This window comes from Protopterus annectens, chromosome 4.part1, assembly GCF_019279795.1.
Source record: "Protopterus annectens isolate FY-2018-M chromosome 4.part1, PAN1.0, whole genome shotgun sequence".
NCBI classification, from domain to species: domain Eukaryota; kingdom Metazoa; phylum Chordata; order Ceratodontiformes; family Protopteridae; genus Protopterus; species Protopterus annectens.
The window spans coordinates 346,094,620-346,166,708 of record NC_056734.1 but is presented as its reverse complement, the minus strand read 5'-3'; positions in this window follow the sequence as shown (position 1 = coordinate 346,166,708).

The following is a 72,089-nucleotide window of genomic DNA, read 5'->3' as shown; positions in this document are numbered from 1 at the left end:
CTTTATCCATATTCATATGGCGCTGCTGTGCCATCTGTAGTGAGGACGCTCGGTGCAAGGCTAAAACCGTCCTTGCACCGAGCTTCTTAAATCCCGGAAAGTGTTAACTGTAATATGGGTTAATAAGCCCAGATTATTAAAAGTACTTAATGATGTACTACAAGTTATTATAAAGCAAAGACAAATTTTGAAATTACTAACCTTACTGTTTGATAACTGTGTTATTAAAGTGAATATGTAATATTTTAATAAGAAATTAGGAAAAAAATGCAAGATTTTATCATTAAATTGCTTAAAGAAGGGAATGTAATTTCTTTGATATATGTTTTCTGTACTAACCATTTCTTAAAATCTCAAAAGTCTTTTGACATCAAAATGCTTATGCACTTGAATTTAGTTGCTTTGATATATTTCTAAACAATGGAATTTAAAAATAATCAATATTCTTATAAAATATTGTTTTTGATGATCTCATTAACTGTTAATAACATATGTTATAAAATAATTAATACAACAGCAACTGTCTGAATAATAGATGAGTATATATCTGCAATCTGTTTTACACTGATTAAATGCCTGAAGGAGTGACAGTTTATATGTTATGCTTTCAGATATGCATTTCTAAGTTTAGACAATTGCCTTCCAACTGTGAAGCTCAGAAAGTTTAAGAGAAATATTGTTGACTGTAATGCATGGATAATTTGAAGTGAAAAACTATAGCTTTTCTGGCATTTATTTATTTATTTTGTTCAGAAATATGCAAAAATTAGTTTTATGTATTTTTTCCAAAATACAGAATTCACTGGTTAGTGCATGACTGCTCTTTCTGTGGCCCATTGAAGAAAGCTAGACTTCTTTGTCATATTGTAGCTGAGTATTCAAGGGAAGAACATTTATACTGAAAGCATTTCAATTGTTTACATTTCTTAACAACTCATTACTAAAAATTATTTAAAAATCACGACACATATACACTGACACTACCTTTAATATTATTCTAATGTATAACTAACTCTTGCAGACCATAAGTTTGAATGCCACATTTTCATTTATTCATTCATTCATTCATTCATTCTGTCATTTCAAGTAACTTGCTTAATCTAGTTCATGGATATGGAAGAGGCATAATCTATCTAGCCCCTCAACTGGGTCTATGAGGAGAGATTATTCCTCAATGTTAGATTCACACACAACACGCACACACACACACACACACACACACACACACACACACACACACACACACACACACACATGGACCTTGATGAAAGGGGGCTGTACATTGGGTAATACAAGTATCCCATTACTTGGGTGTCTCTCCCCAATTATCATAAAACATTATTCACACCTGCCAGTGTGGTGCATACATTTTCTTCTTCACATTTAAAATGATCAGAAATCTGAAAGAATTTAAGACATTTACAGCGAAACCACTGATAGCCATTTGCTAAACAAAACACAACACCCCTGCACTGAAATCAGATGTAGCATGAGGAACATCAAATTTGTCCTCTCTTGAATTTAACATTTACTTAAAATGCATCTGGTAAATAAATGTGCTGAAATTCACAGTCAAATAATATATAATGAAATGTTAATTAGCAGATAGGTGAGGGGTGCAGGAACAAAAGATTTAATTAATTTGTTACCACTTTGGGAGCCACACGCTAGACAAATGAAGACTGAAAGAATTAAATCCTATACTATAGGAGAGGTGTTTGTCTAGCTTAATTATATATTCTACAATAAAGAAACAAACTATTACAGCTATATCAGCTTCCTGCAACAAACTATTACAGCCATATCAGCTTACTGTAACAAACTATTACAGGTATATCAGCTTACTGTAACAAACTATTACAGCTATATCAGCTTACTGTAACAATCTATTACAGGTATATCAGCTTACTGTAACAAACTATTACAGGTATATCAGCTTACTGTAACAATCTATTACATGTATCAGCTTACTGAAACAAACTATTACAGCTGTATCAGCTTACTGTAACAAACAGCCATATTGGCTTACTGTAACAAACTATTACAGGTATATCAGCTTACTGTAACAAACTATTGCAGCTATATCAGCTTACTGTAACAATCTATTACAGCCATATCAGCTTACTGTAACAAACTATTACAGGTATATAGCTTACTGTAACAAACTATTGCAGCTATATCAGCTTACTGTAACAAACTATTACATGTATATAGCTTACTGTAACAAACTATTGCAGCTATATCAGCTTACTGTAACAAACTATGACAGCTGCATCAGCTTACTGTAACAAACTATTACAGCCATTTCAGCTTACTGTAACAACCTATTACAGCTATATCAGCTTACTGTTACAAACTATTGCAGCTCTATCAGCTTACTGTAACAATCTATTACAGGTACATCAGCTTACTGTAGCAAACTATTACAGCTATATCAGCTTACTGTAACAATCTATTGCAGGTATATCAGCTTACTTTAACAAACTATTACAGGTATATCAGCTTACTGTAACAAACTATTACAGCTGTATAAGCTTACTGCAACAAACTGTATCAACTTACTGTAAGGAACTCTTACAGCCATATCAGCTTACTGTAACAAACTATTACAGCCATATCAGCTTACTGTAACAAGCTATTACAGGTATATCAGCTTACTGTAACAAACTATTGCAGCTATATCAGCTTACAGTAAAAATCTATTACAGGTATATCAGCTTACTGTAACAAACTATTACAGCTATATCAGCTTACTGTAACAATCTATTACAGCCATATCAGCTTACTATAACACACCAGTACAGCCATATCAGCTTACTGTAACAAACAATTACAGGTATATAGCTTACTGTAACAAACTATTATAGCTATATCAGCTTACTGTAACAAACTATGACAGGTATATAGCTAACTGTAACAAACTGTAACAAACTATTGCAGCTATATCAGCTTACTGTAACAAATGATTGCAGGTATATCAGCTTACTGTAACAAACTATTACAGCTATATCAGCTTACTGTAACAATCTATTACAGGTATATCAGCTTACTGTAACAAACTATTACAGCTATATCAGCTTACTGTAACAATCTGTTAAAGGTATATCAGCTTATTTTAACAATCTATTATAGCCGTATCAGCTTACTGTAACAAACCATTGCAAGTATATCAGCTTACTGTAACAAACTATTGCAGCTATATCAGCTTACTGTAACAAACTATTACAGCCATATCAGCTTACTGTAACAAACTGTTACAGCCATATCAGCTTAATGTAACAACCTATTACAAGTATATAAGCTCTGTAACAAACTATTACAGCTGTATCAACCTACTGTATGAAACTATTACAGCCATATCAGCTTACTGTAACAAACTATTACAGGTATATCAGCTTACTGTACCAAACTATTACAGGTATATCAGCTTACTGTAACAATCTATTACAGCTATATCAGCTTACTGTAACAAACTATTACAGCCATATCAGCTTACTGTAACAAACTATTACAGCTATATCAGCTTACTGTAACAAACTATTACAGCCATATCAACTTACTATAAAAAACAATTACAGTCATATCAACTTACTGTAAAAAACTATTACAGCCATATCAGCTTACTGTAACAAACTATTACAGCTGTATCAGCTTACTGTAACAAACTATTACAGCCATATCACTTTACTGTAAAAAATGATTACAGTCATATCAACTTATTGTAACAAACTGTTACAGGTATATCAGCTTACTGTAACAAACTGTTACAGCTATATCATCTTACTGCAACAATCTATTACAGTTGTATCAGTTTACTGTAACAATCTATTACATCTGTATCAGCTTACTGTAACAAACTACTACAGCCATATCAGCTTACTGTAACAAACTGTTACAGCTGCTGCTGCATCAGCTTACTGTAACCAAGTATTACAGGTATATCAGCTTACTGTAACAAACTATTACAACTGTATCAGCTTACTGTAACAAACTGTTACAGCTGTATCAGCTTACTAACAAACTATTACAGCCATATCATCTTACTGCATCAAACTATTACAGCTATATCAGCTTACTGTACCAAACTATTACAGGTATATCAGCTTACTGTAACAATCTATTACAGTTATATCAGCTTACTGTAACAAACTATTACAGCCATATTAGCTTACTGTAACAAACCATTACAGCCATATCAGATTACTGTAAAAAGTACTTCTTAGTATTTCTTATACAAAATGAGCAACTGGTGCCAGGTTTGAGAAATTAAATGAAATGAGAAAAATGTGCCTCATCATAATTCAAAAGTTGTAACTTTCTTATTGACCAAATACAATATATGATGCTGTTTGGAAATAAACTCAAAGTTTTAAATTCTACTGCTGCACATTCAATTGAATATTTGCATATACTTCCAACGTAATTGGCATCCTTGTAAAGTAGAAGCCCAACTGCTACATCCAGTGCAGCTAGTACTCTGAAGAAGAACCTTTTTTCTGATTTTGCATACTAATTTCAATTGCAAAATAAGTAACACAGTTCTAGTTATCTGCTGTCTTTAAAGTGAGAGCATGTACATTATAAGCTATTGCTTGCCATAAGGGTCAAAGACATAACTTAGAAGAAGCTAGACTGCAGCAGATGACAATAGGGAACACAACACCTACACTGTTAAATGCGCATTTATGGATATATTTAATGAGCAAATCAGCTTGTAGTCATTTAGTAATACTGTAATGTATGAATGATTTGTGCTTCTTGAAACGCAGAGATATTTGGTTAAAAAGGAGATTCCATTTATTTTAGAATATAAAACTCCTATAAGATCAGCACACTTGAGCAGAGTAAATGTTTATAGGTTCAAATGTCCATATGGGGTGAAGATAGACCCAGTGAATTAATGCAGATCCATGCTTTTCAGCAGTTACTCTTACCTGGACACATGCAGCACTTTTCTCAGTAAAGTACACCACTGCTTTAAATTGGACTTGTTAGATATCATTTATTTAGATGGGTCAAATGGAGTAGAATATTGATCTGAGTAGACCTATCTGAAATTCAGTCTAGGTAATTTTGCAAGTAAAGCAAATACGATATAAAATGAATGAATTAAAATTAAAAGGGGACACTGATGCATTTCAATGATATATAAAAGAAAACAAGAGTATGAAATAAAAAAAAAAACAAGGGTTAAAAAATAGTATGTCAACAAAGACACGGCTAAATAAAATAAATATTTGAAAAAGAGAACATGGATGTTTTACTGTGATAATGAAAGTGATAGGGTTTGTAAATATTTTGGAGAATGTGAACTTTTATTTATAGAGAAGCACAGATGTCATGAAGGAAAATAATGCTAGCTGGGGCCAGCTAATGTAATAATTAAAGCTAGTAAAGGTATGCTTATATGTATGCATGTATACGTACACTGACAACCCTCTCCTCCTACCACCCAGCACTACAACCTGTGAGAGATGCACTTATATAGCCAAACTGGAAGCCAAGCTCTCTCCAGCCAAGACTGTACTAGATAGTCAAGAGGAGAAGGTAAACACCTGCACCACACCACACTCAACACATAGTCCATCAAAACATACACCACTTAAACCCACATGTAGTCACACAAAACACACACCAACATTTGCAGACGCTCTCAATAAAAATCTGACCAAACAACGGAGACCTCCAAAGCTGAAATGCAAGCAACCCCCTCAACACTACCCAAATGACACATAGCCCACAAAATCAGTGTGCCACTCAACCTCAGCCCATAAGGCAAAACAATGTACCCAACACAATAGTCACAGGTGACTCTATAGTCAGGCACACTGATGACCCACTCACCAGGCCAAACAAGGAGAAAGTTACTGTCATCTACCTGTCAGGTGCCAGGATCTAGCACATAACGCAAGCACTCAGGTCACTCCACAACAAGTACAAACATGACTCTGTCATTGTCCATGTTGATGTGAATGACCTGACAAGTACCTTCCTGGACTACATGAAAAGAGTCATGGAGGAGCTCATGGATCATGTACCCAGGCAGGTATGACCCTAGCCCTAAGTAGCATCCTGCCATCGCCCAGAATGATACCACAATACAAGGACAAAATGATTGACTTCAACATTGGCTAAGCTTCTGGTGTCATTCTTAGGAGATCCAGTGTCTGTCTGCCTGGAACGACATACTCGACAGACCATGATGCTTTACCAGAGATGGCCTGCACCTGTCACCTCTGGGAATCCAGATACTGGCTAAGGCTCTTGCCATCCTATAGTGCCTTTTTTAGGCAAGATTTAAATGACAAACTCACCACCATAGCAGGTATAAGCAAACAAAATCTGAGGTTAATCCTACTCAATGCTAAAAGTCTAAACCTCAAAATGCACTCACTTGAGGCACTCCTTAAAATGAACATCGACATCTGTGCAGTGACGGAGACCTGGTTCAAGGCTCCAGAGAGCAGCGCTCCATTGCCAGGCTATAACTCATACCACATGTTTAGGCCACCTAACCTGGGCCGAAACACTAAAGGAGGAGGCATGTCCATATTCATTAAGGATATCCACACCAGGCTAGTTGCTCAGCATAATGCATCCAAAATTATCCAAGTGAAACTAACACTGGGTAAGACTGCAATCAAGGTTGTAGCTTGTAACAGATCCCCCGCCATGCCCCAGGATGCCCACTCCATGTTTCTTGAGATACTGAGTAATATTAAGGTACAGCCCAGTACCCTAAAAATGGGCAATTTCAACTACCCCACCATCAAGTGGGAAAACTACTCATGTACTAACTCATTTGATCAACGTTTTCTGGAATTCATAAATTCCAATGCCCTGGATTAGCTTGTCCATAACCCCATCAGGGGCAGCAATATCCTGGACCTGGTCATTACCAATATGGGCAACCAATGTTCCACACCAGGGGTCAACTCCTCGTTGGTCAGATCTGACTACAAGCTAATCACCCTAGACATCAATATCACGCCCCCACCCCCCATTATGGAAACCACTGTAAAAAACTTCTCCAAAGCCAACTTCATGCTTCTTAAGACAGAAGTGGCAAGCTTCACAACACCCATACAGAGGGAAAATAGAGGTACGACTGCTGAATCATATACGAATGCACTGTATAAGCACATACACGAGTGGATGGATCGTGCCATCCCCAACAGAACCAAGATGCTATCCTCCAAAAAAAAGGAAGCCAATATGGTGGTCCTCTGCCATAAACAAACTCTACAACAGAAGGAAGAAGCTGTTGCAAAAAAGAGTAAAATCCCCTGATTGCAGGAACTCCCTGGTCAGCCTCAGTAAGAAGCTGAGATCCCTCATAAAATCCACCAAAGCTAGTTACAAAAATAAAATAGCCACTGATTCTAAAGACAACCACAAAGCATTCTACAGCTATGTCAAGAATCTCAATGGTGAGACTCAGATCTGCTCTGAGTTACAGCACAACGGCACAAGATATACAGAACCAACTGACAGGTTCAGTGTAAACTTCACCCTCTCACCCCTCAAAGGGCCCATCACTATACTGGAAGAATGCAAAGCCCTTGTAATCATGGCTGCACAAGTAAAGGCGGCACTCTCCAAAGCCAAGAACACAGCATCCATGGGACCTGACAACATAACAGGCTGCATTCTGCATAAACTACAGAATGAACTGGCACCCCACCTAAGTACCATTTTCAATCATAGCCTCACTTCAGGCTTTGTTCCTACTGAATGGCACACAATGACGATTATCCCACTACTCAAAGGGGGTGCCACCATGGACCCTGGGAACTACTATTCCATTAGCCTGATAAGCCTAGTCTGCAAGGCCATGGAATGTATCATCTTGGAGCTTATAAACAAGGACACAGGTAACCTCCAAACTATGGACCCCACTCAGTTTGGGTTTGTAAAAGGTAGGTCATGTCTCTTAAGCCTGACTGACTTCTTTGAAGCAGTCACCAGAGCCATGGACGAGGGTAAGGTGGTACACACAGCCTATCTTGACCTTGACAAGGCTTTCAACACCATTCCCCACTCAGGAATTATAGATAAACTCACTAGACTGGTTATAAATCCCTATGTCACAAGATGGGTGGCCAAATGTCTCACTGACAGAACCCACACAGTCAAAGTAGCCGACTCCAAATCCAACTTCAGACCAGTGACAAGTGGAGTACCACAGGGCTCAGTCCTGGGTCCTCTCCTGTTTGGCATCTATTTCTCAGAAGTTCAGGCTAATGCAGCAGGTTTTTGGCTAACGAAGTTCGCAGATGGCTGCAAACTAGGTGCCATAACAGAATCGCCTAATGATGTGGACATTGTACAAAGGGGCCTCACTGAGACTGATGCTTGGTGTCAAAGTCATGGCCTCAAGCTCAATGCCAAGAAGTGCATTGTCATCCCCTTTGGGAAAAACACTGTACCCATGAACTACCACATAGGCGGTAGCCTACTAGACACTGAAAGTGTGATAAGAGACCTTGGGACACAGGTGGACAGTAGTCTCTCCTTTGATAATCACATCACCACAGTTGTCAGTAAATCCTACTATGTTACACACCTCATCACAAAGGGGTTCACCTCCAGAAAAAAAGAGGTCATTGTTCCTCTCTACTCATCCCTCATCAGACCCATTATAGAGTAAAACGCCCCGTTTGACATGTACCTTGCAAGACATCTACAACAACAAGAAAGGCCACAGAAATACCTCACTAAGAGGATTACCAGCCTCAAACAGATGTCATATGCAGACCGTCTCAAAAAACTCCAGCTCTACTCCATCACTTATCGCCTACTCAGAAGCAACCTCTGCCTAACATACAAAGCCATGTCAAACCCAGATCTGCTGGACATGCTACACTTAAAGAAACCCTGATCCCTCTGAGCCACATGCTCCAGGGACCTAAACCTTGCCACTGCAATAAACAGAACATGCTGGAGGGATAGATTCCTGCCACAGAGACTTCCCATACTCTGAAACAGACTACCCCTTCATTTCAAGCAGAGCTCCTCATTAGCCCTCTTTAAGAAAAATCTCAGCAATTGGATGGGAAATAGGAAATTCAGCCTGGGGATCACTTCTGTGGCTCTGCTAGACAGGGGAGCAGGAAAATAACTTTCTTGGGTGGCGAAAGCCAGGGAACTTTTTTGGCTAGACTTATACAGGCCCCAAGGCTGATAGCCTAGTACCTACCTATGAACCTATGAACCTATATATGTACATATATATATATATATATATATATATATATATATATATATATATAATGAGGAAAAAAATAAAAACAACACAACATAACATATATCTATACTCTCATCCATAACCTTGTATTTATCAATGCATATTCACATACCCATACATACCCCTCAAGCCATATTCACATATACCGATACAAAACACATGACCATGTACATAACTACATGTACACCCATATACAAACCATTAGCTATATTCATTACAGATATATACGCATGCCCATACTGACAGGCACCCATATTTATTCATACCCATGAATATATATATATATATATATATATATATATATATATATATATATATATATATACACCCAAGCACATACATATGCACATATCCCAAGACATCAGTACTTACACCTCACATTTAGCCATGTACCTACCTTTGTTCCTATCCATAAACATACCCATCTATAGGACTATATCCACAGAAATAGATATGCAGCACATACGCATACCCATTAATATATTCTTTCCCACATGCATATGTTGTACATGCATACACACATACACATATCTGTATCCCTATCAGTATTTATATATTTAACCCAACCACATACCTGTACCTCTACCTATACATGTATCACTCAACTGCCCTGCATTATGTGAAACTTTATGATATTAGCCATTGTTTGGGGTCTGGTCCACTCCTCTGTTTTGTTCTTTGATGGCTTTGATTTCTGCTCTTTTATTTAAATAGTTATAGTGCCAATGACAGAAGAGGTTGCCAAGGTCAAAGTAGAGTCAATGGACCAATAGAGTGTACCTGTTAGCATGCAGCCATTTTAAAAGCTTGTATTGCATAATACCATGACCACTTTAAGATAAGGAAGTGAGACAAAATACTGTCCACTACATTTTTCCTTTTATGAAGTAATCACGGTTTTGGGAATTTTGACATTGTTAGTCAGGTGTGTTGCTACTGATTCACTATTACTTTGTTCTGGATGCTGCACGTTGTTGGTCCAGGTGACATCTGAGTTTTGATTGTGCCTGCTTAGTTAGGAGACAAGGAGAGTACTGCTGCACTGACTGAGAGAGAGAGTTAAAGTGACACACACACACACACACACACACACACACACACACACACACACACACACACATATGTGTGTGTGTGTGTGTGTGTGTGTGTGTGTGTGTGTGTGTGTGTGTGTGTGTGTGTGTGTGTGTGTGTGTGTATAGAAACACAGGAGGAAACACAACAAGCATTGTAGAAGAATATTACTGTAGTCAGACCAACACCTCTTCATTACAAAAGGTACAATAATAATTTTTTATAATAAAAATCATACAGCTAGAAAACATGACTATTCAGAAAAGTTCAGCATTTGTCATTATATTTTACATCTTCTAGATGTATTAGGTGCAACTTCTGCTGATTTGTAAGGCAGTGCCTGAACTGGATATATTTGAAAGTTTATGCCTGAAACATTGTAGATGCATATTTCTTGATGACTTGGACTGCCATATTTTCTGTAAGTTAAACTGCTGAATCCAAAGTTTATTATAGTTATTGTCAGGGAGAGTTCATTAGTTTTTGTTACTGCATTTATAAAGCAAACATAATAAAAATTGACCGTGCAGTTAAAATGCAAAAGTGAAATAAAATTGCAAAAACATAATCAAGGGGGATGCTGTCACTATTGCTGGGAGATTATATATTAAATGCACAGTCTCACGGAGTCTGCGATTTTCTTATTAACTATATGGCCTGCTTTCCTGAATTTGACCAGATGTTTTTACTATGAAAAATGTTAAAAAGGTGGCTTTTAGTCATTAGTCATTTCATTTATTTACTTGCCTGTCTGTCTTAATCGGGTGGGTAGGCTGGTCAAATGACTATCTACAGACATGATAGGCATACAACACAGACACATCTAGATGTTACAAAATTTCATTTATAAATGCAAAGCAGTGTTTCTACATATCAAAAAAAAGAGTATTAGAACCTTTTAGAGCACTATCTACCTGATTAATACTAAGGTCTACTATAGGGGGAGCAAGAACTAGATAGGAAACCTAATACCAAATAATTCATGAACTTCCTTTAGGAAATGTCTTGATATATGAAACGTTTCAGGACAGGTGGTTGATAAGTAGTTTTCCAGTTTCAAGTCTCCGATTCCACAATGTTACATTTCTTTGATTATGACATCTATTGTAGGAGTTAGGATACGGAACTGCATACTTTCTCTTTCTCCACAGTTATGCAACAGAGGTGAAGTAATCAGTATCCATAACTCTTGATCTTCAGGTACTAACTGATTGTCTTATCTGAGAATTCATCCCATTCTTGAGTTATAATGACAGTCTCCTGAGCATGGGATGAGTTAACCAAGGTTGGCAGTCCTCTACAATTCATAACAGTATGATATCAGTCAACCTACAGACATTGTAAATAGGAATAAAGGCCCATGAAAAGTAAGTACATCCAGACAATAATCTGGACAGCTAACAGCTTAAAATATGAATGTCAAATAGCACACAACTCTTCCTGCTTCCGATAGGAATGTGGGATAGTAGTCAGAAACATGGTTAAAAAACAGAGTGATAAAAATATGGAAAATATAAGTAGATTATCAAACAGACAGTGTAAAATCTGTAGACCTTAATGAACTGTATTGCAAAATTCTACAATAAAGGCTCATTCAATTTTGCTTCTGAAAAAGAAAGATGTAAGATGTTTGTCCTCTCTTTAAATTATTGGTGCCATTAGTATTTTGGTCATGTAGTGTAGTTTTCTGTGTACTAGATAGCTTTAAAAATCACATGTGATGAGGGGGGATTCATAAAATTGTATGAAGGGGTAAATGAAGCCTAAACACATGGACATACGTTCAAAAATAGATATACCATGCACTTGAGTAAATCAGGCCTGAAAATAGGAATGTTTCACCAAAATGGGGACAGTTGAAATATGAGTCTCTCCAGTGGTGTTCCAGAAGCAATCTTCAATGGAAAGCTCAAATTATCAGTGTTCGGACTGAGATTAAAGACAATAACCCTCAAGGTCTCTTGGAAGATGCAAACAGACATGCGAACAAAAGGCTTGAATGCACATATTCTAAGCAAAACAGTAGAATAAAAATTACTCGTCAGCAGTCCATATGCTTATTTCTGAAAATGGAATTGGAGGGAATATTTCCATTGTTACAGGACAACCCATAAGAATCTCATTGGAACCAAGGCCTGTCTTTCTACTATATTATGAATTTAAGCTCATTAAAACCAAAGAGAGAATGCCAGGGCACTTCAGGCCTGCCTCTAGCACCATACATATGTTAATGATCTGTTTTTTTTTACTCTACATAATTCCCAAATCACTTGCTCATAAAATGCATGTTTTGCTCACTGTTAATTGTCAGTGTCATCCTACATTAAGAAAGACAAAAGTATTTTTTCCAGACAGTAAAGACATCTGCATTACCATAGGATCATAGGACGTTACTAGGCTAATGGCCCTGAGGCCCTTACAAGCCAAGCCAAGAGTTTATTTCCAAAAAAGAAACCTCAGTCAGCATCTGTCACATCTGTCAATGAGGGACAAAGATGGAACCCCTGGGAAAAATTTGTGGTTTCCCATTCACTCATCAAAGCTGCACTTCAAGAGGGTCAGCAAGGTACTCTGTTTCACATATATGGGAAGTCTATTCCAGAGATGGGTCAGCCTCTGGGAGACAAACCTGTCTCTCCGGAATGTTTTGTTGATGTCGCAGATTAGATTTAGGTGAGGAGTTAGACTTACGGGTATGGAGCATCTCTAGTAGAGCAGGGTCCAATATTGCCTTGTAGGCAAGACACAGATCAACTCTGAGCAATCTGTATGATACCAAGTAAAGTGATAGTGATTTGAGCCTGTCCACATAGGACAAGTGGTGGAGGCCATGGATTCTTTTTGTGAGGTATTTCTGTGGCCTTTCCAGTTTGTGCAGGTGTTTGGAGAGGTACATACCAAATGGGGCATTATACTCAATTATAGGCCTAATGAGGGAGGAGTACAGAGAGGTAATAACCTCCTTTATTCTGGATACAATCACTTTGCTTATGAGATGAACCAAGTAAAAGGCTTTTCTGACCATTGCTAGCACATGATGGTCGAATGTGAGATTGTTGTCAACCAAAGTACCCAGGTCTCTCACCACAGGTTGTGGGCTTAGGGGGTTGCCGTTGATGTGGTAATCCATAAGGACCATGTTTTTGCTGAATAGTATGATAATACATTTTTTTGTGTTTAACTTAAGGCCATGACTTTGGTACCAGTGATTTGTATCTGTGAGACCCTCCTGCAGTATGTTAACATCATATGGGGAGTTAATGACAGCACCCAACTTACAGTCATCCTCAAACTTGGTCAGCCACAGGCCCTGGACCTCTGAGAAGTAGATGCCAAACAGTAGGGGTCCCAGGACAGTTCCCTGGGAAACACCACTAGTGACAGGTCTGCTGTCAGAGGTAGTAGCACCTATTTTGACCTTGTGGGTCCTATCTGTGAGCCAGTTGGCCACCCATCTAATGAGATAGGGATTAACACCAAGTTGTGTTAGCTTCTCAATGATGCCTGAGTGGGGGTTTGTATCAAAGGCCTTGGGCAGGTGAAAGTAAGCTGTATGTACTGACTTTCCCTCATCCAGGACCTTGGTGACAGTCTCAAAGAAGTCAACTAGCTTCAATAGGCAAGATCTGCCCCCGACGAATCCAAATTGGGTGGGGTCAAGTGCTTGGAGATTGCCTATGTCCTTGTTTATGAGATCTATAATAATACACTCCATGGCTTTACAGACCAGATTTGTCAAGCTAATGGGGTGATAATTTCCTGGGTCAGTAGTAGCACCACCTTTGTGCAAGAGGATGACAATGGCGGTTCTCCACTCTGCTTAAATGAAGCCTGTAATTAGACTGTGGTTGAATAGGTGGATTGAGGAAAGTCCTCAATCCACCTATTAAAAAATGCAGGCTATTATTAATATAAAGTTACAGCCTTGGCACTTGTCCAACTGAGAAAAGCTTATTTGTAAATTTTGAAATTGTCTCCCAAGTACTGTCAATGCAGCTAGTCCAGTGTATTTGCTTTCTATCCCACATTGTGAAACTTGCATGTCATACATCTCTCACATAGTTGTTGAGGAAATTAAGTAAAACTTTGGGACTACCAATGTTTATTATCTACTATTATCAAATGTTTTCTTTTTGTGACTTATCATGATGCACAAGGCCAAAGTGCAGCAATAATCTTTTGGCATGTGAAGGTGACTATCTCAGAAGTGTTGGTAGTGATCTATGTCTACAAGACAACTGAAACCCTCTTGGAGATACCTTACTAAAAAGATACAAAGCCTAAACAACATGTACTTCATGGAGCAACCCAAAGCCCTGTCATTATACTCTGTATCCTACAGACTGCTAAGAGGTGACCTCTTTCTAGCATACAAGGCAACCTGCGACCCAATACTGATGGCTTTACTGCATACCAGCAAGTCAAATGGCATCAGAAATACTCAGTCTAGGGATCTAAACCTTTTCAACATCAACAGAATAGTTCAGAGGCACAGGTTTGTATAATGCAGGATACAGCTGATGTGCCCATTCACATAAAAAAAAGTTCATCCCTGTCCGTATTCAAGCACAGTGTGGATCTATGGATGGGAAACAGAAAATTTATCCCAGGACTTCTCCCTGTACTACTGATGGACAGAGGCAGCTGCTAAATGCTTTATCCCATGCATGTGTTCCCTCAAATTATCTGTGGTATGATCCCAATTATTCTCATTAGGGGTCATATATAATTTTTCACCATGGGATGGGTAAGGCCAATCCCTAACCAAATTTGATAGGTTAATTCAATCACAAAACAGGAAGTTGGCTAGGCTTAAAATGGCCCACAAGGGCAGTTAGCCTAGTACTTAATTATGAACCTATAATATCAAAAATATAACATTTTATTCAAAGGTGGCACAGTCATCAGGAACTTCAGTATCTATGTTAGTAAGTAATGTTCCTTTGACCACCGTTTCTTTTGTGTTTAAAAAATATTTCTGTCTAGCAAAACTTATCCTTGCAATAATTCCTCAGTGTCCAAAAAAGTAACAGCCCCACATTATTCCTCCATTATTGGGCTCATCATTCACTATAATGCTTTATTTCACATATAGCCCTATACATGCACATGCATATAACCATGCCATGCCCATGTTTATTTACTGACTTTTGATTACTGGAAAAGTCTGACTAGGTAGATGCCCATTTTCAGTGGAGGCCTGGTGAGAAAATCTCCAAAGTATTCAAAATCCTTTTATAGTTGATAATTTTATAGTCTCTTAAAATAATATAAAATAATCTACAGTATACATAATTAAACTGAATTACACATAATGTGATAACATTGGTAAAAAATAGATACAGTAAAAATCAAAAAGATACTCCTCCATCGCAATGAACTATGTAAGGCAAAGAATAAACTGTATATAAAGATAAAAAGCCAACACCGATACACAGCTAAACACAACAGCACTATTAAAAATTAACTTAGGCAGCAAATAAAACAAATAGTTTTAATGTATATAGTGAGCACTTTTGTGAACTATTCGCTTCTTCAGACGTACTACTTTTCTACTTAACATTGGCTTTATAATCACAAAAAGTTCAAATCAGCCAATCAACACTCTTCCCTAATTAACATTATTATATATATATATATATATTAAAAACACTATAAAACAAGTTATATTAATACAATTAGTCATATTTTTACAGAAACACTATCTAAAAGTCATTCCCTAGTTCTCCCTTTTTTACCTTTTAGTCTCCTCTTCTTTAAAACAGGCTTCAGAGATATATAGTCATTCAGGCCACTCCCTGACTGTGCTCTAAGTGTTAGTATCCATTTTAATTCATGTTCCTCTGTAACATTAGTAATGCCACCCATTCATTCACTTTCATATATAACATCTAGCACCATAAATTTAAAATGATGTCCCCCCTCCTTTAAAACATGTTTAGCTAAAGCTAAGTTCCTTGCGTATACAATATAGATGTTCATGTATACATTCTTTTATTTTCATATTCATTTTCTCTACATAGAATTTGTGACATATGAGCAACAAGCTAAATAGACAACATTTCTCATGTTACAGTCTGCTTGCACCTTAAAATTATAAATCTTTCCAGTATCTGGATTTTCATATCTATTCCTAACATTAGTATATTCACAATACATACAGTTGAAGCATTTCCTAGTACCTACTGTACTCAGTGTTTTAACTGTTTTCGTAGGATAACGCAGTAGTCTTTTCAGTGATTCATTATTCTTAAAATAGAACTTTAGTACCCACATGCCGTGACAAACTCTGATCACCTCCTATTATACTCCAGTTTTTCCTTATAAGACACTTAATACCTTCTGTATCTGTGTTAAAGGTTAGAGGTACAGCTATATTATTATGACGTGACTTAATACTTGTATTGTCATCTGAATACACAGAGAAATATGGCTTGGCTTCAGCCATCTGCTTCTTCATAGCCACATTCTTAGCCTTAGATACTTACTTGCTCTCTACCCCCTTATTTTCAATTTCTGATCTAAATCATTAATGTTAGATATAAAATCACTCTCCCTCATATTCAGTCTGGACATGTGCATAAACTGTCCATTCATGACATTGCCAAATACATGATTTGGGTACATACTTGATCTATGTAATACGGAGAACCTGTAACATTCCTTCCTGTATAATCTAGTATAAATATGGCCATCCACTCTTCTACAGATCTTTATATCTAGGAAGTCTACCTCCTTCTCTGAACTAGTAGAAGAAAATGACAAAAAGGGAGAACTTTCCTCAATAAATTCCAGAAACATACATAAACGTTCACTCGAACCTCCACGTAATATAAAACTATCAACAAAACAATGATATAAAATTATATCATCCTTCTACACAGAAGGTAACACAACACAAGTTTCTCATTAACTCATTACCATGTTGGTGTAGCTATTGGAGCATGATGTGCCCATAGCTATGCCCCCACATTGTAGAAGTATCTACTATCAAATGAAAAATATTGTAATTTAACACAAATTCCATCAAAAAACTCAAGAGCTCGATAAAACTTGAGCTATACTTACTGTACTTTGTAAGAAACAGTTTCATCATTGCTATTCCCTCAATCCTAGAAATCACAGTAAATAGTGACTTTACATCAATAATCACCATATACAAATTTTTGTTTGAAGGTAATGTTCTTGTGCATTGATATAATTCTTGACAAAATTGTTTTGTATCAAGTAACACATGCTCATATTCTCTCAAAATTACATTTAAATAATTTTCCAAGTAGATAGATGCAGGTTCGGTTATCCAACCTCCACTTGCAACTATAGGTCAAAATGGTGGGGATGCTGGATACTTATGTCTCTTCTGCATACCATATAAAGATGGAATCATAGGTATGTCTAGTCTTAAATATTCAAAAATGTCCTTACTTATATCACCTCTTACAAAGCATCCCTTTATCACCAAATCATATTCCTGAATATAGTTATTGACTTCCACATGTTATTAGTCTAAGAGTTTGAACATCCTCCAACATACTATTAATAGAGGGATAGTAGAACCCAGCATCTCTAACTACAATTGAGCCGCCCTTGTCAGTGGGCTGAATCACAATTTCATTATCTATTTTAAGTTTCTTTAATGCTTGCTGCTCTTCTTGCATCATATGTTAAAACTTATTCCTATTAGCAGTATTACTAAACATTTCATAAATATCCCTCTCACATATTTGTAAAAATGCATCTCTATTAATGTGTTATTTTTAGGAGTAAATACACTAGACCATAATTCATACATTCATTTGAATGCATAGTTCTTAAATTCAAATTCCTACAAAAACAACATAAGTCTATCAATTTTGTACTAAATCAGCTCGTTTTGATGGAATAAAAGATAGTCCCTTCTGTAGAATGCTCAATTCAGCTTTGTTCAAAGTTCGAGTTGAAATATTCCATACTAACCGTTCCTGGCTGCCCACATCTTCTTGGACAATGGATATACATCCTCGGTGGGTGGATATTTCCTTTTGGTTCTGCCCCTGCTCTGTGATAGTTCTTTGGCAGTCCTTCCTGATTGGAAGGGGTAAAACAGGAAAAAACGCTTCTTTCAAAAGATTCCTCCTTCATACAACTAGCGCCTTTCCCCAGTTGTATAGTATTAGACATATGAGTGGAAGTAACAGGGGCTATAGAAGCCAATGGGCCAGTTGGTGTCTTATAAACTGACTGCTCAGTAAGTAATGCAGATGTTTCACCAGTAGTTTCCACATTATCGTTTGCATCATTTCCCTGTACCTGTTCCACCTCTCTGGTCCATGGCCAAGTGAAAACATGATTGTTCTTAAAGTGTCTCGTATCCCTGATCAGCTTTCTCTTCTTTTGCAACAACAGTTTCTTTTCATATATAGAAACATTATCAATCAACTCACTGAGTTTAACATCCAATTCTTCCTCTTCATAGGTTCATAGGTTGGTACTAGGCTATCGGCCCTAGGGCCTATACAAGCCTAGCCATAACAATTCCCTGGATATTTCTTCCGACAATATTTACTTCTCTGGACCCCTGTCTAGCATCCCTGACTGACATCACCAGGGTGAATTTCCTATCTCCCATCCAATCATCAAGGTTCCTTTTGAAGAGGGCCAATGAGGTGCTCTGCTTGACATGTATGGGCAGTCTATTCCAGAGTATGGGGAGTCTCTGGGTTAGGAACCTATCCCTCCAGCAGGTTTTGTTCATTGTGATGACAAGGTTTAGATCCTTGGAGCGTGTGGCTCTGAGGGATTGGGATTTCTTTAAGTGGAGCATGTCCAACAGCTTAAGGTTTGACATGGCCTTGTATGTTAAGCAGAGATAGCCTCTGAGTAGACGATATGCCACAGAGTATAGCTGGAGTTTTTTTTAGATGGTCAGCATATGGCATCTGCTTTAGGCCTGTGATTCTTTTAGTGAAGTATTTCCGTGGCCTTTCCAGCTGTTTCAGATGTCTTGTGAGGTACATACCAAACGGGGCATTGTACGCTATAATGGGTCTAATGAGGGATGAGTACAATGGGACAATGACCTCCTTTTTTCTGGATGAAAAACTCTTTGTGATGAGGTATGCCACATAGAAGGATTTCCTGACTGTTGTGACGATGTAGTTATTGAAAGTGAGACCACTGTCCACCTGTGTCCCTAAGTCTCTCATCACACTTTCAATATTTAGTGTACTGACACCTATGTGGTAATTCATCGGAACATGTTTTCTTCCAAAGGGGATAACTATACATTTCTTGGCATTAAGCTTGAGCCCATGGCTCTGGCACCAGGCATCTGTTTCTGTAAGGCCCTTTTATAGAATATCCACATCATTTGGGGATTCGGTAATGGCTCCCAGTTTGCAGTCATCTGCGAACTTTGTAAGCCAGAGTCCCTTAGTGTTGGCCAGTACCTCAGAGAAGTAGATGCCAAACAAGAGTGGTCCCAGGATTGAACCCTGAGGTACTCCACTTGTCACTTGTCTGGAGATGGATTTGGAGTCGGCAACTTTTACAGTCTGGGTTCTGTCAGTAAGCCAGTTGGTAACCCATTGAGTGACGTAGGGATTTAAGCCCAGCTTAGTAAGTTTATCTATGATTCCAGAGTGGGGGGATGGTGTCAAGGGCCTTGGCGAGGTCCAGATAGGCTGTGTGGATTGCCTTACCCTCGTCCATAGCTCTGGCAACTGATTCGAAGAAGTCAGTCAGATTCAGGAGACATGATCGGCCCTTCACAAACTCAAACTGGGTGGGGTCCAGTGTTTGAAGGTCGCCAATGTCTTTGTTTATAAGTTCCATGATAATGCGTTCCGTGCCCTTGCAGATCAGGCTTGTCAGACTGATGGGATGGTAGTTCCCAGGATCCAAGGTGGATCCCCCCTTGTGGAGTGGGATAACTGTAGCTGTGCGCCACTCAGTGGGCACGAAGCCTGAGGCGAGGCTATGATTAAACATGACACTTAGGTGAGATACCAGTTCATTTTGTAGTTCATGTAGTAGACAGCCTGGGATGTCATCTGGTCCCATGGATGCTGTATTCTTAGCTTTGAGGAGTGTAGTTTCTACCTGTGTGGCCATGATTACTGGAATTTGACAATCTTTTGGTATTGAGATGGGCCCATTAGGGGGTGAGAGGGGGGTGAAGTTGGCAATAAATTGATCTGCCAGGATATTGGCAATATTCTTGGGATCAGTATATTTAATGCCATTCTGTTTTAGCTCAGAGCAGATCTGAGCATTGCCATTTAGATTCTTGACATAACTGTAGAATGCCTTGTGGTTGTCTTTGGAATCTTTGGCAATTTTATTTTCGTAACTAGCTTTTGAGGATTTTATGAGGGATCTCAGCTTCTTACTGAGGCTGGTGAGGGAGTTTTTTGCATCCTGGGATTTTCCTCTTTTCTGCAACAGTTTCTTCCTTGTGTTGTATAGTTTGTTTATAACAGGGGACCACCAGATTGGCTTCCTTTTTTTGGATAAAAGCATCTTGGTTCTATTTGAGATGACATGATTCATGCACGAGTGGATGTGCTCATACAGTGCCTTAGTGTAGGATTCTGCAGTCGAACTTTCAGATCCTGTCTGCATGGGTGTCGTGAAGTTTGTCACTTTTGACTTTAGTAGCATGAAGTTGGATTTGGAGAAGTTTTTTATGGAGGTTTCCTTACTGGGGGGTGGGGGTGGGTTGTGGATGTCAAGGGTGATTTGCTTATGGTCAGACCTAACCAATGAGGGGGTGACCACTGGTGTGGAGCATCTATCTCCCATGTTGGTAATGACCAGGTCTAGGATATTGGAGCCACTGGTGAGACAATGCATTAGTTGATCCAGGGCATTGGAATTTATGAATTCCAAGAACCGTTGGTACCTGAGTAGTTTTATCTTAATATTTTCCAGTATGTTTAGAAAGGTGTAGTGAGAATCTTGGGGCATGGTAGGGGATCTGTAGCAAGCTATAATTTGCATTGCAGTCTTACCTAGTGTTAGTTGTACCTGGAGAATTTCAGATGCATTGTGTTGGGCAACTAGCCTGGAGGTGTGAATATCTTTGGTGAATATTGACACTCCTCCACCTTTAGTGTTTTGGTCTTGGTTTTGTGGCCGAAAAGTGTGGTAAGAGTTGTAGCCTGGTATTGCAGGGGTGCTCTCTGGAGCCTTGAACCAGGTCTCAGTTACTGCACAGATATTGATGTTCCTCTATTTTTAGGAGTGCCTCGAGAGAGTGCATTTTGAGGTTTAGACTTCTAGCATTGAGTAGCATTAACTTCAGATTTTGCATGCTTGTATCTTTTACGGTGGTGGTTTTATCCTTTGAACCTTGCCTAAAAAAGGCACTATAGGGGTGGCAAGAGCTTTAGCCAGTAACCTGAATCCCAGGGGTGACAGGTACAGACCATCTCTGGCAAAGCATCGTGGTTTGTCAATCATGTCTTCCCAGGCAGACAGATACTGAATCCCCTTTGAATGACATCAGAAGCTTAGCCAATTGTTGAAGTCAATCATTTTGTCCTTATACTGTGGTATCAGTCTGGGTGAAGGCAGGATGCTACTCAGGGTTAGGGACATACCTGCCTGGGCCACATGATCCAAGAGCTCTTCCATGTCTCTTTTCATGTAGTCCAGAGAGGTACGTCTCAAGTCATTCACTGCAGCATGGACAATGACAGAGTCGTATTTGTACTTGTTGTGGAGTGACTTGAGTGCATGCGTTATGTGGCGAATCCTGGCACCCGACAGGCATTTGACTGTAATTTTCTCCTTGTTCAGCCTGGTAAGTGGGACATCAGCGTGCCTGACTATAGAGTCACCTATGACTAAAGTGTTGGGTACATTGTCTTGCCTTAGGGGCTGTTGTTGGGTGGCACACTGGTGTTGTGAGCTATGTGTCACTTTGGTTGTGACTGGTGTTTGTTTGCGTTTAGGCTTCGGAGGTCCTTGTTGCTTGGGCAGGTTAATGTTAAGGGCCTTCGCATATGGGGGTTTAGTGTTGTTATGTGTGGGTGTTGATGGTGTGGGTTTTGAAGGGCTATGAGTTACTTGAAGTGTAGTGCAGGTGTTAACCTTCTCCTCTTGACTGTCTAGCACAATCTTGGTCGGAGAGAGCTTTGCTTCCAGTTTGGCTATGTAAGTGCATCTCTCTCGCAGGTTGTAGTGTTGGGTGGTAGGAGGAGAGGATTGTCTGTGTACATGAGGCAGTTGCTGCATTGCCCCAGTATGCCCAGATTCACCAGGGGACAGGAGAAATCACCGGAAGCTGACCCTTGGGCATGCCTGTTTAGGTGCTTTTTTTGTAAAGTTTAAGAGCTGTTTTCCCTTACTTTTGCAAGGTACTTTGCAATTATAGGCTGTTTAGTGCCTACGATTAATTTCTCCTTATTGACAAGAAGAGTTGAATGCTTGTATCAGTTTCAGGCTTCCTAGTGCTTTCCAGCAGGTCCTAGAGCAAGCGCTAGTCACAAGGGTTCAGATTTTAGTGCTACTACTGAGAAACCAGCTAGTTCTAACAATTCAGATGCAGTGCAATCTAGAGCACTTGAGTTGTAGCAATATTAAGGCAATTGCAGTTATAATAAATGCTCTAAAATATACTCTATATTTCCAAAATGTTTGAGAAGCACAGTTGGAACACAAGGAGATTCGGGCAATTTTTTTTTTTTTTTTGAAAGGGAAAAAGGAGAAACAGAATGTCTTCTCAGATGTTCTCTCTGTATCATGTAGAATGAGCTAATGACACTAGACTGGGAGGAGTGTCCCAGATCAGATTTACAGTAGGGTGGGCAACTGCAAAGCCACCAAGTATAGCAACAAGGCACGAACATGGAGGGGAGGCTGGGGACCAATACTAAAGCTATTAGCCTACAGACAGTAAACACTACAGAAAGCCACAAAATGAAAGTTTTTAAACAGATAAAGGAGCAAAGAGACTCTACAGAATGTTTTTAACTGCAAACAAATCAGTTACCCATGCAGATTAGTTAATAGCAATAAAATACACTAAAAACTATGCAGCAGGCAATAAAAAGTGCTATATATAAATTGCTAGAAACTATAATCAGTATAAATAATCCAAAAAAAAGGATACTTATATATCTCAGATCAGAGTTGTAGTCAAAGCCCCTCCTCCACTCTTCTCAGTGTGTATAGACAGAAACCCTCTCAAAGTTAGGGCTTAAAAAACAGAAGCTACAACCTTAGACAACTTTTTTTTTTTAAAAAACAAAAAAGAACCAGCCCCCACTAGCCAGCAGCCAATTAATGCAATCTAGCCAAGGTAAAGAAAGGCTTCTACTAATTCAAGATGGCCTGTTCATGGCTCTCTGGTATAACATTATACAATTCAGATTGTAACGTGCTCCCGGTCTCTGCAAGCTCCTTTTCTACTGGTACAAAATATTCAATTAAGAGCTTCATATCATGTTTTAAAGCATTTTTAATATTATATATAATGCTGATTTGAACTTTTTGTGATTATAAAGCCAGTGTTAAGTAGAAATGTAGTATGTCTGATGAAGCAACTAGTTCGCGAAAGCACTCACTATATACATTAAAACTATTTGTTTTATTTGCTGCCTAAGTTCGTTTTTAATAGTGCTGCTGTATTTAGCTGTGCATCAGTGTTGGCTTTATAACCTTAAAAATAGATACCGTTTATATGATAATTTAATATTTAGAGATATTCTAGCCAGTGTAGAGAATTAAAAGGTAAGTTAGTATAATCTTCTTCTTCTTCTTTCGGCTTTTTCCCGGTCAGGGGTCGCCACAGCGGATCACCTTGTCCGCACATTGAATGGCAGTGGAGTTTTACGGTGTCGAGTTGCCAGCCCGGCGCCCAACCTTCCACAGAAGGCACACTCACATGCACACCTAGGGCCAATTTAGAGTGTCCAATCCACCTGCAGCATGTCTGTGGGATGTGGGAGGAAACCGGAGCACCCGGAGGAAACCCACGCGACCACAGGGAGGACATGCAGACTCCGCACAGAAGGCACCCCAGCCGAGGATCGAACCGGAGAACCTCTTGCTGTGAGGCGGCAATGCTAACCACTGCACCACCGTGGCCGCCCAAAAGGTAAGTTAGTATAATACAAACAGGAAATGCAATATGAAAATGGGAGAAAAAAAGGGTTATGGCATATTTAGAAAGGCAGTCATGAAAAACAAATGGATTGAAGTTATGACGTGAGTGAAGAAGGGGGTAAGGAGGTGTAAGGTATGAACAAGTATGTGTCCATATTTAGGGATATAGCTTATCCTGGGGCTGAGCAGAAACAGAGCCAAATTTTCAGAATGGTTTTAAAGGACTAGAGGGAGAGTGTTGACTTGATGAATATAGTTAAAGATTTTCAAGTCTTATCAATATGATATCCGTACAGACCATGCCCAGCAGATGTGACAGACTTGTGAACGGAGAGAAGTTTTTGGTCAATGGATCATCATAACCGAGTAGGAACACAGTTGCGTAGAATGGTATTTAGTGCTTGACAAACATATGGGTGTTGGATCATTTTATAGGTGGTAATATGCTGTGTATATGTTAGTATACGTTAGTTTATAGGGTATTTCTAACCAATTTAGGCTTTTTAGTGCTATACAGTGATACAGATTTCCAGGCATAGATCACCTCTCGGTCTCCCATAGGCTACTGAGAAATTATATATGCATGGCATAGAAGTCATCCTTGGATCCAGCTCTGATGGACTTTTTGCACATCGGCAAAATGAACAGCATCAGAACCACTAGATCCAAGGATTTAAATTTTGCTTGTGATATAAATAAGACATGTTGATGAGACAGATTCATCTCAAAGTCTCCATGCTCTGAAACAGGCTCCCCATCAGTGTGAAACAAAGTCTATCCCTAACCCTATTTAAACATAACCTTGACCAATGGATGGAAAATCTGAACTTCACCCTGGGTCTGGCCCCCATATCTCTGATGGTTAGAGGTAGACTGTAATGCCCAAATAAACATACCCCCCTCACACATAACCTATAGAAACTTCTTAACATACTCTCTCCTAATAAATGCCTTTGATACATAGAGAGAAAATTGGGTTGGGTTGCACGGATAGGCTTATAAAGACCCTAGTAGTTGTTAGCCTAGTATATACTTGTGAATTTATACAGTGATCGGTTCTGAAAGGAATACTTGCAGCAAATTTAGGTAATTTATTAGAGCTTTGTTCATGTTTTGTTTTTTATGATGCCTGGTGGTCAGTAAGGATGGGAGCACTATAAAGTAGTGAGGGGTGGAGGTAAGTAGTGGCAAGTGTAGTTTTAGTTATGTTGGTGTGAAATTATTTGGCTCTATAAAGCAGCACTAGTTTTTGGGGAGTATTTTGTGAAATGTTGTTTATGCTTCAGCATGAGTTGTGAATTACAAAGCCATACTGTATTGCATTAAGGAGGCATATTGTATGCATGTGTAGTGGGTATCAGTGAGAATGTTAAGATGAGGGGTCAAGGACAGACCCTTATGGTGCAACATTGGTGACTGGGAGGTATGGAGAGAGTGGAGTGCCATTTCACTGTCTGATGCCTATTGGACAAGCAGCTTTTGAACCACAGAAGGGTGGGCTGAGATAGACCTAGTGAGGGCATTTAAAGTAGATGGTTGCTGTGACAAACTGTTTTGAAGGCTTTAGACAAGTCTAGAAATAAGGACACGAGTTTGCCATTATCTCTAACTTCATTGACTGTATCTATAAAGGTTAGAAGTGCAGTTTAATACTATGAAAGGGAATGATGTTGTGTTGTGTGGGGGATAGGAGTTCTTCCTGTAGGAGATAGCTTAGCAATTGTTTTACATACAAACCATACCCACACATAGCCATATCTCGCCCAAATAAATAACCATACCATACATACAAACTTATTCATACAAACTTACATATACCCAGGCATATACTCATACACAGACAGATACACATACATCCCTCTACATATGTAGATGATCGTGCAAATATTCACAAAGACCTATATTCACACGGTTACACATACATATATGTATATCCATGCATTTACCCCCAGCAAACACTTATATGCATACCTATACCCTTCACGTACCCACACAGGTATACCTGTACCCAAATACATACCTTGTCATGCTAATTATACCTATAACAATACCAATACACAGACCAAGCACCTAAACCAACATCTCCAAAGAGGTCAACATTTCCCTAGCAAAAGATCTCAGGTCTCAACATCCTCTGCTATTCTAATAACTATATCTCTCTACTCACTGTTGTCCAGGCTCCTAAGACTGATATCTGCTTAGTCTTACAAGTTGTGAACAACCCAGCATTCTGAATTCCTTCACCAAAATAAAAGTAGTGGCAGAGAAAATATCTGCTCTAAACACCTAAACCTATACTGTCACATCAGTAACATTATAAAGAATGAAAGGTACCTAACTGATCATATTCCCCATTTCTGGAAGAGACTGCCCTTACACATTAAGCAAAATACTTCCCAAACAACCTTTAAAATTAATCTGGTTGACCTTCATTTGCCTGACAGTTCATTTGCCCAACAGATAACTCAGGCAGCCCAATTGCCTGACAGTTCATTTGCCCGACAGTTCATTTTCACGACAATTAGAAAAAGGCAAGTAATATATATTTGTCCTTTTCCCCACTGAAGTGTGATCCTGAAGTTAGACCATATAGTTAGAGGGGGGCACAGCCCCCCCACATACTTTGGTTTTATATTGTGCAGTTTGTTTTTTTATTGTTACTAAAACCAACGTAGGCTGTGCCCCCCACACCCCCCTAACTATACATTCGAATTCCAGGATCACACTACAATAGGGAAAATGGCAAATACCTTTTACTTGCCTTTTTCTAATTGTCAGGAAAATGAAATGTCGGGCAAATTAACTGTCAGCAATTGGGCTGCCTGAATTATCTGTCGGGCAAATTATCTGTCGGGCAAATGAAGGTAGCCCATATATATATATATATATATATATATATATATATATATATATAGGTTTACTATCATTATGTCAAAAATTTTTAAAAAAGTGTACTTATCAGGGAAGTGTTTCGCCGAAAGTACACAATTCCAAATGTTCCTATAGTCGAAAAACAGCTGTTAATGTTGAAAATGTCGCTCGTGACATTTTCGACATTTAACAGCAATCCCACCCTTCCCTTAACTCCCTAACTAACTAGCCTAAACTCATGTTTATGCAGGGGGGTAAACCCCCCTGCACACCCCTGTGGGGGTCTGCACCCCCAACACCCCCCAACTTAATATTCCAACTCCGAAAGCGCACTACAGTGAGGAAAGGGATGTATTTCCCTAACCGCACTGTACTGCGATCCCCTTACATGAGCAAACATTATAATTGCGAATGCACAGTCCATTCGCAATAATAACGTTCACTCACATAACCTGCTGAAATATGAAGTATTCGAACATCTGTTGTTCGAATACTTCATCGCCGTGCAATTGCACGGCGAAATCATAATGGTAAACCATATATATATATATATATATATATATATATATATATATATATATATATACATACATATATATATATATATATATATATATATATATATATATATATATATATATATACATACATATATATATATATATATATATATATATATATATATATATATATATATATATATATATATATATATATATATATATATAAAATTTCACTTCAGAATCCTGAAATATCACAATCCTGAATTTCAGAAACCTTCATAATCTGGAAACCCAAAATCCTGAAAATTCAAAATTCTGAAAACTCAAAATCCTGAATCCCAAAAGACTGAAACACACAGGATATATATACTGACTATAGAAAACACAAACCAGATTACATTCCACCAAATATAATGCCCAGTTATTTTTAAGACCCAGCCAGGAAATATCAAATCTGGCCTACCCATTGTCAGCATACAATCATCAGCAAACTAAAAGATTTCCATTCACAGTCAGTAGACTTGAACAACCCCCTAATTTTTTGAGGTAAAACTTTCATTGCAAGAATGAATGACAGAGGTGAAAGGGGACATCCCCGATCAGTGGTCTTCTCAATCCCAATCTCTTCTGTTAATTCTTCACTAGTCAATAATGATGCCACAGGAGCAGTATAAAACCCTAGTCCATCCCAAAAACGTCAGTCCTATGCCTATTTCTTTTACAATATGAAAAAGAAAAGCTCATTCTAGGGAGTCAAAGGCTTTTCTAATATCAAAAAATACAGCATGTACCTTAGTCCAGTCCTGTGCTTGGACAGCTTCATAAATTGATGCAATGAGTGTCAATTTTCCCTCTGCCAACCTACCTGTAATAGAACCTTTTGTGCAGTATTCAATAGTTTCAGAATACATTTTTGCAATCAACTGGCTAACACCACTGCTAAGATTTCAGCACCTACATTACTCAGAGAGAAAGATCTGTATTGCCCGGTTTGTGTTTGTCTTCGTCTGTGTTTGGAATTGGAACAACCATGACTTTCTTGAAGGAAGTTAGAAACATTCCCTCATGCACACCAAGATTATAAACCTTAACTATGTTAGTAATTAACAAAGGACCAAACAATTTATGAAAATCCCTGTTAATACCATCCTCTCTTAAGACCTTATCCTATCTTAGGGAGAGGAAAATCCCTAAAACATCTTCTGGCAAAATATCTCAGTCAAATCATTGCCTATCTAAATCTGAAATTATGATACCCTACCACCAATTACCAGAATCACCAGTCCAAGTATCCACTTCAACTGCCTTATAAAAATTATTATATAAGACAATGGAAACATTCATAACATTTTTCTAATCAGTGAATATATTGCCCTCCTGATCCTCAATTTCCAATATCTGATGGGAGGATAATCTTTTTTTTAGCTTCTACGCTAACCATTTCTTTGCTTTCTCAAAAACGATACCACTAAAAATTCTGCATTGTAATCAAGGTTTTTTCTATGGCCATAACCTCTACTTCTCTTATTTTAACCTTTAAATGCTGAATTTTTCCCATGAAGAAGGGTGTTTTTCAGTAATTGATTCTAAGTCGGTGCTCCTATGGTCTTCACATGGTCAGGCTTCACATTACTCCAAAATCCCTCTAAAGTCATTAACTTCCCCTTAAATGCACATTTGAGGGCCTCATAAGAGTCTCTAAATAGTAACTCACTAGGATCAGGTATGGGATTAGCTTCACAAACTAATGCAATCTTAGGGGAGCCCTCTTGAACTCATCAGGGGTAGATCTACAACCAGGGTTTCAATCTTCAGTTAGAATGCTTAATAATCTGAGAGGGGCAAGGAACTGTTATGAAAGCATGTGCATGATGTGAAATACACCATTCCCAAATTCCATTACTATAAACTGGAGAGACAACCAACTCTCCCATCACAAATCTTGTCCTTGATCCCTGGATTTAACCATCTTTGAAGGTCAAGCCAACCTTCTTATTCCTCCCTCCTCTTCACTCCTGCTTTATCTGTATAATTCCATTCTCCTTGCCCACATTTTCTACTTCGGTCCCATTTAACCACCAAATTAAAATCATCAGCAATAAAGTCTCATTGGCAATGAGGTAAAAAAATCCAACCATTCAGCATAAAACAACTGGAAAAAGGTAGGAGAATCTGTGTTAGGGCCATATAGTAGCCCTAGATTTCATTCCTGCCCCAAAATCTTCAGCCCTGCAATTAACCATTGTCCCTCATTATTTTGTCTTATACCATGTAACTGTAACTTTAGTGAACTCTTAGCCCTCAGGACAACCCTTTTTTCCTGCTCTCCTTTTGTGGTGCTGCATCCTAAATACATCCGATAGTCTACCCCCCCCCCAGTATAAGAGCTTTCTTTTTCATAAGTTTACTTCCACTAACATAGCAATAGCAGCAAAATTCTCCATAATTTGTGTTGAATTCTTTGTCTCTTGATGGGGTTTCTGACCCCCCACACATTCCACAAAGTAAAATTATCCCAGTCCTTAGAGTAAAACATGTCCCCACCTGACTCACATCCCTCACTCCTAACCTGGACTAGATCCTTAAGAATCTTTCAATCTTTTAAAAGTTTGTGCTTGGTTTTGTGAACCAGCACACTTCCTGGAGTATTCAAGGCCATACCCCAATAAAGAAGTTCCATTTAAATTCATAAATGAAGTAAAACGTCCTACTCCCCCTCCCTCCATAGGGCAGTCTACTACTCATAAGTAATTTAAACTGATACTAACCACAGAAGGGATTCAATAGAAAACATCTTTAAAAATGCCAACGCTAAGGAAAGAAAATTATATCCTAATGCCTACATAGTCCAGTTTGCCTATTAATGGCATACAGTCCAAAATGCTCAGTCATAAAGCATGTACTTAATAAAACAATGATCTATTTGTTACTGAAATGGCTGTTGCCACCAAGTACAAATTTAATATAGCTCAAATATCACTTTTTGGAAGAACTCTTGACTTGCTTTGGATTTAATTGAACCATACTTTCTAACTTAAATAATTGAGCCTGCAGTGCCTTTTTTGTCTTAACAGGCTCCATTAGTTGAGTTTTTCCAGCAACCAATTTGGCTCATCAGTTTTTAGATAAGTAGAGTCTTCTTCTTCTTTCAGCTTTTCCCAGTTAGGGGTCGCCACAGCAGATCACCTGTCCGCTCATGATTGGCAGTGAAGTTTTACAGTGTCGAGTTGCCAGCCCGGCGCCCAACCTTCCACAGAAGGCACACACACGCACTCACACCTAGAGCCAATTTAGAGTGTCCAATCCACCTACTGCATGTTTTTGGGATGTGGGAGGAAACCGGAGCACCAGGAGGAAACCCACGCGACCACAGGGAGGACATGCAGACTCCGCATAGAAGGCACCCCAGCCAAGGATTGAACCGAAGAACCTCTTGTTGTGAGGTGACAATGCTAACCACTGCACCACCGTGGCCACCCTTAGATAAGTAGAGTCTAAGTCAGATATTTCCAAATTACAGTTTCTGGCCAGCTAATATGATTCTGTTGCTCAGACCATAAAAAAATCAAGAACAGGAGAACAGAGTCTTTCCCCAGCACTACATTGAACTATCTCCTTGCCCTCATGGAGATAAGATGAGTTGTAACAACAAGAATCATCTGCTTGTTCCAGTCCAACTTGCATCTTTTGCCAATATACCAAGGGACGTGAAAGACTCCCTCCATTTTTCCCTCTTTAGAAGCATCACTACTATTTTCTGGTTCCTCTAGAGCATTTCTTCCTCACATTCTATAAACAGAAACGTGCATATCAGCTGTGGAAGGGTCCTTCTTGTCCTGTACAGTGGTAACTTTATGATCGGGTACCTGCCCAAGGAGATTCTGTTGCTGTGAAGCTTCCTGCAGAGCTACAGTAAACACCATGGCATCTTCTAGCATGGAAAAAACTGTCATTTCTTCTCTTTTCTTTGATGTGTTGAGCACAATGAGATCTGCAGGATAAGGAATCCACAAGGTATAAGCAAGTCTCTTTAATGCACTGCAAACTTCACCAAAGGCTCTCCTCTTCAGAAACAGAGAGTGAGAGTAGTCCTGAAATGCTTTGATCAAGAAGCTATCGACTTTTACACCATGCATTAGGTAAATGTGCCTGAGCAGCCATTCCTTAGTACAAATGAAGCTTAATAATTACTTTTTAGGGCCACTTAATGAAGTCCTTCTTTCTCCCTACTCTGTGAATTCAGTTGACTTCTAAATCTATGTACACGAGTGCTTCAAGTGCTGGCAAAAGCTTACTATAAAAATATAAAAGTCTGTCACAGTTACTGATTTGGGAATCCCTTGTAAGCACATATTACCCTGCCAATGTCTACTCTCCAAATCTTTAACTTTAGCGTTCATCTCTGCTGCATATTTTTGGAGTAATTAAATTATACTCTGCTTGTCATAAGAGAGATCACTTGAAGCATATTCATTGTTTTGGAGAGCATCCATGTTGCTCAGAAAGATCATTAGACTCACTAGGACCAAAACAGTGTTAAATCATTTCTTTCTTCCATTTTGGTACATAATTCATAGAAAAAGCTGCTTTACTAATGGATATAAATTCTGAGATTAACAAAGCAGTACAGAATTGAGACTGCCATGCTAGGTTTGTACCCCCCTCCCCAGAAGAAACATTTTCTCCTCTTAAGGCAACCACCTTTAATGTAAGAGGCATTAATGTTTATCCAAAGGTGAATATATGTCCAACACTAATACAAGAGTTAAAAATTTATATTTACCAGAGACCAAACCTAACTAGACTTCATTGTTACCTCCACATAAATATTGGAAGGAGGACATTGTTATTAAGTGTGCCTTCTCAACAAACAGGGTTTAAACATTCTTATTCACATTTCCCTTAATTGGATGGTCCAAAGTCTGAAAAGGATCACACTGAATGATAGGTATATACATTAGTAGCTACAGTCTATGCCAGATTACTTTGGCTAATTATTATGATTCAAATGTAGATTCTTTCTTACCTGGGAGACCTTGGCATCCAAGCTAATTTCTTATTACAGTGTCAATATTCCAATGATAATATGTGGGTGAATTCATTGCTGTATTGGAGCCAACGGTTAATCATTTCCTTGCAGGTATTAACTATTTACCCCAAATATCTAAGCCATTACAAAATAAGATAGATTTGTCTCGTTAATGTCTGAAAGCTACTTAATCCATGAACTAAAGATTATACCTGTATTTGCAAACAGCAAAAACAGTACAAGTAGAAATGATATGAGGTTAAATTTCTAATGGGTTATAAGATAATGTAATGGATGCACAGATTAACTGTATTCTCTTCTCAGCTCATTCAATATTTTTGGTGATGATGAGCAGATGTTTATGCAGGTATTATATTTCACTGGGAATTTGACCCTAAATGGAATAAGAACAAGGATTTTGTCTCTAGACTGAAATATTGGAAAAGCTTTGAGAGCTCAGTAATAGATAAAATGTTTTCTATAGCTAAATGGGAGCAGTTTATACAGAATTTATCACATTTATACAAGCAAACTCAAAGATCTCATAATACATTATGACCATTGTGGTTAAAAGAATTAGAAGAGGAAATTATAAGACTAGAAGAGAAATATAAAGCTACAGGCTTTAAGAATAAAAGTATTTTCACAGAAATTAATTTGGTATAAGGTAAATACAGAGCATCTGTAACCCTCAGTTTCCATCAGATATGAGAATGGTACGAACTATTTTTGGGTGAAAGGTCGTATCTCGCCTATGGTGATTGCCTGTAAGTTTAAAAAAAAATAACCAGGAAGTTATGATTAACACATGGTGTGGGATGTCACACCTCTAGCAGCCAACTCATATTGCATTCCGGAGCACTTTGTGAAAAACTAAACTTAAAAAGTATAAGAAAAACAAATGTAAATGTTTTGTGAACAATAAAGCTATTAAAACTGTACAATATCAATGTTATCAGTAAGAGGCATTCTTTCAGTGCATTCAAAGTTTTCTCTATAAATACTGTAATATATTATAAAGTACACAAACCCCAAATTATATTCTTCTAAACTTTCGTAAACAAGTCTCATATCTTGAAAACTATAGAACCTAGGCATATATTGTTGAACATTTTGGTTAACCAGAGATAAGCTTTCACATGACAACAAGAAATCCCTGAATAAGTGCACATTTATTGAGATATTTACAGAAATATGAAAACATATATTTAATGCTATATTATACAATGACCCCCCCCCGTTAATATTGCAAAACGTGCATGCTGATTGGCCAGCGTGCTGTTGTAAATCCCACAATATATCAACAGAAAAAGGTCCGGTTGCCCGGACTTTTTTCCATTGGTATAAAGTGTCCAAAACCTTTTTTTTTTTTTTTTATAATAAATAAATTCATTAAAAAAAACGGAGCAACAGATACTTTCTTTCCTCCGTTGCTTCTGTTTCAAAGTATTGATGTACTGAGTATGCATAGGAACAGAAGTCCCATACACATGCGCAGTACATCAACACAAGGAAGCAGTAAACCCCCACCAGCGGAAGAACAGTAATGCGCCGTTATACAAAGACATTATTTCAGGAAAGTAAGTACTTTTTTCCTTAAATAATGTCATTGTGTAATAGCAATAACCGACTCCGTGGTTGTGTTATATTGAAATTTACCCACGGTTGGATTTATTTAATCACGCCAACCATGGGTAAATCTTCAATGTACCACACCACATCATCAGTTATTGCTTAAATAAGCAATACCAATAATACTTGATATCTCTCAAGGGGTGCAACTTACAGTGCAAATATTAAAGACAGTTTTCTTCAACATCTAAGGTTCTACCTAATGTCATGCATCAGTTTGTAAGTCACTTGGTTTTGTGGTATTAAGTACATATATAAATATTATGTATTTTCATAATTATGAATACACAAATAGCAATGTTTCCAGTATAGTGTGATTTAAACCAGCATTTTCAGTGAATTGTACTTTCTCCACATTGGTGTTTCACATATATACCAATAAAACGTAGATCTCTCAGTTATGAAAATATGAACATAAATACATAAATATGTAAATATGAATAAAACAGATTCATTTCTTCACTACAGGGCACCCTAGACTAATAATCATTTTGTAAATAATTTCTTGCCCTTTATAATACCAGCTATTCTTAGTTAGTAAGTCACTTTGTTAAAGAAGCCAGATCCAAAAAAGTTCTGGATGCCATAAGGAGGTATGAGTGTGAACTGAAAGTATACAAAAGAGGAATTATAGACTTGAGTGAGTTAAAGAACTACAAGGATAAGATGGAAGCATTACTGCTAAACCAGCTGTGATCAAGAAAACTATATTAAATGTGTTTAAAATGATGCACAACAAATCTTCCTATTGTTCCTTTATGAATCGCTTGTCATTTCTACACAGAAAAGTATATTCAGCATCCCAGAGGAGGCTAAATCAGACATAAACAAGCCAATTGCTGAATAAGAAATTAGAGACACAATTACTACTCTTACTGGAAGGAAATCTCTAGGTTTAGCTAAACTAACCCTGGATTTTTGCGTGACTTATAACAATATGCTTCGTCACCATATGCGTATCATCAAGAGGGTGACAGATGAAGTTATTTTCCTGGAGATCTTAATTGTGTTATGACACTTTTTATTTTTTATTTTTTTGCTAAAACAGGTAAATATCCTCTTATACCTTCTAACTATAGACACATTTCCTTCTTACAGCTAGAGTTGAAACTTTATGCTAACAATGGCTATGAGACTGAAACAGGTTCTTCCTAGGTTTTCTCTATCCATCATTAAATCTTTGTAGAAGACAGAATGGGAGAGATGAATGTTATGACGAAATGGCTCAACATTTAACTTCAGGAGCAGTAGCTGAAACATCCATCTATAGCCCTATTGATAGATTTCCAGAAGGTTTTTGACTTATTGGAATGGGATTTCCCATGGTCCTTGCTACAGGATATATATTTTTTTCATTTTCTCTTTATGTAAAGGTGTTACATTTTATATTATAGTTATTTTACAAGTCTAAACACCAGCAGGAAACTATAGCATAAGTCAGGTTTAAGAAGATGAACTCAAGGATGTTAATTCCCTCTGTTGTTCATTTTAGATGCTGCTTTGAGACATCAGAATAATATTAATTCCTTACAAGATAATAATTCAACTCCACTTCTTTCTTCTTGGTTTGTTGTGGCTTATGGTTATCAAAGCCATATAGTAGAATTAACAGGATATTGATGAAGTCTGTAGAATTTTCAAGGCAGTCAGAACTACTCCCGAAGCTCACTAAAACTAAAATACTTCCTCTTGTAAAGGAAGCCCAGACTTAGTTAATAAACAAATCTAGTAATCCATTTGAAACAGTGATGCAGTAGAACATTCAGGTATAAAGCTAGCCATGGATATATTTCTATTTATTTCAATGTAAGATGGCTATCAGAACATATTACAAAAATTTCAAACACAAGGAAAGGATCTCTTTTGTCATGCCTTAGTAGAGTTCAGGCAGTTAAAATGATGTATCATTAAGGACTGATGCCAAGCTCAATCTTTAAGACAACTGGATAACCCAAAATGTTTTTTCATTTTTCTGATATATGTAGTGACATGCAACACAAATTGATGTTTGTGAGACTAGAAAGTTCCATATTATGTTAAATAAAAAGAAGAGGATAACATGGTGAGAAACCTTACAGCACTGTACTTGTATTATTAAAAGCCACATTAATTGGTCTTCCATAGCCCAATGGTTTGGTAGTCAGCTGAAACAGTCCTTGAAAAATAACTCCTTTTCAAATGTTGTTGTACTGGTAAGGTTGATACAAAGGTAGTGGACATGATCAGAGCTTGACTCTTCTACCTAAGAAATGGAACTGATGTTAACATCTACTTATCCCAATGGTTATGGATAAAGTGCTGGCATAAATGTTTTCCTCTGCAGTCAAGATCACTTTGTTTAACTGATTACATATGCAGCAATTTTCTCCTGAATTTTATAACCAAAAGTAAATGCTTAGAAATGTTTGAAGTTGGTGGTACAGGAGCCTGTAATGATTTGATATGATAATGCATTATGGTCAAGGAAATTTGAGGTAAAATATTTGAGGCAATAAGATGGCCTAAAAGCATCCCACTGCCTGATTTGTTGGTTGCACAGTTTTGGCTGCTTGCATTACTATGTATGAGGCATTGGCCTAATACAGTCACTTGGTTTTGGACAAAATGATTGTGGCCTCATTATTTCTGACAATATTCAGCTGTTGGAAACAACTAGATTCTGAATGGTATAATTATTTCTTCATCTCCTTTAACAAAACCCAACGATGGCACCATAAAGCCCTTGAGTTGTTATAATACCCCAATTATGTTATGACTATGTTTTTTTTTTGTTTCTGTTATACAAATGGCTGAGCCTAGCATGCAGCTGTGTGATAACATTGTAGCACATGGAGCATTGTGATGACACTCCAATAATAGTTAAATAACATCCTGATTCTGCATTACTCTAGCACAAGATCAGATGTTAACGCTATACTACTGTTAAGGTCACATCTGGCACTAAAATTTACAGTGCAGCCATTAAACAGCAACAGCAGAGGATGAAACAACTTTATTTCAACTCCATTGCTGCCTGCTGTCTGCTACATTACAGGTACATTTCAGAACAAACTACTTCCCTTATATGAGAAATATTAATCGACTTCCCCACTGCTTCACCAACTTTCAAAACCTCACATTCTTTTTTTTAATTTTTCTTTTCTGTAACTAGTGCTACAAAGAATTATGATCGGATCTCTGATTGAAACATACTATTATGTGTGCTCAACATGGATGCCAAGCTTCACCTCTTGAGCTTCAATTCACTCTGGAGGTAAACTTCTTGCCATCCATGTCTCGAACCCATAATAAATATATTACAGTCAGAGACCCAGTCATATTCTTCTATGTTTTTAATGTTCGGCAGTTTGGTATTTTTATGATTTTATATATCTGTTCTGATTCAGGTTATGCTCTGAATCATTTATTGTCTCCTCTAGACTCACAATTTGTGGTCAATCTGTGACTGTACATGTTATGGTTGATTCTATAAAGGATGTTTAAAAAAATAGCATTTTGAAGTTTGACAGATATTCCCATGCCCAGGATTGGCACAGAGAGAGAACCTAGGAAAAGCAAGATGCTGAATATCACTAGGCTTGACAAAGGGGACTGGCAAATGCTACATTCCTCTTCTACTTAAAAAAAAACAGCTTTGCAACCCCTGAGGGTTTATTTCATTACACTGTGTTACCACTTGGTCTACATGCAGATTCAGCCACTTTGAACATAGCATGTTGAATGATAAAATGCAGAAAAAGGACAGCTTTAAACAATCAACCATAAAATAATACTTTATTATGTAACACAATTGTATCTTTATGCTAACAGCATAGTGATGCAACAGTTAGTATTACTACTTAGTTAAGTGGGCTGATTCTTGGCTGACTAACTTCTCTGTTTATTAGTGTAAATTTTTGATGGGGCTTTTAGGTTAGTGTCTTCCCACATTCTGAACACATGACTGATGAGTTTTAAACTGAGATTATATATATATAATGTGGGCATGTCTACCAGTGGACTAGCTTCACATCACCCACTGGCTTCTCAGTTGCACCTATTTGCACCCTGTAACTTTGAATTCTGTATGGCAGGCATATAAAATGGATGGATACAATGGTTAATTAGTGAACAAGTCCCAAGACTAGGGAAATTATAGCCCCACATAGCTTGATATATCCAAATACATGGTTTTAGCAACATGAAACAATAGAAAATCTACACTATTATTATGTCAGATCAGTAGTTATGTCCCCAGCATTTTCTTTGCTTCCTAAAACAAATTAAAATATAATTTCCCCAAGGCACCTACACTATATGCTACCAAGCTCTAAATCTGCAACATGTTAACAACTAGAAGTACTGCTTTGCCCACTGTTAAACAAAAATAGCTCTTACAGTCATTTCCACAAAAACATTTACAATCACTGCATCCACTCAGGACTACATTTGGTCCATGCTGTTAAAAGAGCATAACAGAATACATGGGACTATTGTACTTATTGACAATAACATAAAGACAAACATCTAGTGAAATGTCACAATTTAAATAAATAATAGCATGGGGAACAACATTTTCCCTCACAGTACCCTGTCAAATTAATCACCTTTAACGAAAACTGCACTTACATTTTTTGCATCTGCAACTCCCCAGCAAAGTTTTTAAATATTCTCATTTAATTTTAACATAAACATCTCCAATGCTGCAGCTGTTCAAGGTAAGTAGGCAGACATGCAAACTGCATAAATGACAGGATAGATCACCAATAGTGTTTTTTTCTTTTTAATGCCATATTTGTACTGCTGTATCTCCGGTAACACAGAGGACTACAGTCTTCAACTTGCAAGGCAGACTGAAAGCTTTTATCTGAAGCTAAAAGTTGACTTTTATAAGAAGAAACTACATGGTGTAACCATCTTGGAGATGATTTGCTTCTGGGAGATGTAAACAGCATAGAAGTTGGATCATACCTCTCAATCTCTCAGTGCAAGAAATTTGGACAAAGCTGGAAAGAATGGGGGGAGGACAAATGCCCAAAAATAGTGACATAATTTAAATATTGCCCCTACAAACTTATAAAGTTGCTAGAATAACAGGTTTTACATTATTATGGATTTTCTAAATGATATAAAGTCTGAAACTCAAATGTCTGTCATTATTTAGTGACTTCAATCTTCAATGAGTTGACAGAAAACCAAAAATTTTGAGGAATAGACCATAAATATGAGGCAACAATCTGGACATTCTGTTAAAATCTGTACAGTTGAGAGGTATGAATTGGATGTATACTGCATACTCTGATTTTGATTCCTTAAAAATGTAGCCATAGGTTCATAGGTTGGTACTAGGCTGTAGGCCCTAGGGCCTATACAAGCCTAGCCATAACAATTCCCTGGTTATTTCTTCCCACAATATTTACTTCCCTGGACCCCTGTCTAGCAGGGCAACTGACGTGATCCCTGGGGTGAATTTCCCATCTCCCATCCAATTGCCAAGGTTCCTTTTGAAGAGGGCCAAAGAGACGCTCTGCTTAACATGTATGGGCAGTCTATTCCAGAGTCTGGGGAGTCTCTGGGTCAGGAACCTATCCCTCCAGCATGTTTTGTTCATTGTGATGACAAAGTTTAGATCCCTGTAGCATGTGTCTATGAGGGATTGGGATTTCTTTAAGTGTAGCATGTCCAACAGCTCTGGGTTTGACATGGCCTTGTATGCTAAGCAGAGATTGCCTCTGAGTAGATGATATGCGACAGAGTATAGTTGGAGTTTTTTTAGACGGTCAGGATAGAGCATCTGCTTTAGGCCTGTAATTCTTTTAGTGAGGTATTTCTGTGGCCTTTCCAGTTGTTGTAAATGTCTTGAGAGGTACATACCAAACAGAGTGTTGTATTCTATAATGGGTCTAATGAGGGATGAGTACAGTGGGACAATTACCTCCTTTCTTCTGGATGAAAAGCCCTTAGTGATGAGGTGTGCCACATAGAAGAATTTCCTGACTGTTGTGGCTATGTGGTTATCGAAGGTGAGACCACTGTCCACCTGTGTCCCTAAGTCTCTTATCACACTTTCGGTGTTTAGTGTACTGCCACCTATATGGTAATTCACAGGTATATGTTTTTTTCCCAAAAGTGATAACTATACATTTCTTTGCATTAAGTTTGAGCCCATGGCTCTGGCACCAAGCATCTGTTTCTGTAAGACCCTTTTGTAGAATATCCACATCATTTAGGGATTCTATAATGGCCCCCAGTTTGCAGTCATCTGCAAAATTTGTTAGCCAGAGTCCCTTAGTGTTGGCCTGTACTTCAGAGAAGTAGATGCCAAACAAGAGCAATCCCAGGACTGAACCCTAAGGTACTCCACTTGTCACTTGTCTGGAGCTGGATTTGGAGTCAGCTACTTTTACAGTGTGGGTTCTGTCAGTAAGCCAGTTGGCAACCCATCAAATGATGTGTGGATTAATGCCCAGCTTAGTAAGTTTATCTGTGCTCCAGAGTGGGGGATGGTGTCGAAGGTCTTGGCGAGGTCCAGATAGGCTGTGTGGACCACCTTACCCTCGTCCACAGCTCTGGAGACTGATTCGAAGAAGCCAATCAGGTTCAGGAGACAAGATCGGCCCTTCACGAACCCAAACTGGGTGGGGTGCAGTGTTTCAAGGTTGCCAATGTCTTTGTTTATATGCTCCATGATAATACATTCCATGACCTTGCAGATCAGGCTCGTCAGACTGATAGGGCAGTAGTTCCCAGGATCCAAGGTGGATCCCCCCTTGTGAAGTGGGATAAATGTAGCTGTGCACCACTCAGTGGACATGGAGCCTGAGGTGAGGCTATGATTAAACTTGACACTTAGGTGAGGTGCCAGTTCATGTAGCACACAGCCAAGAATGTTGTCTGGTCCCATAGATGCTGTATTCTTAGCTTTGGAGAGTGTGGTTTTTACCTGTGTGGCCGTTATTACCAGAATTTAGCAATCTTTCGGTACTGAGATGGGCACTTTAGGGGGTGAGAGGGGGGGGGTAAAGTTGACACTGAATCAATCTACCAGGATATTGGCAATATCCTTGGGATCAGTATATTTAATGCCATTCTGTTGTAGCTCAGAGCAGATCTGAGCATTGCCATTTAGATTTGTAACATAGCTATAGAATGCCTTGTGGTTGCCTTTGGAATCTTTGGCAGTTTTATTTTTGTAACTAGCTTTGGAGGATTTTTATGAGGGATCTCAGCTTCTTACTGAGGCTGGTAAGGGAGTGTTTTGCATCCTAGGATTTTCCTCTTTTCTGCAACAGTTTTTTCCTTTTGTTGTAAATTTTGTTTATGGCAGGGGACCACCAGATTGGCTTCCTTTTTTTTGGAGGAGAGCATCTTGGTTCTATTTGGGATGGTTCGATTCATGCACAAGTGGATGTGCTTGTATAGTGCTTTAGTGTAGGATTCAGCAGTCAGACGTTCAGTTCCCATCTGCATGGGTGTCATGAAGTTTGTCACTTCTGACTTGAGTAGCATGAAGTTGGCTTTGGAGAAGTTTTTTACGGAGGTTTCCTTACTGGAGGGTGGGGGAGGGATATGGATGTCAAGGGTGATTAGCTTATGGTCAAACCTGACCTCTAAGGGGTAACCATAGGTGTGGAGCATCAATTTCCCATGTTGGTAATGACCAGGTCTAGGATATTGGAGCCCCTGGTGGGACCATGGATTAGTTGATCCAGGGCATTGAAATTTATGAATTCCAAGAACCGTTGTGCAAAGGTGTTGGTACACAAGTAGTTTCCCCAGTTAATGGTAGGGTAGTTGAAATCACCCAGTACTAGGGTGTTTGGTTGTATCTTAATATTTTCCAGTATGTTTATAAAGGTGTAGTGAGAATCTTGGGGCATGGTGCGGGATCTGTAGCAAGCTATAATTTGGATTGCAGTCTTACCTAGTGTTAGTTGCACCTGGAGAATTTCAGATGCATTGTGTTGGGCAACTAGCCTGGTGGTGTGAATATCCTTGGTGAATATGGACGCTCCTCCACCTTTAGTGTTTCAGTCCTGGTTTGGCGGCCGAAAAGTGTGGTAAGAGTTGTAGCCTGGAATTGCAGAGGTGCTCTCTGGAGCCTTGAACCAGGTCTCATTTACTGCACAGATATCAATGTTCTCCATTTTTAGGAGTGCCTCGAGGGAGTGCATCTTGAGGTTTGACTTCTAGCACTGAGTATCATTACCTTCAGATTTTGCATGCTTGTACCTGTTATAGTGGTGGTTTTGTCATTTCAACTTTGCCTAAAAAGGCACTATAGAGGTGGCAAGAGCCTTAGCCAGCAACCTGAATTTCAGAGGCGACAGGTGCAGACCATCTCTGGCAAAGCATCATGGTCTGTTGATCATGTCATCCCAGGCAGACAGATACTGGATCCCCTTTGAATGATACCAGAAGTTTAGCCAATTGTTGAAATCAATCATTTTGTCCTTATACTGTGGTATCATTCTGGGCAAAGGCAGGATGCTGCTCAGGGCTAGGGTCATAACTGCCTGGGCCACATGATCTGTGAGCTCTTCCATGTCTCTTTTCATGTAGTCCAGGGAAGTACATCTCAAGTCATTCACTCCAGCATGGAGAATAACAGAGTCATATTTGTACTTGTTGTGGAGTGACTTGAGTGCATGTGTTATGTGGCAGATCCTTGCACCCGACAAGCAGCTGAGTAATTTTCTCCTTGTTCAGCCTGGTGAGTGGGACATCAGTGTGTCTGACTATAGAGTCACCTATGACTAAAGTGTTGGGTATGTTGTCTTGCCTTAGGGGCTGTTGTTGGGTGGCACACTGGTGTTGTGAGCTATGTAACACTTTGGTTGTGATTGGTGTTTGTTTGCGTTTCAGCTTCAGAGGTCCTTGTTGCTAGGGTAGGTTACTGTTAAGCACCTCTGCATATGAGGGTTTAGTGTTGCTGTGTGAAGGTGTTGGTGGTGTGGGTTTAGAAGGGGTATGTGTTGCTTGAGCTGTAAAGTGGGTGTTAACCTTCTCCTCTTGACTGTCTGGCACAATCTTGGGTGGAGAAAGCTTTGCTTCCAGTTTGGCTATGTAAGTGCATCTCTCACAGGCTATAGTGTTGGGTGGTAGGAGGAGAGGGTTGTCTGTGTACATGAGGCAATTTCTGCAATGCCCCAGTATGCCCAGATTCACCAGGTGGACAGAAGAAATCAGCAGAAGCTGACCCTTAGACATGCCTGGTTTGGTGATTTTTTTTGGTAAAATACAAGAGCTGTTTTCCCTTACCATAGGAAGGTACTTTGCAATTATGGACTGTTTAGTGCCTACAATTAATTTCTCCTTATTAACAAGGAGAGATGAGTGATTGTACCAGTTTAAGGTTTCCTAGTGTTTTCCAGCAGGTTTTAGAGCACATGCTAGTTACAGGGATGCTTAAAGGTAAGAAGAACAAAAATGGTTTATCCTAAACACTGCAGTGTGCACTGGAGGAGTTAGATGTGAAAGTAGGTAACTTAGGATTTACCAGTCTAAAAAGTTAAGTTTTAGCCGAGAGTCATTATTTTTAAAACAGCAAGATAGATTGAAAGGGGGTGGTCAGTTTTCTATTCTGGTACTATGGAATGCAGTAGGATGGCCAATAAATTTAAATAGCTGAAGGGGACTGATTTCACAAAATGATAATTTTGCACTTACTCACACAAGCCAGTAAAAGCAGAGAAGTGAAATATATGGTCAAATTAACATAAGGGACAGGCAACTAGAAAGACAGTGGTTTTTAAGAACACAACAGTAACCAGGTGGGAGGGGATGAAAAAAATTCTGCCTGACTCACAAGAGACAGAGCTGTGGTCTCTTTTCAAGTTTTAATATGCAGTTAAAAGCAGAATACAAGTAAAACACAAGGTAAAGAAAACAAATCACAGTATTCAAAATAGAAAAAGGCAATAAAGTAATACAAAATACAACAAATAAAAAGCAAACTAACCTACTAACCAAACTAACATCAGTATCATATGGACCTTCTGCATATCATTAGACCTTTACTCACTTGTCTGACCTATTGGTTCTGTACATCATAGCACATCTACATAGCATGATCATCAAAAAGTGATGTTGAGTTACACAGCCCTCAGCGGACTAGGATAAGCTGACCAACAGAGCATGCCATTACAGTAGTCAGAGTCACCAGCTATAGATATTGTTTGCAAGAACCTTATTGCTTGGGAGAAGAGAAAGAGAATATGACCAGGTGAGCTGATTACCATGCTATTTTTCTGCTTCTGCTGTGTAAGACTGGAACAGGACCACTTTTGAAACTATGTAATCATAACTAATTGAAGAACTTCAGTGTCAGTCATTTGGATGGCAAATGTGTAAAACAGTGCTTTTTGCTGGAGGGGTAAGATCCTGAACATACCTACTCTTCTCCATTGTTACCAATATTTGTAAAATAAACAACTGTATGAAACAATGTATCATGGTCTCAAAGAATCAGTTTTACTATAAAATGAACAGCAAAGTGATTTCTGAGTTATAGCTGTTTAAAGAAACCCAGGACAGCCTTTCCTAACGGCAATGAAAACTGCAATCATAAAGCACAAGAAATAATGAGCAAACTGAAAAATTTCTAGTAAGTTCATTACTTTTAGCAACGCCAGTATAAACATCAAGAGGACCCAATCTTTTGTAGTCCTGAATTTGAAAGCTCTAGAACTACACATTAAATAGGCATTCCCCAGTAGTCACAAGGCTCTTATCTTTGATTGTCTGTCAGACTTGAGTTGATGCAATACGTACTATCAGGTCAGACATTTTGCATATTAATTTCATCATTCACTCTTTCAACTCCTCTTTCAGACTTTTTTTTTTTTTTTTTTTTTTTTTTTTATTTTTGACATACCATGAGCTACAAAATCAGGAAGTACAGAGCAGTAATCCATTAAAAGGAAGTTGATGGACTATCGGGGACCAGGTTACTGAAACATGAGTTTACAGGACCTATACATGAGTATGCAAAAAAACTACTCAGTGAAACTCAGAGATAGTTTTAATATAGGTCCTGCAGTGGAGATATTCTAGCTATCTCTGCTGCTTGTGATCTAACAGTTGGAGTTTGATGAATCAGGCTGGATAGTACAATACTTTCTCCACTCATATATGAATTATATTTTCTTACTTTGTTAAATGGGTAAATTAATTGGTCGAAAACACTGGAACATTTTTAGTCATGACCTGGGCAAAATGGAAACAACAAACATGGCAACATATACATGAACAAGAACAACAAAAACAAATAAACAATAAATTTAACAAAAGCAAATAAACAAGTATACATATGCACAAACGCGCGCACACACATACATTTTTACCATAATCAAGTACAAATTGCATAATATTTTTCTTATAATAAGAAATGCATTCACTGAAAAATAGAGCCAAGAGGAAATAATAATGATGCCAATTACGATTATCTCACAACCTATCTTCTAATAAAACAAATGCTTACAGATTTTTAAAATTACACCAGCTGTCAGGGAATGGGTTATTGATTTGCAAGCAAATGGCCAAAGCACTACTAATACTGTAAGGCTATATACATGTAGAGAGTGGAGCAGTGGCATATGTAACTTAACCAGGATGCTTTGAACAGATGCACTTACTGTATATCTGCCTCTAAGGTGAGAGTTTAGCAGTTTGCAGAATACCAGAGGAATGTCACTATTTTGTAGATCATGTGGCAAAACATTCCTTGTGATAGGAGCAATGTCGCTAAATGCTTTCACTGGGGCAGCTATAGTAAATGGATGTTTTCACAAATGCAACCTTTTCTGACTTTTCATATTGTTAACTGAAATTTCATATAAAGAGCTATTTCTAAGTAGAAGACAATATCTGATGCTTATTAATTTGAAGACGAGGTTACTGAATAAAAAAATTAGCCATGGTATCCACTCCATTTTCTTCAAAGTAATAAATGTAGTATGAATAATAATGGTCCAGATTTATATATTTTAGTGTCTTATTCTCTGTAGTTTGTAGCGTTGCTGTATTGTCTGGGTATTGCAATAATAGGCAAAGCATATTCATATCATACATACATACCTGCATACAAATATTTGAAGCTCGTAAGCATATCTAGATTAGTGCTTGAGTTAATGTAATTTGGCAAGCTAATCCAGGCATCAGCTACTTTTCTCAGAGAATCAATTAATATATCCCTTTTTCCTATATAATCTCTTACAGTGCTACTCTTTGATAACCAAAACATTCTCAGAAGTAGCTCCCCGGGATTCATGAAGCTAGGTGCAAGGACGGCGTTAGCCTTGCGCCGACCGTGTGGTGTAGAGATGGCGCAGCAGCACCACATGCATATTAATGAAGGTGTGCTGCCGTAATGGCCACGTGCATAGGAAACGTGTACGAGTGCAGGGGGCGTGTCCAAGCACTGCATGGAGGTGTGAACATGTCAGCTGCATACGCGCAACCTAAAATGCTGACTAGTACAGCCTGCCTCTAATAGTAATCACTCCTGTCAGTGTCCGTGGAAAGTGAAATGTATGCAAAGCATACAAGACATTTTTGCAAACACCACAATAAGATGTAAACACAAAGGCACATAGCTGAATATTGAGTCTTCATCCCTTGAACAAATGATATTTAAAACCCCGTGCCCGTATTCCATTGTAGTGTCGCTAGTTATACCAAGTGGAAGCAAAACACATCGTGTTAGCGCACCGCCAATTGCTAAGCCTAGCCCAATGGTTAGGGTTACCACCTGTCCTACATTGTGAGGGACAGTCCCCCTCTAGGCAGGTGTGTCCATACCAAAACCATTATAAATGTGAAATGTCCTGCGATAGTAGGACATAATTATGTCCCATATTTTATGTAATAGTCCCATACAATACTTACGTCCATATATAAAATACCTAAATGTTACAAGAAACATAATAAGCAAGTAAATGAAACAGAATAAGCAACTACATCACTACAACAATAAAAGCTTATATGTAGGCATAAAACTAAAGTACTATCCTTTGTAATGACCGTGGGTATGTGTTGGCCAGCAAACTCTGATGTTTGTCCCAAAAATTCCCATCCAGGTCATATGAAAAGGTGGAAACCCTACCAATGGTCAGAGCATTCGCCCAATATCTGCCCATTCGCAGTCCAAGTTGTCCTTGTCAGGACGGCCCATAGATGAACGGGTATTACCCAGGTCTACCTACCATGTCATGAAAGATAAGTATTTGCGTGTACCTATGTGTGTGAAGTACAGCATGTGGATGATCAGAAATGCTAGGGTAGTCCTCACAACCATATTGGTCCCAGAGATATGTAGTGTACTCAATGTGTTCTGTTGACTGTGCCATGGGCCATCAACTAGAGAAGGGATGAATGATGTCTGTGGAATATGGGGGTGGGGGGGTGACAGGTAATGTAATAATTCGCCAAGGGTAGACTGGGTTGGATGCACGATATTTGAACTGGAGGTCTATGAGGGAGCAATGGGTGAATCAGAAAGATAAACAAAGAACAAGTATACACATCCGCAATACAATCCCACAAACATGTGAAAATTAAAAAGTGCAATACACATGTACAGAAACGTTACCGGCATGTACCCACATAATGGTCTGGCCTGAACTGAGCCATCCAACCCCAACACATCTGGATACATATTTGAATACCCATCATCCCCTTCACAGCACACCAACCCCCCCTTCCTGAATGTCCACCAAAACCACCCATACTCGGGCTGCTAGATAGGTGCAGCCTTATCTGCACATAGTAACCCCCTACCCATATCTAGTAGGCAGTCTCACCCTAGGCAGTCTCAGGATTGCAAACTATGTATCCCTTGCATGTATAACCCTACCTTATAGCCGTAAAGCAAAGAAGGTCATCAGTCCCCACAATTTTTGGATATCCCTCATGGGATAAGTATCTGTTCTAAACATTAGACTTGGTGTGATGACACAATGTCCAGTCCTGTATACATCTGGACACAAGTTGTATGAGCAGTAGTTGTCCACAAGAATGATCAGCCTCCAGCCGGTCTTGCAGAGCCTACGACCCAGGATTAAACACCTGACCATGATGCACGTCTCCCCATGTGCATTATCGGGAATATATACCTTACACATTTGCATAGTGGCAGTTGGATATAGGGTGCTTGAGGTGCTTTAAAGCAGACATAAGTAGGGTTACCACCTGCCCCACCTTGCCAGGGACAATCCCTTTTTGGGCAGTTGTGTCCAGACCAAATATAATACAATGGCAAATGTCTTGTGATTGTAGGAAATACTTATGTCCCATATTTCATGTAACAGTTGCATAAAACAGTTATTTCTGTATGTAAAATACTTAAAGTTACAAGAAACAGATTAAGCAACTAAACTGCTACAGGAATAAGCTTTCATTTAGGCAAATAAGTATAAAGTTCTAACCTTTCTACTGACCGTGGGTATGTGTCGGCCTGTAAAATCTGATGTGTGTCCTGAAAATGCCCCAATTTGGCCATATGAAAAGGTGGCAACCCTAGACATAAGCGGGTATGCAAGCGTGTATGCGCGACGGTAAGTGGCAGTGATTCAACGGTATGGGAAATGTAAATGAGCATGTAGGTGTATTTGCATGTGTATGTACAAACCGATATATACACACATATATATATATATATATATATATATATATATATATATATATATATATATATATGTAGATATGAAGAATGAACATGGTCACAATATAGCAGTCATAATGAATGTGAAAGGAAACAACAGCGGAAATCCCCGTAATAGTTAGTGCTGTTATATATCAAGATGGCCATAGGTGAGCACACCTCTGCATCCCCAACCACAGGTAGGATGCTAAAAGTGGAACGAATGATCTCCCCGTGCTAAGTCTGACTTTGAACTAGGTACAGGACAGTCCCAGTCCCCAGTCGGACAAGCCTAAACTCGGATGACCATATGAACACCCTGACAATTGAACACACATATGTGCCAGGACTATAGGATTTGGAGGTCTGAATATCCTTGGAGTGAGTCAACATGCGGCACTGGTCCAGAGCAGTAGGGAATAGGGAATGGCACATGTGTAGTAGTGTGGTTTTCCCAACAGGAAAATGGATGCCTGCTGTGTAAGTGAAGTGATGAGGCGTGTGTTTGGGTAACTATGAACCATGGGTATACATATAAATGAAGCAGAACACCAATAGTGTAGTGGTTAGTGCATCCGCCTAACGAAAAGGCATTCACGGTTCAAGGTTGACCATAGCACATATAATTTTCCTTGTGGAATGAATGTTGCCCTGCTGTAAAGCTGACATTTAAACATGTAAAGGTGAACGTGTGTATCGCATTGCACTATTAACCAGATCCTTTCAATCAAAGTGGTATTATCATAATGAATAAGGCACAAATAAACACAAATAAGTGGCAGTAAACATATGTAACACACAGTAAGCATCGGTGAATGCGCCTGCGCGGGTGTAAGCAGCTCTCGGCATAGGAAATGTATGTTTGTATGTACAGATGTAATATATATATATATATATATATATATATATATATATATATATATATATATATATATATATATATATGTACACACACACACACACACACACACACACACATATATATATATATATATATATATATACACACACACACACACACACACACACACACACACACACACACACACACACACACACACATATATGTGTGTGTATAGATATATATCTACATACATGAAAAATAAAAAAATATATATATATATAAAGAATGGACATTGTAACAATAAAGCATACACAAGGGATGTGAGGGGAATCAAGAGCAATGTTGGTATTATGTAGTGCTTTCAGCATATGTCATAAAAAGCTGCCCGGGAGTGTGCAGAGCACCACTACTCACACCACAGGCAGGGTTTTACCAGTGGGAGTAACATTGTTGAAATGTTACATCTACTTTACACACAGAATTAATGTAGTCCCATGCTGGGACCTACACAAATTGGGAAGCGCAAATGGCCGGAGTCCATAATCCCAGAAAACGCATGTATGTGAAAATATACATGGTGAGAGACCCTGTGAATACACTAGGTGGGACAAAATGTGTGTAGGGCCCCAAAAGCTCTGGAGAAGGCACTGTGTAAAGGTGTGTCATGGCTGCGATAACAAGTGGATAATGGATGTTACGTGTGTAAATTTAACACGGGTGGGGAGGAGGAACTATGGGTATGCAATTATGGATCCAGGCGTGCCACGGTTGGATGAGCCGGTTCTAATGGACTGCCCCGTGGAGGTGAGCTAGGTCGTAATAGGTATATATGCATACTCACATGCAGACAACAATATATGTTGAAGTACAAATTCTGTAACACATGCATTCCATTTGTTGACATAAATAATAGGAATGTGCCTATACAAACATTCACAGTAGATGGAATAAAAGGCTGTGCAGAAGAGGGACGGTTTGAATCACACTATCACATTCCAATTACCATCGGTAATCCGTACATTGACATATAGTGACATATGTCCGCTGTATAACGTGCTACATACCGATTACAAGATGACTGGAGTGAAGTGTCAGTGTAATAAGGCACTAGTGTGCTGCTGAAGCATATAAACACCATTACGCATGTGTAAGTGCGCATGAGCGGGGAATGTATTGACACACTGATGTGTATATATATATATATATATATATATATATATATATATATATATATATATATATATATATACAGACGTATATACACATATATATATATATATATATATATATATATATATATATATATATATATATACACACACACACACACACACACACAAATATATACATATATATATATATATATATATATATATATATATATAAAACAGCAAGATATGAATATACATGTAGGAATACATATGCAGATATATCTGTACATATTAATGTAAATAGATATATATATATATATACATTACAGTAAATATACACATGTATAGACCTAGGTTATGTTACAGTAGTTATGGGTAACATATGTTTAGACCGGGCATATGTTGTTGGGAGGTCCAATCAGCAAACGACTACCTCCCACCCCCCAGCTAGGCCGGTGAGACATACAGACACGCAATAAAGGTAAATACAACACTGCTTCCCAGACAACCGGCAGAAACTACCAGTGGGAGAGATAAACAAGGTCTACACTTTAAACATGGACAGCGACGCCCCTTGTCGGACACCAAAAATTTGGTCCTTCCAACCAATGGGAGTAACACTATTATGACCAGGATGTAGCTGTACACAGAACAGCAGGTTGCGCAAGCCTGATAACACATGGATTGACACAACATATGACATGTGTCCCGACACGGGGAGAGTGAGCAGTGTGTAGGGTTGTGTTCATATCCCACCTGCTTCCACTTGCGCCCACAGTAAGGATGAGTGCTGTAGATCAGTGGCAGGTGGGGGAACTATGGGTATGCGATTATGGGGCTAGGCATGCAGGTGTTGGCTGGCAGACACATATTAGGACCGCCCCATGGGTGTAAGTAATATTCCGATGTGGGTATAGCAGACACCCATACCTCCCAAACCTTAAGAGCACATCTATTGGACAGTCCGTAAACCATTGGGGGAACACATAGGGACCATATCATTGAACTGCCCTTGATTACCAGGGACATCCATGATTACGAATCAGAATCTAACACAGTCCCAACTAAACCCTCCTAGAACTAGTGATATTAGGAGGAAAGGTGGTGGAATACACTTAATGAATAATGACAACATGTAAGAGTCATAAACAGCATGTACCTTAGACAATGCGTATGAATACATATGTGCTCTGTGTCCATCATTGTGTCAGGTTAATAGCACCGACCTTCTAAATGTGTTCCTGAGGTTGTTATGCAGTGTCCCTGATTCAGTGTTCATTCTTCCCCATTCACATGAGAGGTCTGATAGTGAAAGCGCATGTTCCGCCGACTAACTTAGAAAGTTGATAGAATAATAGGGTTGGGGTTACCACCTGTCCACCTTTGCGAGGGACACTCCCCTTTGGGCAGTTGTGTCTTGCAAAATAACTGTAATTATGGCAAATGTCCTGTGATTTAGGGCAAAGATTACCTATATTGTCTGTAGTAGTTGCATAAAAGAATTATGTTCACCTGAAACACCTAAATGTTATAGGTAACAGTATAAGCAACTATAATGCTACAAGAGTAACCTTTTATTTAGGCAAAACAGTGAAGTACTCCCCTTTCTACTGGCTGTGGGTGTGTTGCCCTGCAATGTCTGACATCTCTACATACAGGTTCTATAGGGTTGCCACCTTTCCAAATGGCCAGAGTGGGACATGTTCTGTAGAAATTCCAGGACAAAACAGACCTACAGCTGTGCATAGTACATGGTTATACTTATTTGCACAAATAAAAGCTTTTGAATTGCTTATGCTACTTCACATAGCATAGCTACATTTACATGCTGTAGTTATGTGTGGCACATCACCCTCCATTCTTTAGGCTATTTCCCACTGTGAAAAATGATTGAGGTACATCCAGATATCATCTGTGATGCCGTGTCAGAACACCACATCCAGGTACCACTCACAGTGACTGTCATGGCCAGATAATAACATGTTTCACTAGATAGTGTACTGTGTTTATCATGCAGATGGCTATGGGAGCACCATCACAGCTGTACCACATGGAATCAGCTAGATGAGGACTGCAATAGGTGCAGAGGCCATCAACTGGCCATTTCCATCTCTTACAATACACATGCTGCTGCTGTGCAGGTGTACACCTTCACATCCACCAGAGAGTGTGTGGGCGGGACAGGCAATGTACACCAGGGAAGGGCTAGAAACTTAACCATAAGCATGATCTGCCACATGCCGAATAGTACACGGGCAAACCCCTGACTACTCATTACTATTACACGTGCATGAATTTACTACATGTGCCACAAAGGCGACATGTTGCTGTGCTGTAATAACATGTGTGTGGGTGAGTGAGTGCCATCTGCAACAGATATAGTAGACATACATTAGGTGTGGCACATATGTCAGTCCACGTGAACGAATGACATTGTCACCACAACCACACTCTCTAATGGACACGCATTGACACCTTTTCCAGGGCCACAAATACACAACGTAACTACTTAGTTTGTCACACTGCAGTAATGCACAGGACCACATGCACCACAGGGGATATCTGGAGGTTCTATGGGCTAGGGCATGTGAAAGTGTTTGACAACTGTTGGTATGCCAATGAGGTTTATACTGGGAGTGACTGTGGTTGGGAGCATCACAACCCACATGTAGACACAGGGTGCCAGTACTGGCATGCAGGTATGCATTGCTCCATGGGTGTGTAGTGTTTGGCTGTGAAAGATGGCTGTACAAGGCTGGATGAGGGGTGATCCTTGCCATCGTGGCACCTGACAATGGTGTGCAATGCAGGGGTGTAGTGTCTGCAGTGTCCCACACAGATGGGTACTGCATTATCAGGCCTGACATCCTGGTTACTAGTGTGTAGGGCCATAGCTATGCAATGCATGCCATGTCTGTGTTTGATAGTTCTTCACATGGACATTGCCTGGGATGTGCATGTCCCACAATACTGTACAGTGACATGTACAGGTGTACCTGGTTTAGTAGACACATTTAGTGTACACAGCCTGTTATACCCCAATATGCCAATACTGGCCTAGTGTGGCAAAACTTGCTTATAGTGAGCAGGTCAGCCCTGCACCTGCATGGATATTATGATACAGGTATTCCGTGGTGTCAGTGACATGGGTCCATACAGGGCACATGTGTACAGCATTGTCTGGCCTTAGTGGATCACATTTGATGGCACCACATATGTTGCAGGCATTCAGTGTGGAACATAGTGAAGGCACATTGTCCGCATATATGTGCCTATTGTACCGCTGTACAGGGTGCCATGTCCTCTGCAAGCCACTGCATTCACACCTTGCCTACTATCTGTCCTCAATGTGCATGTTACTAGCAACATAGTGCGATATCCTAGGCAAGGTTGTATGTGCATGGCACATGGGTGCAGGACATATACCGGGTACTAGTAGGGCTGCATACTTAGTTCTTTTGCCAGATGTATGGGTATGGCTTGCCAACACAGTGCCGTGGCTGATTGACAGCTGTACTCCTGGCTGCATACTTAGTTCACCAGGCCTTTTGCCAGATGTATGGGTATGGCTTGCCAACACAGTGCCGTGACTGACTGACAGCTGTACTCCTGGCTGCATACTTAGTTCACCTGGCCTTTTGACAGATGTATGGGTATGGCTTGCCAACACAGTGCTGTGACTGACTGACAGCTGTACTCCTGGCTGCATACTTAGTTCACCAGGCCTTTTGCCAGATGTATGGGTATGGCTTGTCAACACAGTGTCATGGCTGACTGACAGCCGTACTTCTCGTGAGGTGGCCATTGTGTCATAAGACGGATACCATATAGGAAAACTACAAAACCCACTCCCAAACATGTTCAATGGTAAGATAATCACGGCCACCTCTACACAGGCTCTGACAGACAAACACACACTTGCCATGTCCTGTATACAACCCCTACCATATCACACTGCAGCAACACATGTTTAGGGCACATGCTACGGTGAATACTACAAAGCACTGTACTTGTCTCATGCAGGCAGACTCACACACACACACACACACACACACACACACACACACACACACACACACACACACACACACACACACACACAGCAAGTGAGGGACTAGAAAACTGACCTAACTACTTTATTACACTACAGCATTACGCAGTTACAGAATGCGCTACTGAGATTACTGGGACACAGCACTCCCAGAGGAGTATTTGTAGATGGGTGACATCATCGGCCTTGCTAACGATGGGTATAAGAAATGTATGGAGTATGAGCAGTATAAAAGCATTACTCAGTTCTCAGGCAAACGGGGACACACACACACACACACACACACACACACACGCACACACACGGCAAGTGTGGGACTAGAACACCGACCTAACTACTTTACTACACTACAGCATTACACAGTTACAGAACGCGCTACTGAGATTACTGGGACGCAGCACTCCCAGAGGTGTATTTGTAGATGCATGACATCATCGGCCTTGCTAACGGTGGGTATAAGAAATGCATGGAGTGTGGGCAGTCTGAAAGCAATCTACAGTCCTCTGGCAAATGGGGACAGACATACATACACACACACACACACACACACACACACACACACACACACACACACACACACACACACACACACACGCTAGTAGCGGGAATGGAACAGCTGCCTATTTACAGATTACTATTACAATACTACATACTTACGAATTGCACCACACAGACTACACATTTCAAGGCTGTCATTATGACCTTCTGGGAATGCGGACATCAACAGGGATGCTGGCAGTTAAGATGTACATACCTGTGAACCTGTGTGTTTAAAGGAATCCATCCTGACCTTGAGTATGCCCATCTGTGGAATGGACGACTACTGCCACTATACAGGGTTACAATGGCCATGCCCATAAACAGAGACACATAACTGACACAAGGTGTCACTGGGCATTCTCACACACTTAGTAGCACAGGGCTGTTCGAATGCACTATGTGTCCATCTACACAAGGATATACTGGGCTTGCTCATACACTTAGTAGCACAGGGGGCATACTCACATACTTAGTAGCGCAGGGCTGGTCGGAATGCACTACTATGTGTCCATCTACACAAGGATATATTGGGCATGCTCATACTCCTAGTAGCACAGGGTTGACTGGGATGCACTCTAATCCTAAACACAGAAGGCCACAGTGGCCATGCTATTACAGGTAGACATAAAGAACACATTGTAATGGGCTCTTTTGTTAGTAGTTGTCATTGTTAGCAGAAACGCTGCTCTACATATATTTGACACTGGTCTTTTACACAACATCTGCTGTCATTCTGGGATGACATCGCTGACAGTAGGCAGGCCCTTGTCACATATCGCATGCATCCATGATTCAAGGGAGTGGGGATATTACCCAAGTCGCATCCACCCACACAGTGCCATTCCAAGGCAAATGTCATAAACACAGGTTAACTCCCATACACCTACAGGACAATTGCATTGTTTTCTTATGCTAACCAGTGCTAGATGTGTAGCTTCCATATTCACAGCTGGTCACTGTAGATCCAACAATGGGGAGTACTGACATCTGTGCAGTGAGGAACACCTGGCTGATGGCTCTGTAGTGCACAATAGCACTACCACCATATACCTCAGAATCTAGCACTACCACCATATACCTCAGAACCAGACATGTGGGCCATAACACAGGTACGGACTGCTCCAGGTGGTGTATCTACATACATAAAGGCCTCTCAGATGTACTGACCGCTCCCCCCATGAAAGGCATCACAGATGAGTCATGTGCAGGACACAGTGTCACATTCTGCATTCTATGATGTAAACCTCAGACACCACCATGCCCTCGGACCACCAACACACATCCATGCATGTTGCATGACATAGAAGTGTACACCACCATGTGACCCTTGACCTGTGTACTGTACTAAACTCTACATCAACTGTAGAGAGTACACATGTACTGACACAGTTGCATCATGTGTTATGCAATGCAATGATACCACTGTCTGTGACCAGGTCATCTGTACACATACCAGGGGCCCTCGGTACATTCCACCATTAGCAGGTGACTGTTGCTGTACACCAGTACACACCCTCATGTATGGATATGACATACATGTACCTGCCCTGGGTATGTACATGCCACACACACACAACATACATGTAAATAGCATAGCTGTTGATGTCCTTTGTGCAAACAGGTGGCTACAGCCATTACACACATGCACATGGAATGTAGGTCCATGGCTGCTCAATGCTAACAGTACATAAGGTGTGATATCAGTGTTGACAGAGGTAACATTCCCTCTGTTCTGGTCGCCCATTACACACATCATATCATACAACAGTCCATGTGTCATGTATGTCATTACACATGTCCACTAATTGCAATGCCTACAAACATGCCCAAATGTCAGGATTGTAAGACCTATACACCTGTACACATAGTGTTGTGCATTCAGATAACATGCGTGTACAGTTGCTGATGTATGCAAGTGATGTGCATCCTAGTACATCATGCAGTTGCAATGCAGCCTCAATATTGCCAGCTGTACATGGTGATATGCTGAATGTACAGAAAGATGTACCTCAGGTATGGACAGATTTGTGGAAATAACTAAGTGGTGGGGCATCTTTGCAGAGGGATGTTTGCTGTGGACAGCTCACAGGTGTGTCACAAGTGGTCCTACAATAACCTGTGTAACCGGTAAGCAATTGTTTCATTAATTGAAGGACATAACACACAACTTAGACAGCGGTCAGGGTGACAGCGAAGGTAAATCACTTGACACCTGTTAATAGTTAAGAAGTCCCGTGTGCATATATCAGCACTGTTGCCATAGGAAGTGTCAGTACAATTTGTAAGGCATGCAATACTGCTGTACATCTGTCATACATAGCATGAGCTAGGCAGGTCTGAGATTCACAGTACTGGCATGTGTGGTTGCGTGTGTGTCCATATATGTCACGTATTGTGGGGAATACATTTCAATTATTACTCACTCTCCTGTACACTAGTGTACACATCTGTATAGACTGCAATGTAGAAAGCAGGACATAGGTAAGGGCGTGTATCTCACACATGTGAGGTATCTGTATGTGCGTGACATAGGTGTATTAAATACTGAATGCCACAGTGTGTGTATGTAGGGCTGACTGGTCCCTGGGGTGAGGATGTATGTTACCATACTGAACTGATAAGACCCCTTCCCTCATTCAGGTGATGCATTCTACTATCCAGGTTGATGTCCCCGATCTTAGGCCGTACTGACTACCTGTACATGTGTATTCTCTGTGGCACGTCATGTAGGTGCATAGTACTGTAATGATGATTTGCACATAGGCAGGGGTCCTCACCAGTAGCAACTGTGTGTAAATGTGTGTTACTGTGTCGGTGAATCCGTGAGTGTGTGGGTGTGTTACTGTGTCACTGAATACATGTGTGTCAATACCTGAGTGTGTGGGTGCAGTTGTCTGTTGGCATCCTGTCATGGGAACGTGTATTACTGATTCCCAATGAAGCATCACACATCCCACTGGCCTCTACCCTTGTAATCAACTAGACCACTCTCTTACCTCACCACTCCATGTAACTGTACCTGTGATGTCACCCTTTATGGATGTCACATCTGTGGCCACAGTAGCTTAATACACAGCTGCCATGCTCTTGGATCGGGAGATGTGCTTGGAACGTGGGACAGTCTCACTGGTATGTGGCAGCTAAACAGTGCATGGTGGTATATTCATACATACCTGTGAGTAGTCCACATTGATGTATGGGGCACTAACTGCAAACACTGACATCCACCAGCACGTGCAATTAGACCTGAAGGAGGACAGCAGAACATCATGACCAACATGCAGTTACTGTTGTTACACAAGACACATACTGTTAACAGTATTGTACACCTGTAGTACATGGTATATCTGCTGCCTGTCAACAGTCCTCAACAACTGTAAACTGCACTTATCTTCCTAGTCTGCTCACCCTGTGCATCAGACTTTATGAGCATGTCCCTGCACCGATGGTGTGGATGTCAGGGATGCGGCACAGGCATCATCATATTCACAGGATGTTAATGTTTGCCAGAGGCCTAGGCTGCACCATTGGATGACATCATGTGTGTGGGTTTGGGCCTTTGATCTAATTGGGCGTGTGTGGATGTTATGCATGTGTGTGTTGTGGTGCCCTACATATGTTTCCAGTGTGTACTTGTATGTATGTATGCACACAGTTCTGCCATGTGTCTGGTCTACACAGGGGTAATATTGACAGCTGCAGACTGTACAGGTGAGGTTTTACAGTTCACGGTGTCTGGCCATGGACGTGTGACCTGTGCATGCCAGGGGTTGCACGAGCACTACCAGGCAGAAGTGCAGATTGGGTACTATCTGATGACACTTGTCCACTGGAACTGTGTCCCTGTTGGGACTGTCCCGGGCCACGTGCATGTGGCCTGCTGTGTCATGGTGTGGACAGTACAGCACCAGATGCACTGCTGCTGCTACCGCCCCTATGTGAGTGGACATGTGAGATAGCTCGTACAAGTAGACCTGACACAGGTGATGTAGCAGGCCTACGTCCATGTGCCCGACACCTCACTCCTACCAGATGTTCCAACACAGACAGCTCACGCTCGCAGATTGCCATGCCATGGTCAAGGACTCCAACCATGTCACCCAACCATCTATCCAAAGCTTCAGCAATCTGCTGTTAAGCATTTACCGTTGCCTGGATGTTGTTTAAAGAACGGACAGTAGCCCTCTGTAAGCCTCTGATCATCTCTGTTGCACCATTTAGCACATGCCTGTGCCTCCATTACAGCCTGAAACATGGATCTGGTGACACCAGCTGCTGTGCTCTATCTTGCAGGAGCATGTTGGCCAGAGGTCCTTCTATAAGCAGCACTGGCCACGTGCCTGTGTGGGGCACCACCAGTCATTTGGCTGACACCATGATGTGCAGGCACACCTTCCATAGCCCCCACACTTTCCTGTTCCAAGCTACCATGTGCCAACTGTCCTTTCTCTATGGCCACTAGTGATGGGGTATGTGCAGGCATGGGATCTGTGTGCGGGGGTGAGGGGCATATAGATGGAATGGCAACCAATGGCACAGTTTCAGCCCCTGACAACTCTCCCTGTGACTGAATCATACATTCATCATCACTGCTAGCATCTGTGGGGACGTTAACATCAGATGTACCGCAGGCGGGCAATGCACCTACATCATCTGTGAGGGCAGACAAGAACTGTACCTTACAATCTATACAATAGACACACACACAGACACATGCGCATGTTATATGACAGAAGGCATGCAACATACATGTGATACGGCAGACGGCATGCAGCGCAGCCAATAATAGTGGTAGTTATCATACATCCCTGGGTTGCACACAAAAGCATGCATGTGTCATAGCAGACAGCATGCAAATTACACAATCATAGTAGTAGTTAGCATACATCCCTGTGTTACACCATGTAGACCAGCACAGGTTAACAGTACACCTGCCTGATGTGTGGCATATGACCTTGACAATCACATGTAGTATGACATGTGATCTGCTGACGTGTACAATGACATGCATACATGTTTAACACAATGGTGTCCTGTCAAATATGCCGTGGGGCAATGGTGTCCCAATGCAGTGTTGTCTGTCCACCCTATAGATATACTGCACATTTAGCTGATGTGCATGGCCATTGCAGGGAATCATGAGGCATCTCTAGTGCTATACAGTGTGAGTAACAGACAGAGTTCATAGCCATGAATGTATTTAGATAAAATACATATATACTGTGGAATGTGACCCATGATGTTGAAGTTGTGACACAGGTCACTGATGGATATACGGATGACACCCCTGCATATTTGTAACCATATTGCTGCTGCCTGGCAACTATGGCCAGACATGGCAAGCACGTCAGTACACCATGTCCCACATGATATCCGTGTACCACACATACACACACACACACACACACACACACACACACACACACACACACACACACACACACACACAAGGAGCAAGTATGACGTTGCTGTCCAACACCAGCAAGGGGAATATACTGTATCTGTGGGCTGATGTGGATACTGTACATATGACTGGTGTCAGGTTGTGACACCCTCAAGATGTTCAACACATCTTATGTGGTGGATTGATGTTACACCTACACAAGATGTGTACAGGCCTGTAGGATGTCTAGTGTTCCACATCTACAATATTACCATTATACAAAGGCCATAGTTGGACCATGTGTAGCCATTGTATGACAGAGTGTACACACAAGCACATCACATCTACTTTGTGTGTTGCTCCATGTCTCTGGCCATCCTCCATGGCCATGTGTGTACATGTGTTGTCCAAATTATTGTGACGGGCATCTATTTCACATCTCTGTGTTGTCCCATATGACATATATGCTCCACTGACGACAGGGTTATACAGATAAAGGGTGGTATGTGGGATATGTTTTCAGGTTAGGTAGGCAGTGTTGCAGCCAGGCCACTAGATGTCATGGACATGTCAAGATAACACATCACATTGTGTGACAATCATAGCAGGGCTATGATCCACACCAGTGAATCCTGTGTAGCTCCTCGGTATGTGTGAGTGGGGGCTGGGTTTGTGGTCCACCACCTGTTGCACCTTAGACCCTGGCAATTGCATTTGCATGCTGTTTCACCCATCTAATGAGGTCTGTACAGTGTCTGTGCACCTGCTGGTATGTGCGATTGTGGCCACCAACATCATTAACCCTCCTGCGAAGTTCCATCCATAGGGCATCCCGCTGCTGTGCATCCTGTGGCACATGTCTGAACAGGATATTGTGATTGTCGAGTAGGTATGGGATGAGGGCCTCATCCTCCAAGCGGGTAAAAGGGGGTAGTCTTGCACGTGGCATACCTGGAAGATATAATGATGGAAACAGGTCACAGTAACTCACAGAGACATACAGAGCTACAGCTGAACATACATGTGTATCGCATTTATTAAGTTTAAATAGTTGTATTTGCAAACCTATATGACACTGACGTGTTTGTGTCACACACATGTGACACTCAATGTTGAGTGGATATTATCACCATATATGTGTGTGTGTCACCTGATTACATTGTTCAGACACCATGTGGATGCTGTCTTGATGTGGGCATGTCTGTTTGCCTGTACTGGTGTTCCTACCTATAAGCACATGGCTGGATGTGTCCACATTAATGCAGTCAACCTTGATGCTGTGTATATGTCACATATAAGGACTTACACTGCCTTAACAGACATGACCTGTGACGCTGCAGACTTTCTCACATAAGGTTTTACATGTATGTGTTCTGCCATATACATCTACACGGCACTGTACAGCAATTTAACATCCTGCCATGTATCACCTGTGTTGCACATGTGATACACATGGGACACTGGCTAGCCAGGTGGTATTTGCAGGGATGGATATAAACTATAGCATGTACAGTCAAAGTTAACTAGTGGGCTATATGACATGGGCCATGTATGAATCTAGGATGAAAGGTTACCTGGCAGTAGCTGAAAGGCAGGTCTGTGGGGCCAGGTGGAGCGGTGCCACATTACTGATCCACAGGGTTAATGATGCATTTACCATGCGGTCATCACACCATGTCTAAGAGGGGGAGTGATGTGCAGCTTTGATGGACAGAAATGCATAGTATGGCAGGACTATGTAAAGTGTATGGGACAAGGATCTGTCCAGCATGTGTAAGGTGGATGTCCATGAAGTATGTGTTCGAGATCAGGATGAGTACGTGTAGCATGTCCAACATCACTGGGTTGGACATGGATTTATTCAGGGTATGCATCATGCTACATAGTGGAGATGGGGAATGGGAAGGCTGGTGTAGGCCATCTGCACATGGCCAATACCCCTTAAAGGAAATATGTGCTCTGATATGGGTCACTTGAATGCTGTTTATGGCTGGACAATGATCTCTAAATTCATGGATGGCACCCTATCATTATTAGGGCTGCCACATATGACTACCTGACAGGTGTGGTGATGTAGGTGTCACAGGAAAGACAACTGCCCAGCTGCATCCCTTACACACAAGTGTTCATTATGTTGACCGCTGCCTAGGTGGTAGTTCATGGGTACAGGGTTATTAACATAGGGGTGACAATGCAATATGTAGCTGTCAGATTGTGGCCATATGTCACACACACCTCACTCACCAGGCCCCTTCTGTATGTTGTCCACAACACTCCTGAGTCAGCTATTGCTCCTAGGTCATAGTCATTCACATACTTCAATAGGCAGATGCCTTCTGTTTATCTGTGAGGTATGGACTACAATGAGGGGGAATAAAATTCATTAACCCTAACATACTGTAGCTGCCACTGGTGTGGAGAGCCTGTATTATTCAGACATCTTCTGCCATGTTGGTTCTGCCAGCAGTCCTGTTGCAAAACACTCCTGTGACTTAGGAATGTACATCTAGTATACAGAGTGTAGGTGGTACACAGTATGGGTGATGATGTCCTATGACCTGGCAAGGTTATGATATGCAGTGTGATATCAACCTTACTGTCATCTACATCTTTACTGTGGACATCAATCATTTGATCAAGGTTCATGGCCTTCCAGACCAGACTCAGCATGGTAGTAGTACAGTACTTCCCATTATCAGTGGTGTCTCCCCCTTTGGGGGCTGTGATACCTGTTGGTATGCACCATTCAGTGTGTACACAACCTGACATGGAGCTATGTTTTACATGAAGTGTATGTGGAGAGCATCTTGTTTTGCCATATGTGTATGATACAACCTGTGATGTGGACAGGTCCCATGCAGCCTGAGTGCAGCTTGTACCTGCATAGTTGTGGGTACAGGGGCCCTGAGGTGTACATGGATATATGCTTGTGTACCTGTTGGGGGGAGGGGGCCATGTGTTTATGTTATCCAAGACCCTATCTGGATTGCTTATTCATGCTCAGCACTTGTTCAGAACTTGTAAGCACTACGTAAGCTAATAATTACTATAGCACTCGATCTTTCTCATTAGCTAGAGGTAAGGGTAAACAGGTTTTGTACATAACTTTCTCACTTGCTTAGAGTAAAATAGCTCTTGTACTCACTTTCCTCACTTATCTAGGTGAAAGTAGTTCTATATTCAGGCATGTCCAAGAGTCAACTACCAGTGTTCTCACCCATCTATCTGATGAATCTGGACATCTTGAGGCAATGTACCCATTGCCTCATATACACAGACAAGCCTCTCCGCCTACCATCCAACACTACAACCTGTGAGAGATGCACTCATCTAGACAAACTGGAGGTAAAGCTCTCTTCAACCAAGCCTGACCCTGACAGTCATGTGGAGAAGGTAAACATTCGCACCACACCACACTCATCACATAGTCTCATTGAATCTACCCCACCATTAACTGGGAAAACTACTTGTGTACCAACACATTGGCTCAACGCTTTCTGGAATTCATAAACACCAATGCCCTGAATCAACATATCCACACACCCACCAGGGGCAACAATATCCTAGACCTAGGCATTACCAACATGAGTGACCGGTGCTCCACACGTGAAGTCAACTCCTTGTTGGTCCGATCCAACCATGAGCTGAATACCATTGATATCCACATCCTGCCCCCACCTCCCATTAAGGGAACCACAGTAGATAATGTCTACAAAGTCAACTACATGCTTCTTAAGACAGACGTGGTGAACGTCATGACACCCATGCAGATGGACAATACTGTTACAACTTCTGAATCCTACACAAATGCACTCTATAAGCACTTACAGGAGTACATGGCTTGTGCTATCCCAAACAGAATCAAGATGCTATATTCCTAATTAAGGAGACCAATCTGGTGGTCCCCTGCCATAAACAAACTGTACTACAGAAGGAAGACACAGTTGCAAATGAGAGTACAATCCCATGCGTGGAGGAGCTCCCTGGCCAGCCTCAGTAAGAAGGTGAGATCCCTTATATGATCCTACAAAGCTAGCTACAAAAACTAAACCATCACTAATTCCAAAAACAACCACAAAGCATTCTATAGCTATGTCACATATCTTGATGTCAACAACCAGATCTGCTCTGAGTTACAGCACAAAGGCATAAATATTACAGAACCAACTGATATTGGCAACATCCTGACAGATAGGTTCAGTGATAACTTCCCCCCCTCCCTCTCAAGGCTGTACACTCTAAAGCCAATATCACAGCATCCATGGGACCAGAAAACATCTCAGGCTGCGTTTTACATGAACTTCAGAATGTACTGTCTCCCCACCTACGCACCATGTTCAATAATAGCCTCAAATCGGGCATAGTGCCCCCTGAATGGTGCACAGCAACAGTTATCCCACTCCACAAAGGTGGCGCCACAACGGACCATGGGACCTATTTCCCTATAGGCCTGACTAGCCTGGTCTGCAGGGCTATGGTGCACATCATGGATCTCAGTCACAGAGACATTGGGTGCCTCCAAACCTTTGACCCCTCCCAGTTTGGCATTGTTAAGGGCAGACCATGCCTCCTAAACCTGGTGGACTTCATAGAGACAGTTACGAAGGCATTAGATGAGGGTAAGGAGGTCCACACAGCCTACCTAGATCTCTCATAGGCTTTCAACACCATTCCTCCTTGGTATTGTCAACATACCCATCCGCCTGAACATTAACTCCTATGTTATGTGATGGTTTGCAAAGTGGCTCACGGGCAGAACACACACAGTGGGAGCTGCATATCTTAGGTCAGACTGTATACCAGTTGCATGTGGCGTCCCCCAGGGCTCACTCCTAGGACCCCTCATTTTCGGTATATACTTCTCTGATGTACAGACAAGCACAGGAGGGCTTTGGCTGAAAAGGTTTGCAGATGACTGCAAATTAGGGGACATAATTGTTTCCCCAGCTGTTACAGACACTCTCTGGAAGGGTTGCACTGAGACGGATACCTGGTGTCAATATCATGGCGGCAAGCTGAATGCCTAAAAGTGCATGGTCATCCCCTTTGGATATAACTAATTACCCTCAGACTACTACATAGGTGCTAGTCCCCTACATACAGAAAATGTAATAAGGGATCCGGGAACCCCAGTAGATAGCAATCTCTCCTTCAATACCCATAATGACAAGGTGGTTAGAATATCCTTCTACATGGCCCCCCTAATCTCTAATGGGTTCGCATCCAGATCAAAGGAGGCCATTGTGACTCTGTACTCATAGATTCATCGGTAGGTACTAGGCTATCGGCCCTGGGGCCTACACAATCCCAGCCAAAAGGGTACCCTGGCTTTTGCCACCCAAGAAAATTATTTTCCTGTACCACTGTCAAACAGAGCCACACAGGTGATCCCTGGGGTGAATTTCCTATTTCCCATCCAGTCATCAAGGTTTTTCTTGAAGAGTGCTAATGAGGAGCTTTGTTTGACATAGATAGGTAGTTTATTCCAGAGTATGGGAAGTCTCTGGGACAGGAATCTATCCCTCTGGTATGTTCTTTTTATTGTGGTGACAAGATTTAGGTCCCTAGAGTGTGTACCTCAGAGTGATTGTGATTTCTTTAAGTGGAGCATGTCGAACAGCTCTGGGTTTGACATAACTTTGTATGCTATGCAAAGATCACCTCTGAGTAGGTGATATGCGACGGAGTAAAGCTGGAGTTTTTTGAGGCAGTCTGTGTAGGGCATCTGTTTGAGGCTGGTAATCCTCTTTGTGAGGTATTTCTGTGGCCTTTCCAGTTGTTGTAGATGTCTTGTGAGGTACATACCAAAAGGGGCATTATACTCTATAATGGGTCTAATGAGTGATGAGTAAAGGGCAACAATGACTTCTTTTTTTATGGATGAGAAACCTTTTGTGATGAGGTGTGCCACGTAGAAGGATTTCCTGACTACTGTGGTGATGTGATTATCAAAGGAAAGACTACTGTCCACCTGTGTCCCAAGGTCTCTTATCACACTTTCAGTGTTAAGTATACTACCGCCTATGTTGTAGTTCATGGGTACAGAGTTTTTACCAAAGGGGATAACAATGCACTTTTTAGCATTCAGCTTGAGGCCATGGCTTTGACACCAGGCTTTGTCTCAGTGAGGCCCTTTTGTAGGATGTCCACATCATCAGGAGTTTTGATTATGGCTCCTAGTTTGCAGTCATCTGCGAACTTCGTTAGCCAAAGACCTTCTGTGTTAGCCTGTACTTCAGAGAAGTAGATACCAAACAGGAGAGGACCCAAGACTGAACCCTGTGGTACTCCACCTGTCACTGGTCTGAAGTCAGATTTGGAGTCTGCTACTTTAACAGTGTGGGTTCTGTCAGTGAGCCAATTGGCAACCCATCTTGTGACATATGGATTTATAGCTAGTTTAGTGCGTTTATCTATAATTCCAGAGTGGGGGATGGTGTCAAAAGCCTTAGCAAGATCTAGATAGGCTGTATGAACCACCTTACCCTTGTCTATGGCTTTGGTGACTGCTTCAAAGAAGTCTATCAGGTTTAGGAAACATGATCTGCCTTTTACAAACCCAAACTGGGTGTAATCCAGAGTTTGGAGATTACCAATGTCTTTGTTTATAAGTTCCATGATGATACGTTCCATGGCCTCGCAGACCAGGCTAGTCAGGCTAATGGGGCGGTAGTTCCGGGGTCCATGATGGCTCCCCCCTTGTGGAGTGGGATAACCGTTGCTGTGTGCCATTCAGCAGACACAAAGCCTGAGGTGAGGCTATGATTGAACATGGTACTTAGGTGGGGTGCCAGTTCGTTCTGTAGTTCATGTAGAACGCAGCCTGGGATGTTGTCTGGTCCCATGGATGCTGTGTTCTTGGCTTTGGAGAGTATGGTTTTTACCTGTGCAGCTGTGATTAGAGGAAATTTGCATTCTTCCGGTATAGAGATGGGCTGTTTAGGGGGTGAGAGGGGAGTAAAGTTAGCAGTGAACCTATCTGCCAGGATGTTGGCAATATCAGTTGGGTCTGTATATTTAGTGCCATTGTGCTGTAACTCAGAGCAGATCTGAGTGTTGCCATTGAGATTCTTGACATAGCTATAGAATGCTTTGTGGTTGCCTTTAGAATCAGTGGTGATTTTGTTTTCATAACTAGCTTTGGAGGATTTTATCAGGGATCGCAGCTTCTTACTGAGGCTGACCAGGGAGCTCCTCCACTCGTGGGATTTTACTCTCTTTTGCAAGAGTTTCTTCCTTCTTTTGTACAATTTGTTTATGGCAGGGGACCACCAGATTGGCTTCCTTTTTTTGGAGGATAGCATCTTGGTTCTGTTTGGGATAGCATGATCCATGCACTCATGTAAGTGCTTATAAAGTGCAATTGTGTAGGATTCAGTAGTCCTAACTGTATTGTCCATCTGCATGGGTGTCATGAAGTTCACCACTTCTGTCTTAAGAAGCATGAAGTTGGCTTTAGAGAAATTTTTTACCATGGTTTCCTTAATGGGGGGTGGAGGCAGGATGTGGATATCTAGGGTAATTAGCTTATGGTCAGATTGGACTAATGAGGCGCTGACTTCAGGTGTGGAACACTGGTCACTCATATAGGTAATGACTAGATCTAGGATATTGTTGCCCCTGGTGGGGGTGTGGATAAGTTGACTTATTAGACCCATTAAAAGATACAACACCCCATTTGGGATATACCTTACAAGACAACTGCAACAGCTTGGAAGACCACACCAGTACCACACCAAGAGGATTACAGACCTCAAACAGATGACCTATGTAGCACAACCTAAGAAACTCCAGCTGTACTCCGTCGCATACCGCATACTCACAGGTGATCTCTGCTTGACATACAAGGCCCACGTCCATCCCTGTATTGCTGGATATGCTCCACATAAACAGAGGCTCCTGAATGCCACATGCTCTAGGGATATACACCTAACCACAACGATGACTAGGATGTGCTGGACGGATAGATTCCTGACCTGGACACTCCCCATGCTTTGAAACATGATTCCAATGTACATCAGGCAGGGCCCTCACTAGCACTCTTCAAGGGACCTGTGGATGGGAGACAGACATGTACCCTGGGGATCACTGCAGTGCCTCTGCTGGACAGAGGCAGAGGGGAACTGATGGCTCTGCCATTCAGAGGCACAGGGAACCAACCTATGGGGGTGGTGAAAGCCAACACACTCTAGCTAGGCTTATAAATACGCTTGGTAAGACAGCCTAGTACCTACCTTTGCACATATTACATGTCTTATGTGCATGGATAGTTAACTAGCTCTTCCATTTTACTTTGCTATCATGCTGATAAACTGTCGGGTGACTAAAAGACATATGTATCCTGTTATTGTGTATTGTAAATGCCAATAGACATAACTAATGTTTGCCTAACATTACAGTAATGCTATGTAGCTTGTAATACATATCTGCCTACAATATTGTACATTACACAGTTATTGGCACAATATCCCACAATGCAAATCATAATTGCGCAGTGGTCCAACCTTCGACATGTTATTCTCAGTAATACACCCATACATATGGCTACAGTTACAATATATCAACATATACTATCCCCTGTTATAGCACATACTTGTTGGACCAGCCCTGCCACTGACAGCGGCTGGTGAGGAGTATTTCTGTTCAAAGCCCTTATATAACATCCCTTGTGGTGTATGTAGTGTTTGCCTTGTGACCTACAGCAGTACACACAAATACTGCAAGCGTTACTATGCTCAACAATACATCACTAAAAGATGACTGTTTCCACTACATGGATTGCGTGCACTTTAAATACTACAAAAAGGTACTACATACACAGACATAATGACTGTTCTACCTACCTTATTAGTAACCCGAGGTGTCGTTAACTGTTGATTCAATCCTTTTCAGTTTGTGTTTCAATGTTCTTTGTAATGTTCCGCTTTTTTACACAGATGGTTTGAATGTGTGATAGCACATCTTTTTCTAGTTACATATCGGTAACATATGGTATCCTGTCCACCAATTGCTGTTCCAAAGTAGTTAATTAGATGCAAATCAGCTGTGCAGCTACTCCATTAGCCGATACCATGGCAACAGTGGTGTACAACTGAGTAGTCCTTTTGAGCATTGTCCGTTTGCCTTACTTTCCAGGAAGACGACCTGGATGTGTTGTTTGTGATATATTTCAACAGCTATATGGAGACACACAGAGATATATCAGTTTCATGACTCCTGTGGACTGTGTGTAATGGCTAGACGATTTTGTTCTACATGCGAGTACAGCTGTTATATTTCAGAATATTGCTACTTATGCAGGGTTTGTTTGTACCTGATACATCTGCAGATGTTTAAGTCTGGCAAGGATGTTTGGGTAGCTCAAGGCTGTATGGCTATGCATGAACTGTTATGTGGTTTACAGTGTGCTCACCAGACATCCTTGATTTGGTGTACAAGTGTAGCATACTGTGCTGTTACTCAGTAATTGCTAACACATTCCAGTGTACACACAACCCTCTGAAACGGGATTAGTGCAAACAAACCCTGTAACATCAGCAGCTGTTCCATTGTATAACAGCAGCTATTTCACATAGGGCCATGTTAGTGTGCCTCTGACAAGGTATGTTAAGGCTTCTGCAGATGTCGTACAGTGAGTGAATGATCTGTGATGCTATTGCAGTTTGTATTGTAATATGTTTGGGTGTGGGGGTGATGTTGGTGGGTGTACATAGCAGATGCATGTGTGTAGGAACTGCTTTTATACATAATCGATATGTGCATGAGGGTTCCTTCCCTATTTGAACATCTATCCTTTTGTGGATTGATACAATGGTAATTGCAGGCTGATTCATTAAAGCACTGTTATGTGGTTCCTGTATAGCATGCAGGTGATGTTAGTCCTTGAATCCCTTCGGTAATACATTTGAATGCAATAACGTGTTGCTAAATGAAAGCTATGTATTTCTGTCATAGGTATTTGCAGTCATCATAGTTGTGTTGGTGACTGACCCTCTTTGGCTAGGGTTGCCACCTTTTCATATGGCCATAGTGGGACATTTTCAGGACACACATCAGAATTTACAGGCCGATACTAACCCACGGTCAGTACAAGGGATAGAACTTTCCTTTCTTGCCCTTAATATAAGCTTATTCTTGTAGCAGTTTAGTTGCTTATCCTGTTTCTTGTAACATGTAGGCATTCTAGATACAGAAATAAATATTGTATGCAACTATTACAGTACATATGGGACATAATTATATCCTACAATCCCAGGACATTTGCCACGTTTAATATATTTGTTCAGGACACAACTGCCCAAAGAGGGAGCATCCCTCGCAAAGTGGGACAGGTGGTAACACTATCATTGGCTCATGTCCATAGCACATATTTGTAATAGTGTATAGGCATATACTCTCCATATCCTTTGTTCATAAAGGTTGGTAGTGGCAGAATGTGTGATTGCTATGGTCCATGTTATACACATATATGAACACTTCAACCGCTGTATACGGGATACCTACAGAGTCCCAAAACCACATTGTTCCAGACGCACACAGTACCGGGACCAGACTCCCATACCCCACATTACCAACAGCGACAGTAACTCACGAAAGTAACACGAACATGGAACACACACACGCACACACAGACGCACTGTTACCCACTACATCCAAACAAACCATCCTACACTACATATGAGCAGGTGGCCAAGCTCCTCTACACCCCCCATGTAGGTGTCTGCTCCCCCCACACCACCCCCTACTTTAATATTCTACCTCCATATATATGTATATCCCCATATATCGACATATCTCTCTCTCTCTCTATATATATATATATATATATATATATATATATATATATATATAATGTATCTATATATATATATATATATGTATCTATATATATATATGTATATATATATATATATATATATATATATATATATATATATATATATATTATATATATACATAACATACACCTTTCATTGGGTACATGGCGGTTTGTCCTATTTCAACACATTCCTACCTTTTGTGTTTTATCCTGTCAGTATACACGACTGCCATTGGT